Source organism: Miscanthus floridulus, chromosome 11 (assembly GCF_019320115.1).
Source record: "Miscanthus floridulus cultivar M001 chromosome 11, ASM1932011v1, whole genome shotgun sequence".
NCBI classification, from domain to species: domain Eukaryota; kingdom Viridiplantae; phylum Streptophyta; class Magnoliopsida; order Poales; family Poaceae; genus Miscanthus; species Miscanthus floridulus.
The window spans coordinates 5,708,914-5,781,002 of NC_089590.1; the positions used below are offsets into that span (position 1 = coordinate 5,708,914).

At 46.7% G+C, this 72,089-nt stretch overlaps 1 protein-coding gene across 2 annotated transcripts; it reads right to left on the bottom strand.

The window, feature by feature from the left end:
• Positions 1-27,676: 27,676 nt before the first annotated feature.
• On the bottom strand, positions 27,677-54,127 carry LOC136494328 (sterol 3-beta-glucosyltransferase UGT80A2-like). Of its 2 annotated transcripts, none has more exons than XM_066490492.1 (14): positions 53,797-54,125; positions 51,997-52,178; positions 51,393-51,632; positions 51,167-51,278; positions 50,915-51,085; positions 49,932-49,995; positions 49,781-49,838; positions 35,754-35,931; positions 30,862-30,992; positions 29,747-29,849; positions 29,582-29,658; positions 29,356-29,403; positions 28,706-28,855; positions 27,677-28,287 (listed from the first exon to the last, which is right to left on the bottom strand). In XM_066490492.1, the coding sequence occupies exons 1-14, from the start codon at positions 53,933-53,935 to the stop codon at positions 28,111-28,113; spliced, it is 1,830 nt and encodes a 609-aa protein (XP_066346589.1). In that variant the 5' UTR covers positions 53,936-54,125; the 3' UTR covers positions 27,677-28,110. The 2 variants fall into 2 exon arrangements, 1 of the variants encoding a protein (XP_066346589.1); XR_010768559.1 differs by having other exon boundaries at positions 28,150-28,287; positions 28,706-28,869; positions 53,797-54,127.
• Positions 54,128-72,089: the final 17,962 nt, after the last annotated feature.

The window sequence follows — 72,089 nt, forward strand, 5'->3', positions numbered from 1 at the left end:
AGGGCCAGCCAACGCTAGGCCATAGACATTATGCAGTGCCACTAGGCATGTGAACTGGCCAGCGGTAGCAGCCTAGGCATGGTCTAAGCCCGACGCCAACAGCGCCCATGCATGCGGTCATCGCAAACCCGAACCAAGGGGTGACAACAGGTGACATGCATGCATTTTAAAGCTTGGAAACCCACTTATTAGAGCTCGGTTGAGATTAAGGAAAGAGTTTGAGACTCTTGTAGCCCCTAAGGACTATGTAACCAGGCAACTAGCACTGGCCGAAGGGTGACCCATGAGGAAGATATAGAGATGCCAATGTGAGGTCATCACGCTTGGCTGCTGGTTCAGGAGCGGAGTGCCAACAGCCAACCTCAACACGTTCTAGTGAAGTTAGAGCAATTTCTACTGAGAGTATTGTGACACCCAGCACCACTATCACCTAAGCCATGCTCAAGTACTCGCCTAGAGGCAACCAACAGTACAAGAACATGAAGTTGGTGCCTAACAATTTTTGTTAGAATTTGATTATCAAAACAGCATTGTCTTCTATCATCGTTTCTGACTTAGAGAGAATAAGAACTTAGCTAGAACTAACAACCTTTAGCGCTTTTGCCATAATTTTTAATATTCCTAAACCTAATTAATTCCAACCACTACACATTTCACACACTAGTTCATACGTCATACTAACTCAGTAGAAACAAAACATCTAGGAACTACTTAACTAGTTGTTCAATATAATTCGCCAAAAATGATACTTTTAACACCACTTCAAATTTTTGCTGATTCAACGAAAAGGGCTAATTTTAATTTCCAATTTGATTTTTGAGCTTCCAAGAACACTAATTAACAACCATTGTTTCCCAAAAGTTAATGTTGTATTTCCATCTACAAAACTTGTACTTCAATTTTTATTTAAGTACTAAATAGAAGTTATGTTTTATTCTTGTTTATAGAAATTGCTTTTCGTACCAAACAATTAAAACTACTTTTCTAATTTTCTTGTTAGAATTTTCATTATCGCATTTGATTAATCTAACTCACTATAATTATAGATCTATTTCTCAGGCCATAATCTCAGTGTTTAGCGAGCTCGTAACACTAGAGGTGTTACAACCAACCCCCTTAAAAAGAATATTGTCCTGAGATTCAGGAGCAAGAACCAAAAAGGAGACAACGCGATTACACTTCGTAGATCAAAATTTACATGAAAGATTACATGACTTTGAACGCTGAACCACATGAGGATTTAGGGATACATGGTTAAGAGCAACCTAGTACAACCAAAGCATAATCCAGAAGTTGAGATAGACGAGGACAATGGAGAAACAGCAAGAAAATGATTATCCAAAACATGGCCTATATCCAACAGATCCAGAAATAGGAGACTGAGAAGTCAAACATCATGAACCCTAAGACCAACTAACCATCAGTAGACTTGAACTTCTTTGATGAAACTAGATCCCTTCTTCTTCTCAGAATACACAATCACCTCTGACTGATGAACCTAGTTCCACAATGACGACTGGATCTCGTAGCTCTGCTTTGGATTCGAGGGGATGGGAATGAAGAAGAAGAGCAAGGACCAAGGGTATCTTATAGTGGTGAACATGGATGGGGCACAGCGCACCGGAAGTGGAGACAGTGTGGATGGGAATACACTGATGGTTCATGTTGTGGGGATAAAGATGGCCATGGTGCACTCCCTACGTGAGTGGGCAGAGGGAGGACAAGGAAGAGGGGAGGGGATTCACTTAGCAGGGAAGGCGTGCCGGCGACCGTGTCCCCAAAAGAGGAAAAGAATGGAGGGGAAGGGGGGTCTGGTATGGGGACGAGGGCGTGGGGTCAAGAGCCGATCGGATGCCAAGAAAAGAAGAAACACATAGTGCACAAGGACGGCGAGCGTGGCACGACATCGCGTCCACGTGAGAATAGGCTGCTAATGGGCCTGACATAGACGGCGTCTATAGGACACGCGGAGATGGTGACCCGGTGTGCATAGCATGGGTGAGCTATGCATAGTGCTTGGGACTTGACATCCACTCAGGCTTTTCTACCACTCCCTACTATCCGAGGCTAACTTTTTCCTTGTTGCTCTTCTTTTTCCTTCCCTCCTTATTCACAATATGCGCCAACCTTTGTATGAACTGAGATCATAACATACATGCTTCCTCCAAAACCACATCCTCTTGTTTACCTTGAGCGAACACTATTTCATCAACCCGTTGTGGATTTCCCATTTGGAACACCCGAATATTTCCAAGAAGAATATTTGTATCAAAAGCGGTATGGCAGTGTAACTTGGTAAAGGTACTTGGTCAACAACCTCGATACCAGCATGTGCTGAGCAGCGTCACCATGTGGTAGTTGTTCCACAGGGGCCCTCGGTTTCATTGCGGCACCATAAGTTATTAACTAGGCAACTTTACCAACATACATGCAATGAAGGCAAGTGGGGTCACAGACCATAGAATAAGAGGAGTATTACAAGGGAAGATTCAGGCAACAAGGGTTCCTTTCACAACAAGGGACAAGGAATTCAAATCCAATGAGGGATTTGACTTAAAGAGATTCAAGTGTTCTGCTGGGACATTCATAATTAGTCGATATAGTGTCCTATGTTATCCAATCATGGCTGGTCTACTAGCATCTGAATGGTAACTTCTCTTGTAACCCACTTAACATCGTCCTTGAAAACCCTAAGCATGTCTAACAAGACTTAAGGGTATATGGACGCAATAAACATAGCGAAATAAACAAGATGTGCATTCCACAGTCCTTATACTAGTGCAATAGATAGGCACTTACTCTCCCATTCTCGATACATCATTCACCTTCCCTACTGATTGGACAATCTGATAACTACGGACAAAATACAATGAAAGATTACAATACTGTAGGACAGCGATGAAAGACACTACTAACTACGGGTACACCATACCAAGACAACTAATCTACTTTGGACCATGCATCTTCATTCCTGGGCTCAGCTGGATTCTTCTACTACCCTGGCTATGGATCTGCCTCCTCTCTTGGCAATGGCTGAGTGAGAGGAATCAAGGGTTCTACTTCTGACACTTTCGAGGGTGGAGGTGCTGGTGGTACTGCAACACCGGTTCTCCTTCTTTCTGGCAGGTGGACTAGGGATCCCCTCCATGATCAAGGGATCCTACCATTCAGCAACCAGCGTCCTCTGCTTGGCCCTAGTGACAAGGTAGGCCTCTCCCAACTGATGGGCATGTTGATCTTCAGCCTCCTTCAGAGCTTCCGAACATGGCAGTCTCATGACTCTCTGTGGCTGCCGCACTAGCATGCGCTTTGGTAAGCTACACCTAGAGCATCCTAGAGAACATCTTGGCTTCCTTAGCTCGCCGAAGGCACTTCCTCAGCTCCAAGGCTTGCCGGTCATGTTGCTCATCCAAAGCAAGCAGGTACGTGGTCAAGTGCACCACGGTTGGACTGTCTTCTTATGTGTCCTGCCCTTGCAATGCCTCCATGTGAGCCCTCCATTCTCGTCGATTCTTTTCCAAAGGTGGAAAGAACCTCATGGGGGTACGGGCAATGGGCTCTTCATAGATCTGGCAAAGGTATCCACAAAGCTTTGTGGGCCACAACCTGGTAGGTGTCAACGAAGCGAAACCTAGTTGCGGTCACATTCTAGGCTTTAGAGATGTCGTGGAACTCTTCACTCTTCCCAATGTAGATGGTAACTTCACACCGCTCAGGGCCATGCTTTTCATACTCACGACCCTCATACTCGGGACGATCTTTGACTCTGAGCTTTTGCAAGGTGGCATACAGGATTTTGGGAAAACCCTCAGTGCTTAGGTAGTAACTACTAACCTAGGCTCCTGCCACCTCTAGTGGGTGGTTGCAAGGAAGGATTGAGCAAAAAGTTTGCTCAAAAGAAAAAAAACTAGGTGAGCTAAAGTGCACCGAGTGGTGGTACCAATGGCTAAGCTAGGCCCTGCTTATAATGGCAGAGTGGTCAATGGTCCTGGCGTGGTCCACCAAGCTTCCTGCATGGGATTACTATGAATGAATTGACCAAATTTTTTACGCGTTCGAGGCGAGCGATGTCCGAGGCCATTACTGACTAGTAAGACTGCAGGGCAAGGGTCCGACAAGAGCGCAGACAAGAGTACAGGGAGACATGGGTCACGACAGGTGTGAACCATAGGCGAACATGGAGCATGAAGCCACAGTGTAGAAATAACTCCAAAACAAGGATGGGTCAGTCGTGCACAATACGACACGCATGACACCTATGGATGGCGTATCTATAAGCAATACAGGCACTACAATGCACAAACAGGATAAGCATGAATGCATGTCCTGTACGTCCTTCTACTATTGCCAACATATAGGGCAACCATTCTTAGATTTTTGGCACATCGTTCTCTCCCTATAGCTAGTCGATACTATCAGACTATGCCCGAGGTCAGTGTACTTGCAGAAACTTGATTAAACCTACCTAAGTCAACAGAGTGTCATCTATCCTAGATACATAACCATAGTAATAGGGATACTTATATAACTTCATAGTTAAATGCCCTAACTTTTTGGAAAAATAGGGTGTCAAATTTTAGTTTAGAAAAGGATTTTGAAGCTTTATTTCCTCATTTATGCTCTAATACCACCTGTGGCAGAACTGCCTAATCTAATGCCTTCTAGGAGTACTTGTCTTCTATTAGACACTAAGTACTCAAGGGAGGACACAAAATTATGTAGTTTCATCGAGCACACCCCAAGGGAGAACACGAAAATCCACATTTTTCCATCAGGATCACAAATGAGAGAATAAAGCTTACAACATTTTAGCTATTTCATACATCACTTTCCATGCAACATCAGAGTATAATATTTATTGTTTATAATAGTGGAATATGATCATGTTATCAGAGGTTCAGCAGAAATAAAATCATTTAATGACAAGTTAAACGTTAACATGATGATCCGTTATATACATCATGATAGGTTATAAGTTTTTTTCCATGGTAAAACATTTTGGGTGGAAGTTTCAAATAAACTCTATGTCCGCAATGTAAAGGAAATCCTTGCTGAGCCCACCAAGAGGCTTCCACACACCAGTGTCAGCTCCACATAGTTCCTGTCACCTGCAATAGGGTAGAACAAACCCTGAGTACTCAATTGTACTCCTCAAGACTTACCCGTCAGGAGGAAAGAAAAGACTCCAAGGGTATGCAAGGCTATCTGACTTGTGGGTTTATTGCATCTATAGGAGCATTACTAAACATGCGTCCTTATATTCAATTTTATTAACAGTCAGCATTAGTTCATTAACTAACCATTCTATGTAAGCACATGTGCTACTTTCAAGCAGGTGATAAGCAATCGGAATCATTCTACCATCTTTCATCTTCTAGTTCTTACTACGGTGCTAGACTATAGACAAGTCGTATTGGATTACCCGGTGATTCGCGAATCAATGTGCCTAGTTGGGTACCCCAAAACACATACTCTGCTTGTACCCTAGGCATAAGTAGGACCAACCCACCACTCTCCTATCAAGGGGTCTAGGTCCCCGTCCAAATCTAGACTTCAAGCCACCACACTTGAGTCCTAGATTCAGTGTGGTGATTAGACCTCCACCATCCCTGCCTCCAATCAGTCAGTCCAGGAAAGAGCCAGAACCCACTGACAAGAGAGCAGCGAGCCTTCCCTGTTCCCTTAAACAAGTATGTGCTCAGGATAATAAGTCTATGACCTTCCTAGAACCCAATGCAATGGCCGGTCCTTAATCGACACAAGTGGAACAAGTGCAATCCGAGCCTCGCTCGAATGCCAAACCAAGTCTAGATCCAAAGTACCATTCCGCCCTGATCTCCAATTATCATTCATATATATTTTCAAGGTGATAATAATATAATAGCAATAATAATATCTTTCCTATCTCTCAGCGAGTGATAGGCAATCACTCGACTTCTACTAGACTCCTGTAGCATAGCAATCTACACGATCCTATTATACTAGTAAGACTCATAGGATAAGGATATATATATGCATGTGGTTTTCATTCAACTCCTTAAAACTTAATGCACAAGCATAAAATAAAGTGCAGAATAATAGGGGTTATGCACCGGGGCTTGCCTAGGAAAATATAACCAAGTTAGCTTTCCATCATGGCGACATGATCATCAAGGCCCAATCTTTTCTGCTACTTCGGTCATCTCCATGATCCATCGTTGTTCCTATTATGATATACATGGATGCAACGCATAGATGTAAATAATCAACGACAACCTAAAACTCTTAGAAATTCAATTACGCCTCACAAGCTAATGAGATAACTCTAACGTGCTAGTCTACGTATCCACATCATCAAGTAAGACTTGTTCCCAGGAAAATGTTTTCGTTCTATAAACCTCTGATTATTTTTGACATTTGATTGATTAAATATATATTTTCATACTAGGGCTCATTTAGTTACCTTAACAAACTTATTCCTATGGATGCTACAAAAATTATAGTGAGCACCTAATATTATTAGGAATCTACTATAAAAATTTCAGAGCCAACACTATCACCAATTTACCACAACAATTCCTACAAGTTTATATTTTGACAATATTAAGTATCTCAAATTAATTATATAGCTTCTAAGAATATTATAAAACTATGTGAACAAAATGTACTAGCAGATAGATCATTATTTTAGGAGTCCAACAAAATTAGTTTCACCATTTTTGGACATCTACACAAATTTATCTTGAATTTACAAATTTACCTTAGAAACTAATTTGGAAAATGCTTTAGAAAAAGAAAAGGACCGGTGGCAACCTTTCTAGCCCGGTGGCCCAGCGTGGCGATGCGAGTGCGCATAGTAGCCGGCCCAGCAATGGCCCAAGGCAGGGGAACCCACGTGCGCGCAGCTCTTTTGCAAAAGATGGCTCAGGCTTTTGGTTAATCAAACGGAGCAATGGAGCACTATTACTATAGACTCAAGCTTTGCATTAAAGACCCTGGAATGTGCTGCCTTTGCATCAGGGCAGTCCTCGGCGTACCCATGCGTGGCAGGCGTGGCACACCGGCGGCAACGGCAACAACACGGGGCAAGCTAGACCCACTGCGATAGGAATAACGGGCCAACCACCATTTACGGCCAAATCCATAAGCATGAGTGGCGGTTAGGGACTTAGCTACGTACTGCCGGGAGCGGCAGCGGTGAGCAGCTAACCATGGCGGCGGCATGCCTAGTTCCAATGAACCTACACGCTCTCGGAAGGGTAGAGGTGGCGGTGGAGCATCAGTAGTTCACCTAGGTGCATGCTCCAACAATGGTTGAAGCAGGGGAGCGCTAGGGCAGGCTGGCCACGTGCGCCCACACCATGCGACAGCGCCCCGAGCGCGGCACCGATGTGTCACCTCGCCAATGACAGGGAAACCAAACCAACCTATCATGAGCACTAGCTAGAGGGGATCAACACGAGTCTAGAAACTGCCACCAAATGGGCTCTTTCCCCATGGATTAGAACTTACCCTCGATCCATGGGCTACGACGGTGCCCATGGCCGGTGGCGGGCAAAACACTAAATTAGCGGTCAGGTAATGCTTGGCCAGGCATGGGAAAGATGGGGCACCTAGTTGACCTCCTATGCCTCTTACTGGTACAAGGGATCAGACTGTAGGGACCTAGGCTAGGTGAACCACTGGGCGGCGACACGGTGCTCTGGCCAAGGTCGTGTCATGGAGAGGTACGTGAGTGAGCTCAAGTGGATTAAGACGGTGGCTCTGAGCGCTAGTTGTGGCCCAAGCATGTGCACACTAGCAATGAAATAGGGGAGAGCTTGGCGCGATGCGCTTGAATTGGAGCGGCCAAACCTGAGCAGATCGTGCCGGTGTCAGCTAGCAGGGGCAGGGCAGGGAGACGTCTCATCACCACGGCTACCGGGGTCGGCGACCTAGACGCGGCAAGCCATGGATCATGCTCGGTATGATGCAGTAGGTGGATCGAACGGGTGAGGTGGGTGCCACGTTGGCCGAGCCATGGCTTGCTCTACGCGCAGCACTGTGGCCAGTCACCCAAGCGCGATGTGCGCGTGGCAATGGAAGCCCATCCTTGACTAGCCAGGGTCGGCCAACGCTAGGCCGTAGATGCTACGTGGCGTCGCCAGGCACATGAATTGGCTAGCGACAACAGACCGGGCATGGTCTAAGCCCAGTGCCCATGCACGCGGTGACCACGAACCCATACTGAGGGCTGACAACAGGTGACGTGCATGCATTTTAAAGAATGGAAACCCACCTGTTAGAGCTCGGTTGAGATTAAGGCAAGAGTTTGAGACTCTTGTAGCCCCTAAGGACTACATAACCAGGCAACCAGCACGGCTGAAGGGTGACCCACTGAGGAAGATATAGAGATGCCAACGTGAATTCATCACGCTTGGCGCTGGCTCTAGAGCAGAGCGCCAATAGCCTACCTCAATGTGTTCTAGCAAAGTTAGGGCAATTTCTACGAGAGTATCGTTACACCCAACACCACTATCACCTAAGCCATGCTCAAGTACTCACCTAGAGGCAACCAATAGTACAAGAACATGAAGTTGGTGCCTAACAATTTTTGTTAGAATTTGATTGTCAAAACGGCATTGTCTTCTATCATCATTTCTTACTTAGAGAGAATAAGAACTTAGCTAGAACTAACAACCTTTAGCGCTTTTGCCATAATTTTTAATACGCCTAAACCTAATTAATTCCAACCACTACACATTTCACACACAAGTCCATATGTCATACTAACTTGTAGAAACAAAACATCTAGGAACTACTTAACTAGTTGTTCAATATAATTCGCCAAAAATGATACTTTTAACACCACTTCAATTTTTTGCCGATTCAACGAAAAGGGCTAATTTTAATTTCCAATTTGATTTTTGAGCTTCCAAGAACACTAATTAACAACCTTTGTTTCCCAAAGTTAATGTTGCATTTCCATCTACAAAACTTGTACTTCAATTTTTATTTAAGTACTAAATACAAGTTATATTTTATTCTTGTTTATAGAAATTGCTTTTCGTGCTAAACAATTAAAACTAATTTTCTTATTTTCTTGTTAGAATTTTCATTATCGCATTTGATTAAACTAACTCACTATACATATAGATCTATTTCTCATGCCATAATCTCAGTGCTTAGCGAGCTCGTAACACCAGAGGTGTTACAACGCGGCTCGGCGACGGCAGCAAAGAAGAGGACAGGGGAGGGGCAGGAGACGGTGGGGACGTAGTCAAGGCTTGGCCTATGCTTGCCTAGTGGGACACGGTTGACACGACCGAAGTGACCACGTCCGGCACTAGCCGATGACATGCACTCGAGGTCGGTGTAGCCCGCGCGCCGCTAGTGCCATAAATGGCATGGCGATGGCGGTTTGGCCTCGTGCGTGCAGCAGTCCAGGTAGACCAGTGGCACTAGCGCAGCACAGCGATGCGATGGCAGCGGCAATGGCATTGTCAGTGGTGTGGCACGAAGGGCAGCAGCAACGCGCGGTAATGGCAGCAGGCGGGGGCAGCGCTGACGTGATGAGTTGGGCAGCCATGGCTCCGCGCGACGGCAAGCTCGAGGTGGCCAGTGATGTGGCCAGAGCGTGGGCAGCTCTGGCCGGCCAACAGCGTGGCCACACGCATGCTTGTGTGCACCTGAGCGCCACGATGTCGAGGCCGCTCGGTATGGTGATCGCATCCAGCCGGGAAAAATAGCCCGAGAACACGCTAGTGCACAGATTTTAAAGCGTTCGAAACAACTACACAGTTGATCCAATCCCCAAACCACCTTCACTACTCTAAAGAGGGCACCTTAGGCTATCAAGAAGAGCTAAAGAATGACACCACTCCTAAACTCAATTTTTATAGAATAAATTACCAAACATAGATTTGTCAATCTATTTTTAGACTTAACAAATTGACTGTCTTGAGTTGAATTTGCTTCAAATTCGATTTCCATGATATTAGAAATGTTAGCTAGCGTTATTATCTTGTGAAAACAAAAGTTGCACTATCTTCTACAAAATGTGTACTTCAAAATTTATTAAGGTGTCACATATATGTTTTATAGCGTTTTTGTTCAATAAAAATTAGTTAACATCTCTACTTGCTAACTTCATAAATCGTGAATTAACTTTTTGTTTTACGTTTTTACGACTCGTTTAAGTTATAATGCTTTACCTATCCATCACACCACATGCAATATCACTTAAGTATGATGCTCATGACATGTTTTAGCAAGTGATTCACTGTGTAACACCGATGGTGTTACAAGCCCCATGTTGCCTTGCCTTCACTGAGGCGACCGAACGTGCGATGCCCAGCGTCTGATCCCTTGATTCTTCGCCACATGTCCCTCGGTTTAACCGGTGTCCGTTCATCCCCAACGGCTAGTTAGCCATGCAGCGCATCACTTAAGTGATGATCGGACGCACAGTCGAGATGACCAGACTGCGCTGATGCTGCGTCAGACCAGGCACGCGCCCACGCCAACACCCAACGACCGGACACGCTGCTCCTCGTGATAACCCTAGCGTCAGATCATTTCCAGAAAGCAGCCAGAGAGGGAAATTGACAATTGGACATGTCTGAATGTCCCTGAACGGACACACCCCGGCGTCCGAACCTCTCTAGCTCAACTCTAGCGTGCCAAGCTCGCTTGCATCAACGTACGTCAGCGTTGACCTGGATGTAGGACCTGCGCATCCGGTCCACTTCTCCTTCAGCATCCGATCTCACACCGAGACTGAGCCCTTCACTGCTATAAATGACCAGACGCACCCCTCCAAGTCCAGTCACTCCAGAACCAGAGTCAGGTCAATGAAAATAGCGCCTCCTCTTCTCTAACTTCGCCACCCTTGATCAAATGTGTTAACCACCAAGTGTTTCACCTTGTGCACGTGTGTTAGCATACTTTCACAAACATTTTCAAGGGTGTTAGCACTCACTAGAATCTAAATGCATATACAATGAGTTAGAGCATCTTATGGCCATTTAATAATCGCATTTCGTTATGAGTTTCACCCCTCTTAATAGTATGGCTATCTATTCTAAATGTGACCACACCCACTAGGTGTCTTGATCACCAAAACTAAATGGCCCTATCAAAATCACCTTTGCCTTGAGCCCATTTTATTTTTCCCTTTCTCCTTTTCCAAGCCTAAGCACTTGATGACTATGGCCATCACCACCATCATGATCTTCTCCATTTGCTCCTGAAAGCATCTAGGCCCCTAGTTGGGTTTCGGTGATTAATCACAATATGAGATTACTGTGACTAATGTGTGTTTTGAAGATGCAATTAAGTTAGGTCATGGTAATGATAATTGATTGGGCAATCATGGTTGTCATGCCCCTATGATGTAAATCATTTCAGGTTTTCAAAGGATGGACGACAAGGTTAAGGATGGACTAGTTCTAAGTGTCAGTTTGGTGTTGAAGAGACACTTAGAGTAGTTTAGGACTTTGTTTTTCCTTTGGCCATACTATTAAGGGGGGTATGGACAGGGTAGCTTAACCTAGGTGAGTCTAGTGGGTTAGGTGTGGTGCACACTTGTCAAATCTAGCACTAGGTAGCTCCTAAATAGCCCTAAGATCAATTGGAGCAAGCTTCATTCACATATGATTGCGAGTTGGAAGTGAATGGAGGGTCAAATGTTGACCGGACACTGGTTCCAGTGTGATCGGACGCTAGCATAGAGTCCAGTCAGTTCATTTGATCAAGGTGAAGTCATCTAGTTACGACCAGATGCTGAGTGAAATGTGACCAAACGCTAGGTGCCAGAGTTTGGTCAACTCTAGTAAGGTCCCAGAGAGGGAGAATCCTGATCGGACGCGTCCGATCAGTGATGACCAGACGCTGGTCAGGTTCAGGCTACTGATCGGACACTGAGCAGCAAAGTGACCAGACGCTGGGTGCTAGAGTCAATATTAGTAAGGTTCTAGAGGGCAGTTTTCATGACCAGACGCGTCCGGTCAATGCTGATCAGACGCTGGTCTATGTCCAATCACAACTTAACTGCTCGGTGGTGGGAAGAACTGACTGGAGCGTCTGGTCACCTTGACCGGAGCATCCGGTCACCCCGTAGAGGCACATAACAGTTTGTTTTGAATGAGGGTTATAAATACTTCCTCTATTCACTCAAGGGATCACTTTTGCTCATTTCAATAGCTGAGAAACACCCTTGAGAGTGCCAAGGAGAGCAAGGTCCTACTTAGGTGATTGAGATTTGAGAATCCAAGAAAGAGGCCTCATTAGTGAAAGCAAGAGTAACAAAGTGTGCATCCACCCTTCTCATTAGGCTTGTCGTGGTCAAGTGAGAGTTCATGCTTGTTACTCTTGGTGATCACCATCACCTAGACGGCTTGGTGGTGATTGGGAGTTTGGTGATCATCCGATGGAGCTTGTGGATGACCCAACTCAAGTTGTGATCGGTTGTGGGTGATTCACCACGATGGAGTGTCGAAGAATCAACCTATAGAGAGCACTTGATCCTTGCGCGGATCAATGGGGAGCTACACCCTTGCATGGGTGCTCCAACGAGGACTAGTGGAGAGTGGCGACTCTCCGATACCTCGACAAAACATCACTGCATTCCTCCTTCTCTCTTTACTTTAAGCATTTACTTTGAGCAATTCAATTCTTGTCTATACATTCATAGAATTGCCATGCTAGAGTAGGATTGTGTTTACACCAAAATTTGGAAGGAGAGTTGCAAGGGCTCGAAAGACTCTAGAATCATTCGTCAAGGAATCAATTACGTGCGGATCAGAACCAGCTGATTCAGATGCCAAAACTAGAATCGACTTTCTCTGGATATAGCCAGAGGATAGCGATGAAAGACTACGATTCGGCGTAAGGACGGAAAAACATGTGGGACTTTGCAAAAAAGGGAAAGATTAGAGTCCAAGTTATCTTAAATTAGGAATGTTTTCTTTTATATAAGTTTGTAATGAGTCGTGATCAAGTAGGATCCATGTTTAGGCTCTGGGTATAAAAACCAAACCCCAGCTATTGTAAAAACAACCAATCAATCAAATACAAGTCAATTATTTTTTTGGCTCTGGCCACCCCTTAGGAGTAGGAGTAGAGTAGATCTCGGCGAGTTCTTCGGCAAGTACGGCTACATCAATCCAGTCGACCTCCACTGCTTGTTGTAAGTACCGTCATGGTTTATACCTCTGTTCGTATGGCTGCATCGATCCAGTCGACCCCCACTGCGGCTTTGGTATAAGCTAGTTATCGACTCTTATCTAATTCAAGTATGGCCTGTGTGATTCTACCTAACACCGCACTGCTTGAATTGGATCAAGGTCAAGTTATCGGCTCTATCTTAGAATGACAGTCTTTGGTAGATTCATTAAGTTACCGATATTGCTTATTGCTTTCATTGCTTATCTAATTACAATAATATTACTCTGCCCAATTGAGATTGATTTAGATCAGCCTTATATCTTATTTAACTCATCGTTTGCTAATCTAAAACTGATCTAATCTACACCTTAAATGATGAGCTATGTTTTTTATCAGCTGTTTTACATCGATCTTAATCGTGCATAGCGTGCGGTTAAGGCATGTTCGATCCTGAGTAGATCTATTGGTTAGCGAGAACTATTTCATGGCCCGTTATCATGGCCTATGGGATTCTGCCTCTCACCCCACTGTTAGCACCATGGAGTGGGGATCGTTAGTTGGTAGATCCGTTCTTGAGAAAGCATGACCTTAACTATGCGCTATACCTGAATCGACTGTTTAGCCGATATCGAGCGCTTTCATGAATAGTTCACATCACGAGACCATTGAAGTAGAGGTAAGTTGAAAGATATGTTAGCCCCATGATCTTATTATTGTATTATGGCCTGCAAGATTCTGCCTCATGCCCCACTGATATTAGTAATAAGTTAGGGTCATTGAGTCTATTATTGTTTCTACGGCCTGCATGATTCTGCCTCATGCCCCACTGGTCATGGTGATAGATGAGATCTAACATGTTCATTAGATTTATCTTTATTAAATGGTTAAGTGGTGTTGAATCGTTTCTTTATATAAAAGGAGTTCGGTTACTCGTAATCATTGGCTTAGTATGAACCGATCATCATTGATATCTTATTGACATTGATTAATATTTGTTTAAATGATATTTATCCTGAATGATAACCGATTCTTCTTATACACCCCCATGAGCTCTAACTGACTCATTCTCATGAATATACTGGAATCGGCTATTTAGCCAATTTCCTTTCATATCGGCTCTCATAGCTGTACATTTGGGACTGTCTGGCAACACCAGCAAGTTCTGCCCTTAATTACTGATGAACTTTCTCTCCTTGTCAATTATAGGGTCAAATTGATTGGCATGCCTCGGGAGGATTGCGCAGGATCGACCACCCCTGCGCTAAAGCTAGGCAGATCTGCTCCATCGAGTGGACCCTTCTGGCTTGCTGCGTGTGTCCTCGGCACGGGACGAAATTCTGTGTCGATAGATTGGAACTTAGGTTGCAAAACTTTTGTGCTATAGAACATTAGAAACACATTCTAGGCACAAGGGGTGAAGTGGGCTAAGTGTAGACTTTAATTATTGCTAAGAATTTTAGAATTAGCCCAATTCACCTCCCCTCTCTTGGGCATCTTGATCCTTTCAATTGGTATCAGAGCCTCGTGCTCACGTATTTAGGCTTAACCGCCTAGAGAAAGATGTCTCACGGAGATGGTCCTCCTGCTATCTTTGAGGAAGATGATTTTCCTTTTTGGAAAATCCACATGGAGGCATATTTAGAAGCTCTAGATGTTGGAATACTTAGAGCTGCCTCACAAGGATTCCCAAAACCTCGGGATCCCACGCACCTTCAAGGCGATGAAGTGAACTATGAAAAATAGAATGCAAAGGCCAGAAACACTATCTTTAGAGGCCTTTGCAAAGATGTGTTTAACCAAGTGAGGAACCACAAGGATGCCCATGCACTATGGTGGGACATTTGTGCGCTCCATGAGGGAACTAAGAGTGAGCATGAGGAACGCTATCACCTCATAATGAAAAAGCTTAATTCTTTTGAGATGCTTCCTAAAGAGAGTGCTAATGAAATGTACTCACGCTTGAATGTTCTTGTAGAGGAAGTCAATAGGCTTGGACTCACTCAAATGCAACCATCCGATGTTGTAAGAAAAATCTTGAGTGTCATCTCCATTGATAAATATGGCCATATTGTGACTGTGCTTCATCAAGGTGATCTTTCCACTGCTACACCAACTCAAATCTTGGGAAAGATCAATGCTCATGAGATGTACATGCACATCACACCACAAGATGGCTCATCCTCTACCAAGAAGAAAGACAAAGACTTGGCATTCAAGGCTAGCCAAGAGAAGGGCAAAGCAAGAATTGAGTATGAGAGCTCAAGTGATGATGAAATTGATGATGCAAGTCTTGCTCTCATGGTGAGAAGAACCACCAAGATGCTAAAGAAGCTCAACAAGAATGGCATCAAGTTTGATGGCAAGAAAAAGAAGTTCTTCACTAGCACTAGAAGGAAGCCAATCTCCGAGATGGATTGCTACAATTGTGGAGAACTTGGTCATCCAGCTCATCAATGCACCAAGCCCAAGAAAGACAAGTACAAGAAGTACAAGGGCAAGAAAGATGACTCAAGTGATGAAGATAATGATGAGAAGAATAAAAACAAGCCATACAAGAAGAAGGATGGCAAGAAGAAGGACGTCCATAAGAAGAAAAATGGGAAGGCATACATCATCGGTGATTGGCTCATGGACATCAATTCATCAAGTTGCTCATCTGATGATGATAGTGAGAACGAGAAGGTGGCTGCTATTGTGATTGACGCTTCATCATCTTCACTAACACCACCGCCATCATCCTCTACACACCTATGCCTTATGGCCAAAGGTGAACAAAAGGTATCAAATGATGATGATAGTAGTGGTGATGATCATGCTAACAATGATGATAGTGATAGTGATTGTGATGATGATGAATTTGAATCACCTTCATATGATGATCTTGTTAAATTGCTCAATCAATACACTAAGATCATTAGAAAGACTAGACCTAAGAATGAAAAGCTAGAAATTAAGAATGACTCTCTTTTAGCTAAATGTGACATAGCGGAAAAGGCTAGTGTTGAGCTTAGAGAAGCAAATGATGCTATGTCATCCAAACTCAAGGAGCTCAAATCTTCTAAGAAAGAGCTCAAAGAAAAACATGATAAACTTGAAGGGATGCATAAAGAGCTCATCGCTAGCTACAAAATGCTAAAAGAAGAATATACAACTCTCAAGATCAATCATGATAATCTTGTTATCACTCAAGAATTTTTATCTAATGAGCCACATGATGCTACTAACGATGTTGTTAAGATTGATATAGCTACATCATGTGATGATTTAATTGTTGAGAGCATTGAGCAAGGATCTAGTGGCAAAGGCAAGCAAGTGGTTGAAACTGGCAACTATGATGAGTATGTCAAGCCCAAGCATGACAATGAAAAGCTCAAGAAAGATCTTAAAGAGCTCAAAACCACCAACACTATAGTGTTAGAAACTCTTGATCATGATGGTGATTTGATTCTTGAGAATGAGAAGCTCAAAGAAGAGAACAAGAGACTCAAGGAAGAGAAAAATGAGGATGCACTCAAAGAAGATAACAAGAAGCTCAAGTTGAAAAAAGAACATCTCAAGATTGGATTGAGCAAGTTCACAAGAGGCAAGCATCTTCAAAGTGAGTTACTCATGAACACCGTCATGAAGATGGATAGAAGTGGAATTGGATATTTGGCAAATCAAGAGAAGAAGGCTCAAGCTCAACACCAACAACAACAAAAGTCAAAGCCAAAGCCAAAGAGGCGTTTTGAGTGTGGACAAGAAGGCCACTTTGCCCATGAGTGTCAAACTCCACCACCACAACCCTTGCCCAAGCATGCTAGACCCTTTGCTTTTAATGCTCATTACATGCTTAGAAAGGACTATAGTGGAAAGATAAAAGTTATGTTCTTAGGACCTCCCAACAAGAATAGGCCTAAGAAAATTTAGGTAGAAAAGTCACTTGTTGAGAAAGTGAAGGGCCCTCAACAAGTTTGGGTTCCTAAACAAGCTTGATCTCTTGTGTGTAGGTGAACTACAAGACCGGTGGAAGTCATTGGGTAATTGATAGTGGTTGCACACAACATATGACCGGTGATCCTCGTATGTTCACCTCACTAGATGAAGAAGTAGATGGACAAGAAAGAATTACATTTGGTGACAACTCAAAGGGCAAAGTCAAAGGATTGGGCAAAGTGGCAATATCAAATAATCATTCAATCTCAAATGTGCTATATGTTGCTTCATTTAGTTTCAACTTGCTATCCGTTGGACAATTGTGTGATCTTGGCTTTCAATGCCTATTTATCGAGAAGGAAGTGGTTGTATCCAAGAAAGATGATGATCAAGTGATATTCAAGGGATTTAGATACAACAACCTATATCTAGTAGACTTCACCTCCGAAGATGCTAACTTGAAGACATGCATATTCACCAAAACAACACTTGGGTGGCTATGGCATAGAAGACTTGCTCATGTTGGGATGAGCTCACTCAAGAAGCTAATGAAGAATGAATTAGTGAGAGGGTTAAAGGATGTGAAGTTTGAGAAGGACAAGCTTTGTAGTGCATGTCAAGCTAGCAAACAAGTTGCAAATACTCATCCTACAAAAGCTTTTATGTCAATAACAAGAGTGCCAGAGCTCCTTCACATGGACTTATTTGGACCAACAACATACAAGAGTTTGGGAGGAAATCTTTATTGTCTTGTGATTGTTGATGACTACTCTAGATACACATGGGTATTCTTCCTTCATGACAAATCCGAAGTGGCATCATGTTTCAAGAAGTTTATCAAGAGAGCACAAAATGAGTTTAAAGTGAAGCTCAAGATGATTAGAAGTGACAATGGTAAAGAGTTCGACAACACAAACATTGAAGCCTATTGTGATGAAGTTGGAATCAAGCATGAAGTCTCCACAACCTACACTCCTCAACAAAATGGTGTAGTTGAGAGAAAGAACCGGACACTAATCACACTTGCAAGAACTATGCTTGATGAGTACAACACATCCGAAGCTCTATGGGTGGAAGCTATCAACACCACATGCTATGCATCCAACCACATATTCCTTCAAAAGTTTCTTGGCAAGACACCTTATGAGTTGCTCAATGAAAGAAGACGGACGTCTCCTTCTTTAGGGGGTTTGGTTGCAAATGCTACATCTATAAGAAGCGGCAACACCTAGGGAAGTTTCAAAGATGTTGTGATATTGGTTTTCTTGTTAGTTACTCATCAAAGTCCAAAGCATATAGAGTATTTAATCATGCCACCGGCTTGGTTGAAAGAAACATATGATGTGGAATTTGATGAATCTAACGGCTCCCAAGGAGCGCATGAGAATCTTGATGATGTAGGTGATGAACCATTGAGGGAGGCTATGAAGAACATTCTGGTTGGAGACATCAAGCCTAATGATGATGAAGATGATGTACAAGTGATCAATCCACCTTCTTCATCAAATGTGCCATAAGATGGTGATAAAGATGAGAGAGTAGAAAATAAAGATACTCATGTCTCCTATGATCAAATGGTGGCACAAGCACAAGATGTTGATGCTCCACAACCTCCCCCTCAAGTGGTTGATAGAAGAAACTCACCTCTACTACAAGCTCATCCACAAGATCTCATCATAGGGAGTCAATCAAAGGGTGTAATGACTTGATCTCAAAAACTTGCTTCATTTATTGAACATCACTATTTTGTCTCTTGCTTTGAGCCTACCAAGGTAGAAGAAGCTCTTCAAGATCCGGATTGGATAAATGTCATACATGAAGAGTTGAACAACTTCACCCATAATGAAGTTTGGACTCTTAAAGAGCGACCACAAGGTGCAAGAGTCATTGAAACAAAGTGAGTGTTCCACAACAAGCAAGATAATCAAGGCGTTGTTGTGAGGAACAAGGCAAGACTAGTTGCAAAGGGGTTCTCTCAAGTTGAAGGGTTGGATTTTCGAGAGACCTTTGCACCAGTTCCAAGACTAGAAGCCATTCGTATCCTCCTTGCATATGCATCACATCATGAAATGAAACTATATCAAATGGATGTGAAAAGTGCATTTTTAAATGGCTTTATAAATGAACTAGTCTATGTTGATCAACCTCCCGGGTTTGAAGACCCTAGATATCCTAATCATGTTTATATGTTATCCAAGGTGCTATATGGGCTTAAGCAAGCCCCAAGAGCTTGGTATGAGCGTCTTCGGGATTTCCTCATTGAGAAGGGCTTCACCATTGGGAAGGTCGACACCACACTATTCACCAAGAAGCTTGGTGGATATATCTTCATTTGTCAAGTGTATGTTGATGATATCATAATTGGATCACCAAATGAAGATTCTTGCAAAGAATTTTGTGAATTGATGTCGAAGGAGTTCGAGGTGTCAATGATTGGAGAGCTTACATTCTTTCTTGGTTTTCAAGTCTAGCAAATGAGAGAAGGGATTTTCATCTCTCAAGAAAAGTATACCAAGGATCTTCTTAAAAGGTTCAATATGGATGAATGTAAGCCAATCAAGACACCAATGCCATCTAATGGACATCTCGATCTAGATGAGGGAGGTAAAATGGTTGATCAAACTCTCTACCGCTCTATGATTGGTAGCTTGTTATATTTAACCGTATCTAGGCCCAACATCATATTTAGTGTGTGTATGTGTGCTAGATTTCAAACTAATCCTAAGGAAGCTCATTTGATTGCTGTTAAAAGAATCCTTAGGTATCTTAAGCACACACCAAGCATTGGCCTTTGGTATCCCAAAGGAGCTAGATTTGAATTAGTTGGCTATTCTGATTCGGATTATGCCGGTTGTAAAGTTGATAGAAAAAGCATATCCGGAGGGTGTCATTTGCTTGGTAGATCACTTGTGTCTTGGTCCTCCAAGAAGCAAAATAGTGTGGCTTTATCCACCGCCAAAGCGGAATACATTGCCGCAGATGCTTGTTGTGCACAAATACTTTACATGAAGCAAACTTTGCTAGACTATGGTGTACTTCTAGAAAAAATACCTCTTTTGTGTGACAATGAGAGTGCGGTAAAACTTGCTAATAATCTAGTTCAACACTCTCACACCAAGCACATAGATATCCACCATCACTTTCTTAGAGATCATGTTGCTAAGAATGATATTTCACTAGAAGGTGTAAGGACAGAGGATCAATTCGCAGATATCTTCACTAAACCGCTAGATGAGGCGACATTTTGTCGGTTGAGGAATGAGCACAATGTGCTTGATTTTAGTAATTTCACTAGAAAATGAGCTTGTGTTATCCCTTGCATTGCATTGTAATATACAACATGTTTAAACTTTGATAATGCATTTAGGGCTTGTCTAACATGGTTAAGATAACCGCCTAAAAGCATGTGAAGAAGCTTAACTTTGGATCAAACTTGACAAGCAACTAGAATTACTTTCAAGTATTGCATTGCATATGCATGAATGTTGTTTTGTCGTTTCTCTTCAATCACCCTTTTATTGCCTATTTTCTTAAAAAGAATTATAGCCTAAGGCAAAATACTTTGAAAAATTTGAGGGTTTGAGAGAGGTCACTCACATCAGTCTCAATTGGTGTTTATTTGGGTCTTATTGAAGTTGGGAACTTGATTAGGAATAGGCAGCGCGAAGGAACTTTGAAGATCTGCTAAAAAAATGTGACTGGACGCTGCACCGGACTCTGATGTCTAGCATCCGGTCAGTTCATAGGAGGTGAACCAGTTGCTATGAAGGAGTGACCGAACACTGGAACAGTATTCTCCCTACGTCCTGGTCATAAGGTGATCCTACATTCGATCAAGCGAAGAAGACGAAGACAGGATCGACCGAACTCTGGCTACATCTGGTCAGTTGTGATCGGACAGCATCTGGTCATGACTCTAGGGGATTTGGACTTCTCTAGAGTCGACCGAACTCTGGGTGGCAGCGTTTGGTCAGTTGCCACCGGAGCGTCCGGTCAGTTGAAGTCGTGCGGTTTCTAGGTCTCTGTTCCGTTTCCTTTTCTCATCCAGTTGGGGGATCACCATATAACCATAGCGTCCGCGTCGTGTTTGACCTAACCTATACCACCACGCTGACTTTGCCATTCTCGAGCCACCGTCGCCGCAGTGCCCTAGCTGTGCTCGACCGCTCGTCGCGCTGCCCTGCTCCCACTGGCACACCGCTGACCTCATCCCACACCACCCCTGCACAGCCATGCCCACACTGCCACCTCTAGTCCCGTGCACTGCCTGTGCCTTCTCCACGTCGTCCAGTCGCCTGCGCCACCTGCCCGTGCCCTAGCACCGCCATGCCCCAACTCAGTGACGTCCTGCGCTGCATCCTCGCCGAAGACCCTAACTACCATCCATCACCTCTCCATGGCCGATCCAGCGCTACATTGCCTCATCAAACCCTAACCTTAGGTGATTCCCGGTGGTTCCCCGTGATTCGTTCCTCTGCTCTTCGATTCAATGGTTCGTCAGGTAGCAAGCCATTGTCTCTAATTTTGCATCTATTGCTTGCTTCTTAGGGTTTTGTATCTCTAGATATATATTAAAATTATTCATATATCTGATCTATTCTAACGTGCAGTGAGTCGATATTTCTGAGGTTACTTTGGCAGTTGATAGTAAACTTTGGGCCAAGCTTGTGAGTATGGATCGAGGCCAAGCCTTGGAAGTGTCAGTGACAGTTGGTTCTTGTTCGTGATTGCAATTTGTTTCAGCTTTAGCAATGGCTCAGTGTCAAGAACACCGGAGGTGGTCCAGGTGATGAGGATCTGAGGCCTCCACCTCGCTTGCCTTGCTAATGTGAAAGGCAAGGAGACAAAGAAGATCATGTCAAAGAAGCAGAAGTATGCAGATGCTGATATAGCGAGAGCAGCAGCAGTGGCAGCCGCCGTAGAGTAGTGCAGAGAGAGGAGGTGCTAGGAGTGGAGTCTAGATTGTAGATCAGCTTTCACCAGCATAGAGGGCAGCTATTGAATAGGTTGAGCATCAGTCATGGTAGTCTAGCTAGGACTATCATGCTTGAGGGACGCTAGGGTTGCTTTGGAGGAGACTAAGCCTTAGGGGGAGTCACAGTAGTAGACAGAGGAGACTGAGCAGGCAGAGCAGATAGAGGAGACAGAGTAGGCACCATAGTTTCGCCACTCTAGTCGTACCCATACTCAAGTGACACTAAGGCCTGAGACACAGTGAAGGGGTTCTCGTCCGCCTCCTAGACCACAGGGTCCACCTCTAGTGACTCATCTAGACTTGAGGGCTGCCATGGCCAAGTAGGTGCAGCAGCTCAGGTCCGTGCAGTTTGAGGATTGGTTCCTGTCGAGGAGGGATGAGCGTGCTTCAAAGGGGTTCTATACACCACTGCAGGAGGATTTTTATAATGTATATCTTAATAGTGGGGTTGCATTTAGGTCTCAGCGAGTTTGTTCTATTGAGACCATTGTAGCAGCAGCTGGAGAGCAGATCCACCCTCATCTTTCTTACTTGCTAGGGCTAACAAATCTACTTGGATGGATAGGCAGATATGTTCCATCATGGGTCCGTGAGTTCTATGCTACACTTTGGATTGACCCAGGCCACAGATTTATTCACTTTGCATTCAGAGGCCCCGACTACAGGCTAATGAGCTTCAGGGTCAGAGAGATCCTCATATTACTAGGAGTCACCCATCCACATTCACTGAGGATTGCTATGGACACATAGAGCCTCCTAGATGCCCTCATGGTGGTCTTGTGCCTCCCACTGATCTCATCTGACCTTGCTTCACAGAGCCATTCGGCGAGGGGTCGAGCATGACACCCAAGGATCTTACTCCTATAGCCAGACCGCTAGATGCTATCATGAGGAGGACCCTTGCTACCGAGGATGGGATATCGCGAGGGATTGACTCACATTCAGTTGTGGCTACTGAATGTCCTGATGCAACATATAGTCTTTGATGTATGGGATGTCATTCTTTCTGAGATGGAGGATACTCTTGTAGAGGGATTTAGAGGACATAGACAACTATCGTATGCTCACTGGATTACTTTTCTGATTCATAGGGTAGTCATAGTGAGGCCTCTAGAGATGCTGGTAGAGTATAGTGATGCTACTACTGAGTTCCCTGCATATAACTTGACTCAAATGCTCCGCCACAGTGCAGTGAGGACACCTAGCCAACCGAGCCATCACCCAGAGGTGCCAGAGTCTGTAGCCTAGCAGGATGAGACTATCAGAGGGCATGCAGCAACAGAGGAGGAGCAGCTAGATGCTCAGTAGGAGGGTATGGTCGAGAGCGACCCCATCAATAGTACAGATGATGATTATTAGGATATCCCTAGGATGCCTCCTCGATGACATGATGGTGAGGCCAGTGGCTCCAGCTTAGCTCCACCTGCACCTGCAGACAGACCCCGCTCTTCTTGCTATACTTGAGCGGATGAGGCAGGATCAGGCTCGCTAGGCCCAGGAGATAGCAGCTGCTCTAGCACAGGTTCAGGCTAGACAGGACTGAGTTCCAGCGATAGCAGCAGGCTATCCAGCAGCTAGCAGTTACTTGGATTCATGCAGCATGTTGTCTCTTCTATTGGGGCTCCACCACCACAGTTTACACCTCAGCTCGGCTAGCCTACCACCACTTCATAGACTCCTAGTTCTATAGCCCAGTGGGCTTTAGAGTCAGGGATAGACTGCTACACAGTTTGCTTCACCTATAGAGCAAGTGTCCCAGTGGTTTGCTTCGCCAGTGATAGCCCAGGGTCCGTAGTTCACACCGCTTCATACAGGCTTCACATCGGCTCAGAGTTCATCGCTACTTGTAACAGACACCCCAGTTTCCAGGAGCCTTGGTTCTACCTTCAGTGAGTTGACAGGGCAGCCTACACCGCCAGATCTACATGTCCCTGGTCCTTCCATAGTTGCTCCTATTACTAGGACTACAGGGACGCTCCCATCATCGGTTGCCTCATCAGAGCCGCCTGCTTCAGTGATACCTGCGAATCTCAGGCCGCACCAGTACCAGATCTGACCCGGACCACTTCAGCATCACTTCTAGTGATAGAGGGTCATATAGCTCAAAGCTAAGGATTAGATGATGATGCTACCTAGTTCTAGATCGCTCATCGCACCTCAGCGCCCGACTCGTCCACTGCAGACCCGCTAATCGACCCTTAGGTTTTGGTGTTTGACGCCAAAGGGGGAGAGGGATCGAGTATGATAGACTTAGGGGGAGCGATGTATCTAGGGGGAGCTTATCTATTATATTTGGCTTTTTATGTGTGATACACTATTCATGTTTACTTTCATGCATCGAACTATATTTATGTGACAGTGATATCTACGTGATGTGATATTTATGTGATATGTGACATGTGTGCTCTCTACTTTGAATTATTTATATGTCATATCACTTGGTTATGCTCATTTGTTTTGCTTCCACGTTTTACTCCGATGCAAATGAGCTTTATTTCTTGTACTCAGTGCTTATTTCATATCTATTGAGTACATCATGTTGGCTTGGGTCATATAAGCTTGCCTAACTCTTTTTGTTCTTATTGTCAAAAGCTTATATGAACCAAGCATGCTGAAAGCCTCATCTTTTTTACATACTCGAGGTTGTATTGTTATCAATCACCAAAAAGGGAGAGATTGAAAAGTATCTAGGCCCCTAGTTGGGTTTTGGAGATTAATGACAATACAAGATTACTGTGACTAACGTGTGTTTTGCAGATACAATTAAGTTAGGTCATGGTAATGACAATTGATTGGGCAATCATGGTTGTCATGCCCCTACGATGTAAATCATTTCGGTTTTCAAAGGATGGACGACAAGGTTAAGGATGGACTAGTTCTAAGTGTCGTTTGGTGTTGAAGAGACACTTAGAGTAGTTTAGGACTTTGTTTTTCCTTTGGTCGTACTATTAAGGGGGGTATAGATGGGTACCTTGACCTAAGTGAGTCTAGTGGGTTAGGTGTGGTGCACACTTGTCAAATCTAGCACTAGGTAGCTCCTAAATAGCCCTAAGATCAATTGGAGCAAACTTCATTCACATATGATTACCAGTTGGAAGTGAATGGAGGGTCAAATATTGACCGGATGCTGGTTCTGGTGTGACCGGACGCTGGCATAGAGTTCGGTCAATTCATTTGATCGAGGTGAAGTCATCTAGTTGCGACCAGACGCTGAGTGAAATGTGACCGGACGCTGGGTGCCAGAGTCTGGTCAACTCCAGTAAGGTCCTAGAGAGGGAGAATCCTAATCGGACGCATCCGGTCAATGATGACTGGACGCTGGTCAGGTTTCGGCTACTGACCGAACGATGAGCAGTAAAGTGACCGGATGCTGGGTGCCAGAGTCAACATCAGTAAGGTTCCAGAGGGCAGTTTTCATGACCAGACGCGTCCGATCAGTGCTGACCGGACGCTGGTCTGTGTCCGGTCACAACTTAACTGCTCGGTGGCAGGAAGAACTGACCGGAGCGTCCGGTCACCCGTAGAGGCACATAACGGTTCGTTTTGAATGAGGGGTTATAAACACTTCCTCTATCCACTCAAGGGATCACTTTTGCTCATTTCAACAGCTGAGAAACACCCTTGAGAGTGCCAAGGAGAGCAAGGTCCCAGTGAGGTGATTGAGATTTGAGAATCCAAGAGAGAGGCCTCATTAGTGAAAGCAAGAGTAGCAAAGTGTGCATCCACCCTTCTTATTAGGCTTTTTGTGGTCAAGTGAGAGTTTATGCTTGTTACTCTTGGTGATCGCCATCACCTCGATGGCTTGGTGGTGATTGAGAGTTTGGTGATCATCCGGCGGAGCTTGTGGATGACCCAACTCAAGTTGTGAGCGGTTGTGGGTGATTCACCACGATAGAGTGTCGAAGAATCAACCTGTAGAGAGCACTTGATCCTTGAGCGGATCAAGGGAGAGCTACACCCTTGCGCGGGTGCTCCAACGAGAACTAGTGGAGAGTGGCGACTCTCCTGATACCTCGACAAAACATCGTCGCATTCCTCCTTCTCTCTTTACTTTAAGCATTTACTTTGAGCAATTCAATTCTTGTCTTTACATTCATAGAATTGCCATGCTAGAGTAGGATTGAAACTTAGGTTGCAAAACTTGTGTGCGGTAGAACATTAGAAACACATTCTAGGCACAAGGGGTGAAGTGGGCTAAGTGTAGGCTTTAATTATTGCTAAGAATTTTAGAATTAGCCCAATTCACCCCCCCTCCTCTTAGGCATATTAATCCTTTCAGCTCCAGCACTTGGAATGTGCTACCCTATCTCATGACCACTTAGAGTAAAGGATTAGCACTTAGGGTTTCATTAATTTACCAAAATCAAACTAGAGCTTTCAACGGTGATGTTTGCCTCGACACAAGGCGGGTCACACTCCAATGCGACGGAATAAGGATCTGATCATGGACGAATCATAAGTCATGCGGCGGTGTTAGTGCATACCCACATGCGCGGGTCATGTTCCAATGCAACGGAAGTAAGGACCTTATCACAGACGGATAAGCCAATACGGCGGTGTAGTGTACACCCCAGTCGGTTTAAGATACCGATGGTGATGGCTATAAGTATCACTACCAACAGCTTACTGTCGAGGCCGAAATTGGACTACGATATGGGTTACAACGCGGTTGTGAAAGGTGCGAGTGTAGTAGTGAAATTGCTCTAGTGATCTTGTATAGTTTTTAATAGGTTATTCACCCCCCTCTAGCCATATTAGGACATTTCTGACATGCAGCCACTACCGCCGGGACGCTGCCTCCGGTGAACACCACACAACGATGAGCCTCCATTCTGCCCAGCAGCAAGGATGTTGCGTTAAAAGCGCATGTTGCAAAAGTATGTTTTAATTGTTTCAGATATTTCAGATATTGCAAGCCCCTGTTCTAAATGTTTCATTTGCTTTTTTAACGTATATTGCAAGTGTGCTTATTTGGATGTTGCATATGTTTCACGCATATATTGCAAGAGTATGTTTAAAATGTTTCAGCTGTTTCAGTCTTATATTGCAATAAGTATTTTCATGTTGCAAGTGTTTTATCTAGATGTTGCATATGTTTCATACACATGTTGCAAGTGTATGTTCTAAATGTTTCATCTGCTTTAAACGTATGTTGCATTCAAGTGTTTCATGTTGCAAGTATTTTGTGTTTCAGATGTATGTTCAGAGAGTCACAGGGAGCACGGCCCGAACACCGACGAATGGGGCAACGGCTTGCCTGGTCCTACGGACAGGGTGTGTTCATCCTCATCCCGGCTCCTAATAGGTCCTACCGCGGGAAGAGAACGGAGGGGTCAGGGAAAGGAGCAACAGACACGGGGCGAGGCAAGGTAGACAAGGACAGGGTACACATGCGTGGTGGGACGAGGCAAACATGGAAGCACTACAGCAATACGGTGGGAATGCAATACGTTTCTACGTCTGGGCGCCAGCCATTCGCTTGAATTAATCCTTCTTATTCTTAGCATGCATTGATGCACTACAAGAATTGAATTAATTCTTCTTATTCTTTATATAGCATTTATTTATATATGCTCCTCTGCGATGTTATGTCAATTATAATGTAATAATTACCTTAAACTTTTAGTTATTTCAATGAAACATGATATTAGTATGGGACAATTGCTCGAAATTTTAACTATTTATATTAATGCTATTAGAACTTAGCATCCGCATCCATAATCCACTACGAAGCCACTATCCTGCTACTTATTGGGAACCATATTGCAATATAGAAAATGAAGAAAGCCTATCCTCCTCAGCTTTCTTTCATATACACAAACGGGTTGGCCATGCAGACGTGAAATCGTCGTCTCTGCTGCACGGCAAACATGCACATCAAAATTACACGCACGGCAGGGCGCAGGCCATCCGCTGTAGACCATCCACACCAGACAAGCACTCTTTACACATCATAAATACCCGCAGGAAAGAAAAAGGAAACAAAGAAAAGAAGAGAGACACACTCATGGCCCGGAGCTACTTTCCATGGGTTGATAACTCTTGGCTGCTTCTAGGGATGGTATACTGTCAATCCGTGATCGATGCATTGCGCACTAAGAGCATCCCAAACATTTACTTAGTGGACCTAAGAATTCCAGGAAGCCCGATGACTGCGGCAGACTCTGTTCCTCAGTTTTTGAAGGCAGGTGTCTAAGGAATGCCCTAACAGCACCTGTCACCCCGTCTTCAGATTCCATGGCTTTCGCCAGCTCTACAGCCTTGTCTTTCACCTGAAATTACATGGGGGATTACTTAAGCACTTATTTGTAGTGACATAAGAATACAGTAACCTGGCCCCATGCGAATAGATACAGATTTTTAGCGTATAAAAAATACAAAATTTTGCCATACATTCTTCAATTGAAGAAATTATTTTCTGTCCTGAAATTGAATAGAAACTAAGCTATGCAAAACGAATGTCACTACTAGTTTTGTGGGCAGTATGAGTCCAGTTGTCAGCATGAAAACTATGCTACCTGTGCAAACTGACGACAAGACTTATATACTACACATTATTCATAATATCTGATTGCATCGGACATCTATTTCTGCATGTGTGTTATCTATCTCCTCAGTATTATGGAAGGGAAAACACAGTAACATCAAGAAAATAATTTATGCTCTCTGGCCACAAATTGCTTAACTTACCTCTGGTTTCATCATGAACTTTATAGCATCGACCAACTTCTGCAAACCAAACTGGTCAACTGGAATAGGCGGAGGCCCTAGCCCTCTTGCATGCACCCGGTCGCCCCAGAAAGGTTGGTCACCAAAGAAAGGTACAATAGTCGTAGGACACTGCAAATCATAGACTAACGTGAACAACTAAATTAAGTACAACTGTACAAGAAACATCTGAGAATACTAGTGTGCAGCAACAGCAAGAAAGGTATTTTAGACATGTTTGATTCCATCAAAATGCAAATGTGTCAAAGTGTCACATATAGGCTGAAAAGCAAGTAAGCAAATCGTGGTTTAATTCTTTGGTTGCAATGGTGGGCATTGGATGGTAGAAGCATAGGAACCGCTGTATATATGAGGGTGCTTCACCTAATTTCAGCAACAACATGCAGTACATTGGAGATGAGCCACGTAGTTACGGCCATGATTCTTGTTTTCGTTGCTGGTCATAGCCTAGCTGTTTTTTGAAAGGTTCAACATCACTCTATTGGGCTTGTGGTTTGTATGAGTTAGACTCCTTTTCTTCTTCTTAATATAATGATCGGCAACTCTCTAGCGTCTTCGGAAAAAAAAAAACCTATTTTACATTGAAATAAGGCATGAAGAGAGCACTTTACCGCTGCTTTAAGACCTGCGGCTGTCGTTCCAGCACCACCATGATGCACCTATGGAAGCAGGAGATGAAAGAATAAAGCATAAAACCTTAACTCCAGTCTTAAGTAGCATAAATTCACCCACAAAGTATTTAATGTAAACTTGTAGTCACTATAATTAGTTTTTTTTGTAAAGAACAGATACCATGCTAAAAGAGAGATCTTCCAAAAGTTTAAAGCAGTGACTTACCACTGCTTTGCATTGCAGAAAAAGCCAGTCATGAGGGCAGTTGTCTAGTAGATATACAAAATCTTTTGGTTCTTCCACTGCCAAAAAATTCTGGAGTCGTCAGAACAGAATCAGAACATATGCCCAGGAAACAAAAAACAGAACAAACTAAGGAGACGAACTTACAGGTTCCAAGGCCACCCCAGCCTTTGTTAATGATACCTCTCTGTCCAGTAATTTCCAGTGCTTTGACAATGATTTCAGTCATCTTTTGTGGGTCTTGAACTGGCTAGTAGATCAGAAGAAAAAACAAGTCAGAATCCCAAAAAAGTTGTTGAGGGGAAAGCTGTGATGGCTTCGCCTTCATAGCACTCTACAATCTCAGAAGATATTGACAGAGGGCACATAACCCTATCACTATTTTCAATCATCAAAGTTTGTAGCATACACCATATGCACTGCTTATAGAAGACATAATCAGGCGACACATAATTATACATAAAAACATTCATATGCAGTGGCAGTTAATATGCAATCAAATTTTCCATAGTGATAGGATCAGAACACAGTTTGGAAAGAACAAAGTACTACAATCTGAAGGTTTCATGCAACTTTAAGTATTTGATGAGGAACGAATTACAGAATCATGGCATGCTAGCTGGTGAAGGCCGTTGATGGGTGGCAGCAAGGCAAACTAAAGCATTTGCAAAAATTGAAAACTGCCTCAGGCTGCATACTAGTGACTAGTCTAGTAGCTATCAAAATTGGCTGTGTTTGAACTCAGCAATTTTGGGACAATTCTTCTAGATAAATTGAGCTTGATTTTTTTCCTCGAATACGCAGGAGAATTGAGATTAAAATTTGAAGTGAATACTTCTGTTGCAAAAGGATTCAATGATCTTTGTAAAAAAATCATACTAGTGACATTCACATACGAATATGGCACACAAATTCTACAAGATTACAACACTGTAAATGACAAACTATACTGTTTTCGCTTATCATAACTAGTGAACATAGCATTTAAGAAGCTGATTTATATGCAGTAAAACAGCTAAGAGTACTTATGGGGTACAATGACTGTAAGTGGCATTAGGATAATTTATACAAGATCTCATATGCATGTAAAGCCTATTTAGTCACAAAGTTTGAAGTACAAACTACATACACAAGTGAAAGTCAACAAAAAATGCAAGCACACCTAGAATACTTTAATACAACATATTAAACTATACAGTCGATTTGATCAAATGACAAAAAAGCTTATATGAAAACATAAAGCAAGGTCAAACTGATCTTACAAGGCTTCCAAAACCAACATATATGGGCTTGTCACCAGCTTCAAGCCATTTCACAAGTGGTTCAGGAGGTACGTAATTGGAAGCAAGATCAAGGAAGCAAAATCCAACAACATCGATCTTTGGGCCCCAATCTGCACTCCAATACATGAACATTATAATGAATCACTGGCCCATTGAAGACTAAAATAAACAATACTTAAGTTGAGAGAGGGGGGGGGGGGGGGGGGGGGGGGGGCTTTGGCAGTCTCAGGGTGCTTTGGCAGTAAGCTACTATTAGTCTATTACACTAGTGCATCATTTCTCCATCAAATTTAACTACGTACGAAAGGTCCTCACAAATACAAATAAACAAGCAGTTTCCATGTTATACTTCAAATGATAATTCCAAGAAATTTTAGACTCCTGCAAACTACAGGCAATTATGATGTTACTAACCTACTAGTTAGGCAGTCATAACTGATGCCGACTTTCGTATAATAAGTCAGAATGCTCTAATAGCTAAGTTACTCAAAAGCTCAGATACATTTCCTCTCTAGTAATATATACAGTATACAGTTAACTTTTTCACCTATATGCACAATTTGTCAATGCAAGTTCCTTTTCCTTTCAACCCACTAGCGCATGTTCTTACTTTCCAGAAACCCTGACTCTCCTGTTACAATGTTCTTGATTCATTGCTGCTATGGTCTTTCAGGAGGGAACATAGGCCTAAAGAGTGGCAGAAAGATGAACAATTCTCACAAGCACCAGCATTAGGAAGATGCCAGCCTAAGCCAAGGAGGTGGGCATGTAACATGGAGGTGGGGAAGAAGGGACTTCTAATTTCTTTCTTAAACAGCGTTGACATGTCTCTTATAGTCTTATTAAATGAGCCAACAGCCAAGCCTAATATGCAAGCCTAACAAGAGAAGTTTGGAACCAGCAAAAGATATCCTAATACAGAAACATACTTCCTGACTCATTTAGGCTAAACCAAGATGGAAGTCCCTTAACTCCGCCTATGTTGTCTCAACATAGCAGGTCCCAAGCCCTGGTAAAGGAGGAGGGTTGTGATAGGCGTGGCGAGCCAACGTTAAATCTAGCCATTCTAATGGAGATGAAACCCGAAAGAAAACCGTTGGGGCGTAACCCTCTTAGCGACGCGCCATATCGGAACCCGGGTATGGTGTTAAATGAGCAAGGGCCGGGTCGTCACCCCCGTGACGCGCCGTGTCGCGATCTGGGCACGGTGTCAAGTGAGCAAGGATCGGGTCGTCGCATCCTTAGTGGCGCGCTACATCGGCGCTCGGGTATAGTGAAAAATGAGCAAGGGTCTTCACATCTGAGTCGACGGGTGTGAAGGATAAGGAAGTTAGTCGAACCAACTAGGATCCGTTTAGGTAGTTGGAATGTAGGGTCGCTTACAGGTAAGTTAAGAGAATTAGTTGATACCGCGATTAGGAGGCGTGTAAATATATTATGCGTTCAAGAGACTAAATGAAAGGGTCAGAAGGCGAAGGAGGTGGACAATACAGGTTTTCAGCTTTGGTATACAGGGATAGTCGCGAATAGAAATGGAGTAGGAGTTTTGATTGATAAGAGCCTCAAGAAGTGTGGTGGGAGTGAGAAGGCAAGGAGATAGGATTATCTTAGTCAAGCTTGTCATTGGTGTTATGGTCTTGAACGTAATTAGTGCGTATGCCTTCCAAGTAGGCCTCGACGAGAGTGCTAAGAGACAGTTCTGAGAAGACTTAGATGGCCTAATTAGAGCTGTACCTAGTAGTGAGAAGCTTTTTATAGGAGGAGATCTTAATAGACATGTAGGTACTACAAGCGCAGGTTTCGAGGCAGTTCATGGAGGTTTTGGGTATGGTAGTAGGAATCAGGAGGGGGAAGAAGTTCTGGACTTCGCGGTAGCTTTTGACCTGATGATAGCCAACACTTTCTTTAGAAAGAGAGAATCTCATCTAGTGACCTTCAGTAGCGAACAACACTCTAGTTAGATTGACTTTGTCCTCGCAAGAAGAAAGGACAAACGAGCATGCTTGGGTTGCAAGGTGATACCAGGGGAGTGTGTTGTTTCTCAACATAAGCTTTTGGTGGCAGACTTTCGTTTTCAGATGCGTGCCCGTAGGGACAAACAAGCTAAGATTGAAAGAACAAAGTGGTGGAAACTGAAAGGGGAGACGTCAAAGGTATTCAGGGAAAGGGTTATCAAAGAGGGCTCTTGGAAGGAAGAAGAGAACATAAACAACATGTAGGAGAAGATGGCAACCAACATTCGAAAGGTGGCCTCAAAGGTGTGTGGAGTAACCAAAGGAAGTGGAGGCGAGGCTAAAGATACTAGGTGGTGGAACGAGAAAGTTCAAAGGGCTATTAAGGAGAAGAAAGAATGCTATAGACGCTTGTACCATGACAGGAGTGTGGACAACATAGAGAAGTATAAGGTGGCAAAAAAGACTGCAAAGCGAGCTGTAAGTGTGGCAAAGGGTAGAGCGTATGAGGATCTTTACCAACATTTGAGTACGAAGGAAGAAGAGAAGGACATTTATAGGATGGCTAGGGTTCGTGAGAGAAAGACAAGGGTCTTCAACCAAGTTAAGTGCATTAAGGATGAAAGGGAGCATCTCTTGGTGAAGGAGGATGAGATCTGACATCGATGGCAAGAGTATTTTGACAAATTGTTCAATGGTGAGAATACAGACACAACCTTTCAGTTGGATGACTCTTTTGATGACATCAATAAGTACTTTGTGCGGAGAATCCAAGAATCTGAGGTTAGAGAGGCGTTGAAAAGGATAAAAGGAGGTAAGGCGATGGGACCAGATGGTATCCCAATCGAGGTGTGGAGATGCCTTGGGGACATAGCTATAGTATAGCTAACCAAGCTGTTTAACCATATTTTTCGATCGAACAAGATGCCTGACGAGTAGAGAAGTATATTGGTACCAATCTACAAGAATAAAAGGGATATTCAAAGTTGTACTAATTACCGGAGAATTAAGTTGATGAGCCATACTATGAAGCTATGAGAGAGAGTTATAGAGCATCGCTTGAGAGCAATAACGTGGGTCTCTATGAACCAATTTGGTTTCATGCCCGGAAGGTCAACCATGGAAGCCATTTTCTTAATAAGACAAGTTATAGAGCGGTATAGGGAGAAGAAAAAGGACCTACACATGGTTTTTATTAACTTGGAGAAGGCTTATGATAAAATACCAAGAAATATTATGTGGTGGGCTTTGGACAAACATAAAGTCCCAACGAAGTACGTCGGGCTCATTAAGGACATGTACAACAATGTTGTGACTAGTGTTCGGACAAGTGATGGAGACACGGATGACTTCCCAATTAGGATAGGACTACATCAAGGGTCAGCTTTGAACCTTTATCTGTTTGCCTTAGTGATGGATGAGGTCATAAGGGATATACAAGGGGACATCCCTTAGTGTATGCTTTTCGCGGACGATGTAGTGCTAGTTGATGAAAGTCGGACAGGAGTGAATAAAAAATTGGAGTTATGGCGGGAGACTATGGAGTCCAAAGGTTTTAGACTCAGTAGAACTAAAACTGAGTATATGAGATGTGACTTCGGCACTACTACTCGGGAGGAGAAAGATATTAGTTTGGAAGGTCAAGTAGTACCTAGGAAGGATACCTTTCGATATTTAGTATCAATGCTACAGAGAGACGGGGATATTGATGAAGATGTTAGCCATAGAATCAAAGCAGGGTGGATGAAGTGGCGCCAAGCATCTGGTGTCTTATATGACAAAAGGGTATCACAGAAGCTAAAAGGCAAGTTTTATAGGACGACGATTAGACCTGCTATGTTGTATGGTGCAAAATGTTAGCCTACGAAAAGACGACATGTTCAATAGATAAGTGTCGCGGAAATGCGTATGTTGCGTTGGATTTACGGTCATACAAGAAGGGATCGAGTTCGGAACGATGATGTACGTGATAGATTAGAGGTAGCACCAATTGAAGAAAAGCTTGTCCAACACCGGTTGAGATGGTTTGGACATGTCCAACGGAGACCTCCAGAGGCACCGGTGCGTAATGGAATCCTAAGCCAGGGTAGTAACGTGAAGAGAGGCAGAGAAAGACCGAAGTTGACTTGGGTAGAGACAATAAAAGGAGACTTGAAAGGGTGGAATATACCCAAAGACTTAGCCTTAGATAGGAGTACTTGGAAAACAGCTATTTACGTGCCTGAACCTTGATTGCTTCTGCTGAGTTTCAACTCTAGCCTACCCCAACTTATTTGGGACTTAAAGGCTTTGTTGTTGTTGTTGTTGCTGCTGCTGCTGCAAGATGGAAGTCCCTTGGTGATAAAATTACTATCAATTTGAGCCACTGCTTGACATAAAGATGGAGTCCCTTGGCTGACATCTGGCTGCGCACCACTTTATGGTGCTGTGGGGTCCTGCCATTGAGCTTGGCACCAACTATAACATCTCCATGACACGAAATCTATCCTATCTACAAACAGTGCTGCTGATAGTTCAATCTAAAGAAAAATGCATTTGTAACAGTGGCTGACCTACGTCACTGTGCATACATGGATAACTTAACGATTTGGACAAATGACAAATGGATCCTTGCAGGATATTCAAGATGATCCCAAACCTATGGTGTATGCAGTACCAAAGGCCTTAGCGACATGTGATCCAAATAATCTTGTTGCTTGTGTTCATTGGTCGTTGTCTTTTTAGTTCCTAGTGTGCTTTATGTAAATAGAGCAGCCAAGGTGGGTGCTGATCTAATAGATTAATAACTTCCACCAGAAAAAATGAACGAAAAGAAATCAAAGGTCGAGATTCAGACCCACATGCTTTGGAATTAATATGGGAAAAGAATGACAAGGTAAATTGCATCACTTTCAGCTCTAGCCAATAGATATGTCAAACCTTTTGGTTTTGGGACTAGATGAGGACTCCAAATGTATCCATGAGGAATGTCATTGCCAGAACCCTGAGAACCACTTAGATATGTTACTGGACGCAGCTTCAGCTTTTTCTTTCTGAACTCATTTATCATATCCCTTATTCCAAGCCAAATCATCGAGTCCACAATTTGATATGAAAGCTGCAAAAGGACAAATAATTATACAGGCAATCAGATACTGTCATCAAGAACATCCAATCAAGTATTCACACCAACTGATAAAAGCTGACGTTCCGACAGCCCAACATGACTTGCCGGTAGTGCAAACCGTCAAAAACGCCAACTATTTTCGACCTGAGGTAGTATATATGTTCAAGAAAATGCCTTTGCCTAGTGAGGTTGGGATTGCTTCTGGTTGCAGAGGCTGAAGAGCAAAGCTAATAACTTCATGCACTTCAGCAACTCACGTGATGCACAAAGCATCTTGACATGACAACATGAAATTCAGGAAGTTGGTCCTGGCAGTCTCCAAACATCCACAATAATTCAAATAAACAAGTTCTGCATAATGTACAATGTACTTGTTGTGGACTCGTTCATTGGGCAGCAGTATAATAGGATGAAGAACGATGTGGCTGCCTCTAGTGGCTAGAGCCTGGTCAATTGGATCAGCTAGCTGTGTCCTCAGCCGCTCATGTGGGTGTGCGGCTGCCTCTAGTGCTAGTGCATGGTCTATTAGCTAATAACTGTAGGAAGTGTCCTCAGCCACGCATGTGGGTAATATAATCACTAGTGTGGCCGGGATTAGAGGTAGGCAGAAGTAGAGTTAGCAGATCCGAGCCTCCCAGGGAGGGCAATCCTCTCTACTACCGCTGTTCTAGTAATTCAGCCATTGTAATCACCTTCCAGCCATCAATAGAGTTCCCAGATTCCTAGTCATATCATCTGGTATCAGAGACCTCTCGATCCTCTCGCCTGCCATGGGTGACGATCTCAAGTCCACTCTGGACGCCATCCTCACCAAACTCTCCTCCGTCGAGAATGAGATGACGACGATCAAGGGCGACCAGAGCCGCCTCAACATGGCCGTTAACCGGCTGCTGTCAGACCACCTCTCCTCCGGCGGCTCCCATAGCGGCAAGGACACTGGCCACGGCTCCCCTCCACCTCCGCCTCCACGCGAGCACGGCAAGCACAAACTCTGGTTTCCGCGCTACGACAGCAGCGCTGATCCGGTGACCTGGCTACACAAGGCGGAGCACTTCTTCCATGCCGATCGAACGGCGGACGACGAGCGGGTGTGACTCGCCTCCTTCTACATGGAAGGCGCTGCCCAGGACTGGTACTATCGCCTGGAGCAGAACCACGGCGCTCCCGCGTGGCCGGACTTCGTCGACAAAGTGCAGCGAGCGTTCGGGACACCGGCATCATTGCCTTCTTCCCCACCAGCGATGGCTCAGTCTGCTATGCCAGCAGCCGCCACATCTTCCATGCCGGCAGCATCGCCAACAGCTTCACCAACCACTTCCCCGCCACCTCCACCAATGGCTGTAGCCGCACTGACAACGTCGCCACCGCCTCCACCATCAGCGCCATCCCCACCTGTGATTACTCCTCCGGTCACCTTTGTGCCAGCCATGGTGAAGGAGAAGCACCAGGCAATTGCATGTCCAGCGTTGATGTCCGCTCAACTGATGTAGATGCAGGTATCCTGCTTGATCCTGGCCACCTCTCTCCATCGGCAGCCCTCTTCTCTTCCCTGTGTGGCGTGTACCTGCAGCCATCCGGCGGGGAGAAGGCATGGGCTCACTGGCAGGCTGCTGAGGTGTTGTCTCTTCGTATTGTCATCCCATTTGCAGCATGCTCCATGGGATTCAGGTGGTTGTCCACGTGCAACTTATGCGTCTGGCTGGTGTCCACCGCCAATTGAAGAGGCAACAACAAATAAACCAAGACACGTTGCTCGGGCTCATCTCAACCATGGTGTGTGGGAAATCCTGGTGCAGTGGCTTGACCAGAGCCCTGCTGATTCCACCTGGGAGCTGCTGGAAGAATTCAAGACCACCTATCCCAAATTCCAACTCGAGGACGAGCTGTTTCGAAAGGAGGGTGGAAGTGTTGTGGACTCGTTCATTGGGCAGCAGTATAATAGGATGAAGAAGGATGTGGCTGCCTCTAGTGGCTAGAGCCTGGTCAATTGGATCAGCTAGCTGTGTCCTCAGCCGCTCATGTGGGTGTGCGGCTGCCTCTAGTGCTAGTGCATGGTCTATTAGCTAATAATAATAGTAGGAAGTGTCCTCAGCCACGCATGTGGGTAATATAACCACTAGTGTGGCCGGGATTAGAGGCAGGCAGAAGTAGAGTTAGCAGATCAGAGCCTCCCAGGGAGGGCGATCCTCTCTACTACCGCTGTTCTAGTAATTCAGCCATTGTAATCACCTTCCAATCATCAATAGAGTTCCCAGATTCCTAGTCATCGCTCGGCGCCCTCATGAAGCTCCGCCGCACCGGAACGGTCGAGGAGTACAAGGCACAGTGTTCCTTCCCATGCTCGCACGTTGCAAGCCACTCCAGGAGCTTGTCCAAATCGACATCTTCACCGCCGGTCTCCGCAACCCGCTGCAGACAGATGTCGAGCTCCAACACCCTGCTACCCTCGACGACGCCACGGGCCTTGCGCAGGCCTTCGAGCGCCGCTTGGATCTGGATGACGACGTGGACCTTTCCGTGTCCCCCATGTAAGGAAAATGGACCCTAGGCCCATTTACTTTGGATTTTGGTGTTTGATGACCAACACAACCAAATTGGACTAATGAATTTGCAAGTGATTGTTTTGTAGTTCAATAGGGTGCAAGATGTGACTTGGACAAAGGCAACGTGATGATCCGATGATCAACACCATAAGCAAGACCTTAGAAGCACAAGAGAAGACCCAATATAGCAAGCAAAGTCCAAGCATGAAGATAGGAACCAAGCCGTGCGCAAGATCGCGAATAAACGAGCTCACAGAAGTGACCGGACGCTGGTAGCACAGTGATCGGACGCCCGATCAAGAGGCTCGGCAGCAGCAGTGACCGGACGTTGTACCGGACGTTGGCGGCAGATCGACCGAACGAAGGACAGCAGAGTCCGGTCCAGAGCAGCGAAAATACGACCGGATGCGTCCGGTGGCATGTGACCGGACGCTGGCAGCGTCCGATCAGTTGATCGCGGCTCCAACGGTCGAGACAACCGGACACGTCCGGTCAGGACGTGATCAGCGTCCGGTCAGTAGCAGAAAAGCGGGATTTCATCCCCAACGGCTACTTTCTCAGTGAGGCTTATAAATACAACCCCCAACCAGCTAAATGAGGTGTGTGGAGCTAAGGAAACATATCAAGGGTGTTGATACACTATTTTAGTGATCTCCACTTGCATAGTGCTTAGTGATTCATTAGATGATTAGCGTAGGTGCTTTGTGAAGTGCTTAGGTTGATTAGACCACCGCTTATGCGCTTGCTCTAGGTTTAGGCCTAGTGTTTAGTGAGGTTTGCATACCTCTTACCACTCGGTGCTTGCGCGCACCATTGTTGTACATCGGAGGGGCTTGTAGTCTTGCGAGATCACACCAACCGCGGTTGTGGTGTGGCCGCCACCGTGTAACGGAGGAAACAAGGCCCGCGACGTTTCGGCCGAAAGCATGATAGTGAAGACGGCAGGAAGCATCCGGGAGAGGCTTGCCGGAAGACATGTCGGAGACCCACTTGCGCGTGGGGAAGGCCTGAGGCTATCCACGGAGTTACCCGACCGGAAGCTTGGCCCTTGCGAGGGATTCCTTGCGAGGGGCTCCAACGAGGACTAGGGGAAAGCTTGCGCGCTTCTCGATACCTCGGTAAAAATACCGGAGTCGTTGACGGAAGTTTGCATATCTCTACATTGTTCTTTAGCTTTCGCATTTACATTGATTGTATTACTCCTTTTGCGGTAGAGATTGCAACACACTAGCAAAACCGTAGTTGCACATTTAGATAGTTTATCTATTGCATAGGTTTTGCTAGGGTTAGAAAAAAAGGCCATAGTTTAGAGTTAGAATTTTAAGTTGCCGAATTCAAACCCCCCCCCCCCCCCAATCTTAGGCATCACGGTTTCCACATGTGGTATTTCTAAACCAATATCATCATGTTGATTTTATTTTGATATATATATGCTTTCTCCATGCATTATATAGATTAAATTCCCTTAAGCAATAATTTATCAACTATGCATATGATTTGCCTTCTACCATATGTATGCATATATTTAGGGAGAGCTTAGTCTATATAATATGAGAGTCAAATTTTGTGACCTATCCCACTCTACACGCAAAGGATCACAAAGTTTGGCCCTCACCTATGCTACTAATGTCTTCCTTTTCGGTGTTTGATTCCAAAGGAGGAGAATTTAGAGGACCAAAAGCAAGTATTATCTTGTAGAACCAAAAGCTAATAATTTACAAGTGGTAATGGTCCAAGAAAGGGAGAATAGTGGATTATGGATTAGCCTATGTAATAGAGAGAATTTGTAGGAAGCAAGACTTATATCCATAATGCCACAAGGGGACATTTGCAAGGGCAAGATAAGTTGTTATGTAGCATCTTTTAGTCTTACGAGGAGTATCTTTTAGCATCATATAACCTTGCCCCTTGCATTGCATCCTAGCAAGTAGATAATTTTTAAATTCCAAATTTTTATTATTTGCTTGTTTTGGTCGTGTTGTCATCAATCACCAAAAATGGAAAGATTGTAAGGAAAATGGACCCTAGGCTCATTTACTTTGGATTTTGGTGTTTGATGACAACACAACCAAATTAGACTAATGAATTTGCAAGTGATTGTTTTGTAGTTAAATAGCGTGCAAGATGTGACTTGGACAAAAGCAACGTGATGATCCGATGATCAACACCATAAGCAAGACCTTAGAAGCACAAGAGAAGACCCAAAATAGCAAGCAAAGTCCAAGCATGAAGATAGAAACCAAGCCGTGCACAAGATCGCGAAGAAACGAGCTCACAGAAGTGACCGAACGCTGGACCGAACGTTGTTAGCACAGTGATCGCACGCCCGATCAAGAGGCTCGGCAGCAGCAGTGACCGGACGCTGGACCGGACACTGGCGGCAGATCGACCGGACGAAGGACAGCAGAGTCCGGTCGAGTACAAAGAGGTTCCAGAGCGGCGAAAATGCAACCGGACGTGTCCGGTGGCATGTGACCGGACGCTGGCAGCGTCCGATCAGTTGATCGTGGCTCCAACGGTCGGAACGACCGGACGCATCCGGTCAGGACGTGATCAGCGTCCGGTCAGTAGCAGAAAAGCGGGATTTCATCTCCAACGGCTACTTTCTCAGTGGGGCTTATAAATACAACCCCAACCGGCCAAATGAGGTGTGTAGAGCTGAGGAAACATATCAAGGGTGTTGATACACCATTTTAGTGATCTCCACTTGCATATTGCTTAGTGATTCATTAGGTGATTAACGTAGGTGCTTTGCGAAGTACTTAGGTTGATTAGACCACCGCTTATGCACTTGCTCTAGGTTTAGGCCTACTATTTAGTGAGCTTTGCATACATCTTACCACTCGGTGCTTGCGCGCACCATTGTTGTACATCGGAGGAGCTTGTAGTCTTGCGAGATCACACCAACTGCGGTTGTGGTGTGGCCGCCACCGTGTACCGGAGGAAACAAGGCCCGCGGCGTTTCGGCCAGAAGCTTGATAATGAAGACGACGGGGAGCATCCTGTTAGTCGCTGAATTCTTACTCTTGGTAGTAGCAGAATTATTACTCTCATCGAGAGAGGATGACACTAGGAGTTGGGGCAATTTTCTGGTTTATTTCTCACACAAATACCATGCCAACCTGAGGAGTTGGGGATACATATTTATAGGCTGCTAGCCAGCCAAGCATATGCCAAGATGCTTGTCTAATATGCTGTCCTAGATGCTAGTCCTAGATGCTGTCCTAAATACTAGTCGTAGATGCTAAGATGTTGTCCTAGCAAGTCAAGGAGTTGTCCTTGATGGGCAGCAAGACCACCATGCTGCTGCAACCCCACAAAGACCTACACAGAGACTTATCCATCATTCTCCCCATAAGTCTTGTGTGTCGTGTTGTGGGAAAGTTGAACCATCCCGATCCTGGAGCAAAGCTCAAGGAACTTGATCCTCCCAAGAGGCTTGATAAGCAGGTCCGCAAGCTGGTCCTTGGTGTTGATGTAGCTCGCCTTAATGCTCCCTTCCTCCAAACAACCTCGGATGAAGTGGTACCTCATCCGGATGTGCTTACTCCATTCATGAAAAACAGGGTTCTTTGCCAGGGCCAGAGCGGACTTGCTGTCCATCCTGAGCTCCATCGCTCTAGTGTCTCTGCCGAGGAGATCACCAAGCAGTCGAGCGAGCCAGAGCGCCTGAGTCGAAGCAATGGAGGCCGCTATGTACTCGGCCTCGCAGCTGGACAGGGCCACCACCTTTGCTTGACCGACTGCCAGCTAACGAGGCACTTGCCGAGGAGGAAGAGGATCCCGCTCGTGCTCTTGCAGGTGTCGATGTCGCCGGCGTGGTCTCTGTCGCTGTACCCGACGAAGTGTGTCGCCCCAGGGCACCTAGGGTAGTAGAGGCCGTGGTCGAGAGTCCCCGCAACGTAGCGGATGATCCTTTTCACAGCCTGCTGGTGCTCCGTCGTCGGTCGCTGCATGAACCGACTAACGTAGCCGACGGAGAATGCCAAGTCCGACCGTATGTGGGCGAGGTAGCGAAGGCTCCCCACAAGACGTCGGTACTGCGTAGCGTCCACCTCCTCCGTCGTGCTGTCACGGCTCAGCTTCAGCATCTCCTCCATCGGAGTGAGAGCTGGGTTGCAGTCGGTGAGCCCAGCTAGCTCAACGACGCGCTTGACGTAGGCGGTCTGTCGAAGCGTGATCCCGGAGTCATCCTGGTGCACCTCGATTCCCAGATAGAAGGAGAGAGGCCCCAGGTCACTCATCTGGAAGGTGGCCTTCATCTCTTCCTTGAATGTCGCCACCTCCGCATCCTTGGTGCCGGTGATCACCAAGTCGTCGACGTAGACACCCACCAGCAGAGCATTTCCTCCACTGCCCCGTCGGTAGATGGCCGCCTCGTGCGGGCTTTGCTCGAAGCCCATCCCCTTTAGTGTGGAATCCAACTTGGCATTCCACGCTCTCGGTGCCTGCCGCAAGCCATAGAGGGCCTTGCGCAGGCGGAGCACCTTGCCCTCCTTGCCGGGGATCGCAAATCCCGGCGGCTGGTGCACGTAGACCTCCTTCAAGTCGCCGTTAAGGAACGCCGACTTGACGTCCATGTGATGAACACGCCAGCCCTCCTGGGCAGCTAGCGCAAGGAGTCGCACGGACTCCATCCATGCCACGGGAGCAAAGGCGTCGTCGAAGTCGACCCCATCCTGCTGCACGAAACCTCGTGCCACCAAGCGAGCATTGTGCTTAACGATGGCGCCGGCTTAATCCCTCTTCAGCTTGTACACCCACTTAAGGGTGATCGCGCGGTGACCACGAGGAAGGTCAGCAAGCTCCCAGGTGCGGTTCTTCTCAACCGCATCCATATCCAACTGCATCGCGGCGCGCCATGCCGCGTGTCTCTCGGCCTCAGCAAACGACCGAGGCTCGCCGTCGTCACACGCAAGGTGCAACTGCGCCTCCAGGTCATGAGGCACTAGTCCCGGCACCGGCTGGTCGCCGAGAAGGTTCTCTATCGTACGGTACCGCAACGGCTCGCCGTCGTGGTACGCGTCGATGCGCTCCTCGTCGTGAGAGAGCGGAGTAGCGAGCTCAACCGGGCTGTGCTCAACACGTGCTGGTGTTGGAGTAGATGTGCCTGGAGAGGTGCCTGTCGGTGCTGGTGCCGGCTGTGGAGCCGGCGAAGAACTCATCGCAGCCGAGGTCCTGACTGGAGAGTGTTGTGCTGTCGGAGTAGCAGGCGCCGGGGTCGGTGGAGGCTCGGGGACTGGGCTAGACGCGCTCGTCGAAGAAGAGTTGCCTACTCCTCCAGCTCCCTCGAAGTGGACGTACTCGACAGTGAAGTCGTCGTACGTCGGAGCCAAGCCGTCGTCCACCGCCTTGTCCCACGCCCATCCTCGCCCTTCGTTGAATACAACGTCGCGCGCCGTGCGCACACGCTGTGTCTTCGGGTCGAGGATGCGATAGGCCTTCGAACGCTCCGCGTAGCCGATGAACACTCCCGAAGTGCTCCTGTCGTCAAGCTTGCTGATGTGACCAAGCTCCTTGGCGAACGCGAGGCAGCCGAAGACCCGCAAGTGGGAGACCGCCAGCTTGCACCCATGCCAAGCCTCGTACAGCGTCCTACCGTCGAGCGCCTTGGTAGGCGAGCGGTTGAGGATGTAGACGACCGACACCACCGCCTCTCCCAAGAAGACAGCTGGCATCCCCCTCTGCTTGAGAAGGGCCCGAACCATCTCCACAACCGTCTGGTTGCGGCGCTCGACGATGCCGTTCTGCTGCGGGCTGTACGACGCGGAATAGTGGCGCTGAATACCCTTATCAGCACAGTACGACGCGAATTCAGCCGCCGTGAATTCCCCGCCGTTGTCGGTGCGCAGCACGCGCAGCTTGCGGCCGCACTCCGCCTCCGCAGCAGCCTGCGCGCGCCTGATGGCGTCCACAGCCTCCCTTGCTGCCGAGGACCCTCACCCACATGTAGCGGGAGAAGTCGTCGACGAGCAGCAGGAAGTAGCGTCGTCCTCCCGATGTGGCCAGTGTCACCGGGCCACACAAGTCCCCATGTACAAGCTCGAGCCTCTCCTTGGCTCGAAAGCTCGCCCGCTGGGGAAAGGGGAGTCGCCTCTGCTTCGCATGGTCAAGGCACGACAGGCCTCGCACCATCTCCGTGGCACTGAGCCGCTTCAGGGCCTCGAAGTGAAGGTGCCCGAAACGCTCGTGCCACTACCACGCCTCGTCGTCCCAACGAGCAGCGAGACAGAGGGGTTGTGCCACCTGCACGTTAAGGACGTAGAGTCGATTTGCGCTTCTGGATACCTTGGCAAGAAGGTGACGACGGCGATCCCAAATCCTCATGACTCCATCCTCAACCACCACGCGCGAACCGTTATCATCCAGCTGTCCCAAGCTGATGATGGAGTTCCTCAACGCGGGGATGTAGTAGACTCCGGTGAGCAGCCTGTGCTCACCAAACACGGCAGTGAAGATGACGGAGCCGACGCCCTTGATCTCCACGCCGGAGGCATCCCCAAACTTGACGGAGCCTCGGACGCTAGAGTCAAGCTCGGTGAAGAACTCCCGTCGACTGGTCATGTGATGGGTGGCGCCGGTGTCGAGGCACCACCCGTCAGTCTTGTCATTGCTGGAGCCGTCGCCGAGGAGGGCGTGTGCTTTTGGCTCGTCAAGGTGGAGGAGAGCCGCCGCGGCCGGTGCCGCTGGAGGTAGCTCGATGCTTGCATGTGCCATGAACAGAGCCGGCTCCTCCTCCGCCTGTGCGACATGGGCCTGGCCGCGTCGTGGCTGTCGACAGTCCTTGGCCCAATGGCCAAGCTGGCCGCAGTTGCAGCAGGTGTTGTCTCGTGCCGGCTTGTGCTTGCCGGCGATGCCGCCCTAGGCGCCTCCGCGAGCATCACCCTCGGCACGTCCTCGCGCCCCGGCCTGGGCGTCTCTGCGCGGCTTGCCACGCTTGCGGCCGCCTAATCGCGGAAGAAGGCTCCCCCTTCTTCCGGTCACCTTGGCAGGCAGCCCACTGCTCCCGAGTGAGAAGAAGCTTCCCACCAGTGGTGATGGGCCCCGAGAGAGACTGTGGCTCATCGTTGTCGACGACCTTGAGGCGACCTATCGCCTCCTCGATTGGGGCATCGTGGAGAGATCCAACAAGGACTCGATCGAGCGAGCCATCTGCTTGTACTTCTCAGTGACGCAGCGGAAGAGCTTTTCGATAGCTCTCTCCTCGCCGTAGGTGTCATCGCCGAACTGCACCATCTTCTGCAATAGAGTGTTGAGACGGAGAGCAAAGTCATCAACGTCCTCACCTGGCTTGAAGGTCAGGTTCTCCCACTCCTTGCGAAGTGCCTGCAGTGTGGACTTGCGGGCGCGGGCGCTGCCGATGCGTGCCGCAGCGATGGCGTCCCAAGCCTCCTTGGCAGTCCGCTTGTTGGTAAGCGAGAACTGCATCTCGGACGGAACTGCAGCGATGAGGGCATCCAGCGCCCGTCGATCCTAGTCGTAGTCGACGTCGCCGTACCGGACTGCCTCCCACATGTGCCGCACCTGGAGCTTTACCCTCATCACCGCAGCCCACTCAACGTAGTTGGTCTTAGTGAGGGTAGGCCACCCACCGCCGGGGCCGACATCCCTAACAACAGCCTGAATCCCGTGATAACCACGGTACCGATCCGGGGAGAGAGAGCCACGCTGCCTGTGAAGGCCGCGCTCTCCATCGACCCAGTCCGCCACCGTTGCCAGTGCGCACCTCCTCCAAGAGCGCCACCGCTGTGCGAGCCTCCTCCAGGAGCGCCACCGCCGTGCGCGCCTCCTCCAGAAGCACCACCGCCGTGCTCGCCGCCTCCAGGAGCGCCGCCGGCGCGTCCGCGCCTGTCCGGGCTGCTACCGCGCTCGTGGGCGTGCGCGACTGCCCACTGCGCCGCCAGCGCTCGCGCTGCCTCCCTCCCCAGCAGCTCGAGGTCCGCGTCGGCGCTGTCGTCAGCAGAAACGGAGCTGCTGATGCTGCCGCGCAGAGCCTCGACCTCTGCTGCTGCCGCACGTGCTGCATCCGCCGCCGCCGCTGCTTCCACCTCCGCTCTGGCTGCTGCCAGCCTCGACGCCCTTGCCGCCGCTCGCTCGCATTCCTCTGCTGCGGCAAGTTCGGCCTCCTGCCGACGCCGCGTGCTCGAGGCGACCGAGCGCTGAGACTGCCCTGCGGACATGACGCGCTACCGGGGGGCTGCTGCGTGGGGAGAGGGCTGCTTCAGACGAGCTGCGCAGAGGGAGAGGAGTGAGCAGGAGCGGTCAGAGCTGCTGCTGCTCCCAGCTGGGGCTGTTGCACGGCTGGGAAAGAAGATGAGCAGAAGATGCTCAGGCTACAGGATATTACGGCTCTGATACCACTTGTTAGTCGCTGAATTCTTACTCTTGGTAGTAGCAGAATTCTTACTCTCATCGAGAGAGGATGACACTAGAAGTTGGGGCAATTTTATGGTTTATTTCTCACACAAATGCCATGCCAACCTGAGGGGTTGGGGATACATATTTATAGGCTGCTAGCCAGCCAAGCATATGCCAAGATGCTAGTCTAAGATGATGTCCTAGATGCTAGTCCTATATATTAAGATGCTGTCCTAGCAAGTCAAGGAGCTGTCCTTGATGGGCAGCAAGACCACCATGCTGCTGCTGCTGCCCCACAAAGACCTACACAGAGACTTATCCATCACATCTGGGAGAGGCTTGCCGGAAGGCACGTCGGAGACCCACTTGCGCGTGGGGAAGGCCCGAGGCTATCCACGGAGTTACCCGACCGGGAGCTTGGCCCTTGCGAGGGGCTCCAACGAGGACTAGGGGAAAGCTTGCGCGCTTCTCGATACCTCAGATAAAAATACCAGAGTCGTCGACGGGAGTTTGCATATCTCTACCTTGTTCTTTAGCTTCCGCATTTACATTGATTATATTACTTCTTTTGCGGTAGAGATAGCAACACACAAGCAAAACCGTAGTTGCACATTTAGATAGTTTATCTATTGCATAGGTTTTGCAAGGGTTAAAAAAGAGGTCATAGTTTAGAGTTAGAATTTTAAGTTGCCTAATTCACCCCCCCCCTCTTAGGCGTCACGGTCCCCTACACCCCACCAGCCCCACCCAAGGCCGTTCCCCCTGCGGGCGCGCGCTTCAAGCGGCTGACAGCACAGATGGCACAATGTCGTGCGGACGGCCTCTGCTTCAACTGCCCCGAGAAGTTCACGCAGGACCACGACTGCACGAAGAACGGCCTCTACCTGATGGAGCTCGACAACGCCGTGGCAGACGAGCCCAGCCTCCGACGCCAACGTCGTGATCTCCCTCCATGCCCTCACAGGCATCAAGATGGCCGACACCATGCACCTGGCCGCCTCCATCGCAGGCGCGTCCGTCCGGGCTCTTGTGGACTCTAGGTCCACCCACTCCTTCATCGCCGCGGAAACCACACGCCGCCTCGGCCTCCAGCCCGTGCCATGTCCCAGCCTCACCGTGGGCGTCGCCAACGGGGAGCACGTCCCGTCCGCCGGGGTCTGCGTCCGGCGTCCCCGTCACCATCGGCACCGAGGAGTCCCTCATCGACCTCTTCGTCCTGCCCCTCCCCGACTACGAGCTCGTGCTGGGCTGCCACTGGCTCCAGTCCCTGGGCCCCATCCTCTGGGACCTCGACCGCCAGACCATGGCGTTCTGGCGCAAGGATCACCGCGTTCGCTGGACCGGCGTCACGACCACCAGGGCCCCTGTTCTCCACGCCATCAAACGCCTGGACCTCTTTCAACTGCTCCTGGCTGAGTTTAGCGATATCTTCGACACGCCGTCATCGCTGCCTCTGGTTCGTGCCTGCGAGCCGTTTGAGGTGGTTTATGGCCGACCTCCGACCTGGGCTTCATACCAGCCCGACCTCTCCAGGGTGGCTGCCTTGGACAAGCAGCTGACAAACAAGGATGAGTTCCTGGCTGCTGTCCAGGAACGGCTCCTTCAAGCTCAAAGCATCATGACGCAAAGCCATGACGCCGCTCGCCGAGATGTCTCCTTCAGTGTGGATGACTCTAGGTGTGGCTCCGTCTACACCAGCGCGCTGCGGCGGCCATCAAGAGCAGCCAGGATGCCAAGCTTGCACTCTGCTACTACGGCCCCTTCAAGGTGATCGAGCGCATTGGCTCAGTTGCTTATCACCTCCAACTTCCAAACAAGGCGCGCATCCACAATGTTTTCCATGTGGTGTTCCTGAAGTACCACGGCACTGCACCGACGGACATTGTTCCACTGCCCACGGTCGCCCACGGCCACGCTGTCCTGGAGCCCGAACACATTGTCCGCGCACGCCTGAACCATGGTGTGTGGGAGGTTCCGGTGCACTGGCTCGGCTAGAGTTCCTCTGATTCCACCAGGGAGCTGCTCAATGACTTCAAGGCCACCTACCCCAAGTTCCAGCTCGAGGACGAGCTGTTTCGAAAGGAGGGTGGAAGTGTTGTGGACGCTTTTATTGGAAAGCACTATACTAAGAAGAAGAAGAAGGCGTCAGCTGCCTCTAGTGGCTAGAATTAGTCCAAGCTAGCTAATAATAGAACATGCAGGAATAATAGGAATACCACAGCCGCTCATGTGGGTGTTATAACCACAGGTGCGGCTGGGGATTAGGATCAAGCAGAAGTAGAGTATTGATGATCATAGCCTCCCAGGGAGGGCGATCAGGCTCTGCTGCTGCCATTGTTCTAGGACTAGCCATTGTGATCTTCCCAGTTCATCAATAAGAACTCCCCAGATTACTAGCCATAACAGTACTTATGCATGAGAATCAAAACAGCACATGGAGAGAACTGCAATGTTACTGTAACAAGATCATGGATATATAGAAACTAACTCATTCTGGATATCACTGTTAGACGGATACTTTGTCTGGACCCTTTTAGGCTCACAGGATTTGTATTGTGCCCAGCCTTGAGCCCGTGCACTCTTTATAGCTTGGTTGTCTTTCTTGTTAGGCAAGGATATCTGACAGTGATGGTACTTCTATAAACCTCCCAAGGTCATCCTTGCCCATATGTGTCTGTAATCTACAGCCCATAATCAATCTACTAATCTCAGATATTGCATGCCAAGATATTTCAGTTATCCATTCATTCCTCACCATTTCCTAAAGTGATCAATTTTAATGGAATTTGCATGATGATAAACCATTGAAGTGATTGTTATGTTTATTCTCCCCATAAATTCTCCAATATAGGAAGGGCCAGATCTTGGGAACTGAGAGAACGTCAAGTAATAATTCACTCTTTTTCATAAACCATACAAGTAAAACAATGTAGACTTACTCGATATCCAGCAGGCTGCTTCACACGAGAAAGAGGATGAGGAAATTCACTAGTTGGCCTGAATAAATAGTACAAAGTTAGATCCCCAGATGATAGTATTCCATAGCTAACTTGTGATCTTTAAAGAAATAGCAGGATGATAGAGACTCACGTCCATGGCATGGTAAAGAATATATGAATTGGTACTTTTAGCGCTTCTGCCACATGTGTATGTCCTGAAGAACATTTGAGGTCAGAAAGATAATGTAATATAGGTCTTCATCACAAGAAAAAATATGCAGGAAGGCTTGTGGCGAAAAATGCAACATTGATTATATTGGAATCTGTTTGGACTATACAGATATACTTCAAGTTCAAAAGATTTTGCTTGAAGTACTTTGGAGCAACTTATTGCCTCGAAGACACTCAGGCTTGGACTGAACAGTTACAACAACAACAACAACAAAGCCTTTAAGTCCCAAACAAGTTAGGGGGAGGCTAGAGTTGAAACCCAACAGAAGCAATCCTGGACTGAACAGTTAAGCAAGTAAAAAAAACTAGACAAAGAAGGCCTGCTCATAAAAAGGTACCATGGCCTGGGGTAAATAGTGGAGGCTATTAAATTTAATGGTTTTTAAAGAAAACATGAAAAATTCCTAAGTAATTATGCATGGAAACATTAAACTAAGGAAGATTTCGTGAACACAAATACTCGAATACATGTAAAAGCTCTAGGAAAACATATCTTCATGTAAATTACTTAACATTCATTAAATCAGTCAGCATACTCACAGCTAAGGTCAACATTTATATTCATTCAACACTAAATATTCAATGGTTTATTAAGCAAAGCATGATGAATATGCATAAATTATACTCCTCTAGAGTAAGGAGTGAATATTTGCGTTGATCACAATTAGCGGTACTAACATATTTCGTGGCTAAGCCAAATAGGCGGTGCTTAGCGGAGCTAAAGCATCATTAATGGCAATTGTGAAACAACTGACAATATTGTAGTGATAAAACCTTGGAAAAACTACAGTGGGCTATTTACAACAATGTTGGGGATTGTCTCTAGAGATACAATTACAATGGGAAAAAAACTAAGCAAGTTGCAAAGAACCTTTTTTCTCAAAATGAACAAGATATACTGACCATACGCAGGTGGGTTCGCAATAATTGCATCAACTTTAAAAGGAATGCCAGTGTCAGGATCAGGTTCCTTGCATGCAGGCAGCAAAGAAAAAATAATTTCTTTCATCTGTTTTCTTTGAATAGGAATTTCTGATGGTCCCGATGGTAGGAATCCTTTATTCTTCACCATGTCTGCTCAAATTATGAACATATCAAACACATTTATCTTCAAATAACGTAAACAACTTGAAAAATACTTTTAAAAAAACATACATTCAGCAAGAATTTTGGGATCTCCACCAAGCGGGAAAAACTCCAGGCCAGCCGTTAGTACAAACTCCTTAAAGTTGGCATGAGTAGCCAATCTCACACGGTGCCCGTAGTCCTGCAACAAGGATCAGAAACAACAAATATGCTGGCATCTCAGCTACAAGAAGCACAAACCTAACCTGAATTTACGAGAGAGCTCGATTGATAATACACTTAGGCTAGGACTAACCTGTAAGCGTTTCCCTATAGCAACAAATGGCTGCACATCTCCTCGTGTACCCACAATAAGTATAACTATTTGCATAGGAGGCCTGTATAGTATCTCTGTTCCATCTGATGCTTCTTCAACAGCAGCTTCAGTATAAATATCCTCAGTTCCACCAACTATAGTTGGTTCCAGACCACTTGGCACATCAACAACCACGGTTCCATCATCTTTTACTGTAGCAATCCGATTTAGCATTTTGAGCTGCAATAAAGTGGAACAAAGGTAAAGTAGCAAAAAGATCAAGAACAAATATGCAAGCTATCATACTGGTCCTTATCAGTCATCTTTCCAACTAGGAAACCTTGTAACTTTTTTCAGAGTATATTGCAATATATTATAACGTTTCCTCATCAGTTCCAAATCGGCAATGCATGAATTTTAAAATATACTGGTAATTCAGAGAAAGTCGGACTTTGGACACTATTATACATTAGTTAGTGCAACTATCAATGATTCAATTCCCAGTCCACAAACAGATATGTATTTCAGATGCCTGCATGGCAAAACAAAAGGAACTAAGCTTTTGAAAATAAATAGATAGATACAGAGTGTAAGATATATGCACCTTCTTTTTTATTGGAATCCTTTCATCAAGTAACTGTTTAGCAGGATCATCAGCTGGATTATTTTGCCGACGACGCTCAGTTCTGGACCTTTCCAAATTTGATGGTCCAGCAGTTTCATTGGTAATTTCATCATTCTTAATCACCCCCGGCATGGTGCTTGATCTATGGAAGCCTCTGTCATCTACTTAGAAAAGAAAAGATGGAGTCATGTCAAAAAACTGCAGCCAGAAACTATGTAGACCTAATACTTCAGTCCCATCTCAAAAGGAAATGTAGAGAAGGAAATGTGGGTTGTGTTTGCACAGCATATGATTGTGCAGAATCTGCCTACTGGAGCAGCTAGTGAAAAAGTACACTCCGATTATTTTCGAGGAAAACTGCAGCCAAAAACTATGTAAACCTAACCGTTACCACTTCAGTCCTAACTCAAAAGGAAATATGGAGAAGGAAATGTAGGCTGTGTTTGCACAGCATATGATTGTGCAGAATCAGCCTACGGGAGAAGCTGGTGAAAAGGCACACTCCAATTATTCTGCTTAGTTAGTTCACCCTAAGATTTTGCTTACCAATAAGCAGCTGGAGGATGCTGTTGTTTAGCACAGTTCTACCTAATCTGTGGAGAAGCTAAGAAATAAGTTGTGCCAAACCGAGCCATTGTATTCTATTTCGAGTGAGCAATTAGGTTAATAATAGCCCTCAGAAACATATGTATTTAATAGAAATGGCCAGAGAACAGAGACAATGAAAAATCAAAACTAGTCAAATACAGAAAATACTAAAAATTAAACTATTGCGTGTCTAACAACATGGCACTCATAAACATAATGTCCAGGCAACCGATTTCATTTCGACAAGCTATGAGCTTATCCAACAACCTTAAAAGACTAGCACGGTAAATGGCTCATTTATGTGTCGGGCATGTTTCAGCAAGCAATTGAACTGCAAACAAGTGCAAGCAAAACAATATGATCCTAGATCGTGTGACTAACAGAGACACAATCACAGATGCTAGTAGAATGAAGTGCAAACCTGTCTGCCAATGTATATCATATTTGAATAGTATAAAGTCCAGTTCAGCCAACAGATTACCTTATGTCCTAGAAATAGGAGTTCGAGCACAGTCTAAACAGCCGAGGAGTTTGGTTCCTAAGTAGGTCCATGAAACCACGGTCCCAAAACGAAGAAACTTCAGCAGCACAAACACACACAGGAAACTATTGACTGCCAAACCAGAACCATTCAGTGAGATCAATACAGATGTGCCATGTGCCAACACCTAAAATTAGCATCCAATAAAAAGACTGGAGACACAATTGACACCCCTTCGAAATAGGAATGCCTGCCTAGCACACAACTTCATCGAATCAGTGACACGGCTAGCACCAAAACTAGGCAAACCTCAGCTCCTGAGCACCGAGTTCACTCCATCCTGAAACACGCGCACAACAAAACCTCTCCCCACGCCATAGGGCATAGCTGTCGATTCCTGGCTCGCCTTCTCCTATCCTACCAATCCACGATTCACGGCCAGACGACGTGCTGTGTTGTGCTCGAAAAACACCCCCTGGACGACGAGGACCAACCGTTACACCAGAAACCCCGATCAGATCATCAGATTGAAGATGAGCTGCCCAAAAACGAGCACGGATTTAAACAGGCGGTTGCCAATCCGAGGAGACGGAGACACGCTGGGGCGGCGGGAACCAAACCCCCGACCCCAGCCGACACAAGTAGGCAGCAGCAGCGAAACCCAAACCCCACCCCCACGAGGCAGGACAGCGGAGGATGCGGAAGATCACCTGCGGAGGACGACGACGGCACGGCGAGGGGGCTATCCCCCGAGCGGTCCCCGTTGGGAGCAGAGGCCGCCGGCGCTTCTTCTTCTCCTCCTCCTCTCCCTCCCGCGACGCCGCTGCCGCTCTCCTCGCCCGCCGCCATTTATACACCGACCGGCCCGCGGACGGACGCCGCGTCGGCTGCTTCTGGAGAACCGCTGCGATGCCTCCGGATCCACGCCTCCGCCTCCTCCGTGAATATGCTTGGTTGGCTTTGCTTGCTCGTTCCGGCGGCGGGGCCGGGCCTCTCGCTTTTGGTGGGGGATAGACGGGGAAGGAATTGGAATTCGCTAGGAGATTTAACTTTTTTTCCGTTATAAAGATCGCCCCTCCTAAGACAGCATCTCAACAGCGGAAAATAGATTAAAAAAATACTATTTTTTTTCTCACGTGGCACGTTAGATCTCACGTCAGCAGGATCTAAGTCAGCATACGGAACATCAAATATCTCTCATGCCCCTACTCTCTCCTTCTCGTCACATGGCGTGGCTCCCTCTCTCCCTCGTCACACGACGCGCCTCTCTCCTTCCACTCTCCCTCTCTCTCGCGGCTCGACGGTGCTACCCTCCTTGCGGTGCGCCCTCTCCCCTCCCTCCACTCTCTCTCTCCCTCCCTCCCTCCCTTGTCAACATTCGCGCTTGAGCAGCAGGCAGCTCCGCGGTCCTCCCTCCCTGCGGCGCGCTACACTTCCCCTCTCGGCGGCGATCCTTCCTCCCTCTCCCTCAAGCGCACCTCCGACGACGTGGTGAGCAGCTCCTCCGTCTCCTCCTCTGGCGGCACGGATCTAGGCAAGGAGCTCCTCCCTCTCCTCCTTCCGGCGGCTGCGTGGTTGCCGTCGACGACCTCGGACAGCAGCTGCCGCGACAAGGCCGTCGAGGTCTACAGTGAGCTGGACGTTAACGATGAAGTCGTGGACGACCAAGCCGATGAACGACGAGGAGCTCCCGCGCCGCGCACACGCATACGCCGGTTGCTGGATTCCGTAACGGAGGCGACCGGCGCGCCGATGCTGGAGCAGCTGCATGCGTGCCCGCTGGGCCGGAACCGCGTGTTGGTCGGGGAAGCCGACGCCACGCACGAGGCCATCGAGCTAGAGCTCGACGCGCCACCATCCTCGCCCTCGCCCGTGGTCGGCATCAGGAGGGTGACAGAGCTGGCCATGGAGCTATGCGCGGATGGGCGTCGCCGTGGTGGCACGGCAACTGCTACGCGTGTCCGCGGCAGCCGACGCGTGCGCCGTGCGTGGGCTGGCGGGCGTGGACGGCCGAGCTACGTCCGCCGACAGCAGGTTGATTTACGGCGCCGTCAGGACCTCCGACGTCCCCGTAGTGTGCGCGCTCATGTGCTGCATGGCCATGCACCCTGGGCCCGTTCGCGGTGTGCGCGTCACTCGCGGCTCCTACGCGCACGAGTACGCGCTCTGGCACTTGGTCGCAGTCTCGCAGACCTCCGAAGGCTAGCGTTGCCGGCGAAGGAGGCAAGGCCGAACGTGGCGCGCATGGCGTCGGCCACCTGCCTGAAGAGCTGGTTGTTGTCGGCGTCGTGTCAGGTGCGGGCGTCGTCGTCGTCGTCGGGCCAGGGCGCGGGCACCGCCGCCTGGCCGGAGCGCCGCCGCCGCCGCCGCGCACGAGCTGTCGCGTTCTGGGCTGCAAGCGCGGGCACCGCCAGGGCGCGAGCTGCCGAGGCACGGTGCGAGCGCGCGCATCGTCGTCGGGCCAGGGCGCGGGCAACAGCGCGCCACCGCCTAGCCGGAGCACCGCCGCCGCCGGGCATGAGGTGTCGCGTGGCTAGTGCCTAGGGCTACCAGCGTGGCCAACGCTGGGCGCGCGAGTTGCCGCGGCCGCCAGGAGCACGGGGTGAAAATGCCAGCTGCGTGGGTGGAGAGGAAAAGGGCAGGAGGGACATTTCACACGTCCTACTGACTCAAATCCACGCTGGCATGAGGAGCTAGTGTGCCACGCAAGTAAAAGTGGTAAATTTGTAGCTATTTTCTCTCTGTGCTGACGAAAATGTATTAGCATCCGTTAAAGTGCTATTTGAGGAGGTGCCATTTGTTATAATGGTAAAAAGTTAAATCTCCCGAATTCGCTGGCCATGCACCGGGGAGCGGTGGAAAGCGGAGCGAAGAGAGGAGCGAGCAAAGCAAAGCGGCCGATGCGATGCCTTAACTTTTTACCATTATATCTTGAGATGGCGATACAGTTTTATCGATAGAGAGAAAATCAATACATATTCATCACTTTTGCTCACGTGGCAGACCATGCCCGCACACTAGGGTGATGTTGAGTCATCAGCAACATGCGAAAAGACCATCATGCCCTTCTCCTCTTGCAACATATTAAAGGATGGACGGCTCATGATAGCTGTTGTCTCATATACGTATACTTGTATTTTCAAAACATTTATTCTTTAATTTTTCAAAGGAAAAAAGAGCGTATAGGACATCATCACGATGTCATGACTCAAGAGCAAAGCACGGCGCGTGGCTCAGGGCCGGTGTTCGGCATGTTGCACACCTTCCCAGCATCTGCTCCCTAATCGCCGCCCGCTCGTACGAGTCCCGCACGAGCCTGGTGCGCTGCGTGGCCGCGGCGACGTGGGCGGGGCTGGCGGCTCCCGGTCGGACGACTCCTCGGATGCCGTCTCCGAGCTTGCCTTCTACTCTTCGGGCGCCCGTGCCGCTGAACGTGAACCTCCTGGCCGCATCCGACGCCGCCGCGCTCCACCTCCACCTCGCTCTGCTCGCCAAGCTTCACGCTTTCCCACGCCACGAGGCCGACAAGGGGCTGGCCGTGCACCCATCGACTCGGGTCGCTCTCGCCGTCAGTCACGCAGGGTCACTCGCCATGCTGAACCTCGTCCGCGGTCACTGCTGCTTTGCATGGCACCTCGAGGCCCAGTGTCTGTTGTCGCCGCCCTCGCCGCTGAACGCGATGCCAAGTCGTCCGCTTGTGTCGAGTGCTAGCGTGGCCGCCTCCAGGGCCACGAGCGCCAGCGCCGGGGCGCGGCTTGCATCGCGCCATGACAGACGCCCCGCAAGAACGGGCGTGCGCTCGCCATCCTAGGCCTAGACGACATGGAGTCAGCCGCGGCGCTCCGCGCCCTCCGTTGTGTCGCGTGCCGTGAGCGAGACCGCGTGCGCCATGGCTGGGACGCGGCATGCATCGTGCCATGACGCACGCCTCCTACTCCCGAACAGTCACGTGCTTGCCTCTGCAGGCACTCCATGCTCTCGCTGCCCGCCGCGAGCGGGTGCTTGCTGCCGGTACGTCGGCACTCGGCGGCAGCCCCGCAACGACCGCGACGGCGCGACATGCCAGGAGACAGGCGGTAGCGAACAGGGCCAGCCACGGGCAAGCGCGCGCCAGTCGGTGCTCTGGGTGGGGGCGGGCCAAGACGATGAGGGAGAGGCGCGGCCATTGGCAAGCCTCCTGACCATGCGCCGCACGCTGCAGACCACCCTGAGCCATGGCCCAAGCACGAGCACGACGAGCAGAGAAAGAATGTGGTGGGTGAAACAAGTGGGCCGCACGGGGGAGTACTGGAGTAGAAAGACACCAGGGGCAGAGGTGGTCATTTCACATGGCGCTGCTGACTTGGATCCGCGCCGGTATGAGGCGCTGGCGTGCCACGTGAGCAAAAATGACAAATATGTATTGATTTTCTTTGTCCGCTGCTAAAATCATATTGTCGATCATAAGGCTGTTGTCTTAGGAGTTGTCATCCGCTATAATGGTAAAAATTAAATATCCCACTCTGCGGCTCTGCCTCGCTGGCGCTCGGTGTCGCGCTGGGCGCTAGCTGTGCCTGTCTGCCGCTTCACTGTGATTTTCTTTTTCCGTTTTTTAATTTATTATATTAACAGAATAAAAAAGTTTTCTGTTTTTTTATAAAAACATAAAAAGTATAATCCGTAACGGCCGTATCCTTTTCGGCGTCCCTGGCGGCGATTCATTGCGCTTGTTTGGCAGAGCAGGAAGCCGAAGCGGAAGCGGTGGCAGCGGCGGCGCGTTCTCGCCTTGCCCGGATTCTGCGTGGGCACTCGCAGTCGCAGGTGGTTGCGATGGATGAAAAGCATTTTTTCAGCTTTTAAAAAAAATCTATTTAAAGAGGGTCAACAAGAAAAGTTACATTTTTTAAAACAAAAAAATATTACACGCTCATGTGAATAGAGACGTGTGCCTTTTATGCCTCCAGTGAGCTTCTAGTGTGCATAGGAACAACATGTGTGCCTGCGTGCTTGTGGATTTGGTTGGATCAAATACTCTTTCTATCTCAAGGCCGCATTAGGATTTGCAAAGTCAAACTCTTATTGATCTTTTGCAAACAATTATTTAAATTATATATATTTACAAGTGATGAATATCGCAACCACAAATTCACATTCCACACTTTATTTTTGGTATAAATTGATTTTTTACTAATTGATTGATGTTCAAAATTTTCTTCTAAAGTCTTAGAATGCATCATGTAAGGGAACACAAGAAAGGAACATGTACGTAGAGGCAAAACAGACGAATGAAAAAAAAATACAAGAACAGGATAGAAACATATGTTTGGAATGCAGGAATCAATATCCCAGGAATAAAAAAACATTACAGAAATGATGAAACATCCTTAGTATTGAGTGATGCATTAATTCAAGACATTTATAGTTACTGGATAGCGTGTCCGTGCATTACTATTGAAGGGACTGTAACGCCTAAGAGGAGGTGAATTAGGCAACTTAAAAATTCTAACTCCAAACTATGACCTCTTTTTTTAACTCTAACAAAACATATGCAATAAATGAACTATCTAAATGTGCAACTACGGTTTTGCTAGTGAGTTACCATCTCTACCGCAAAACAAGTAATGTAAACAATGTAAATGCGGAAGCTAAAGAGCAAGGTAGAGATATACAAACTCCCGTCGACGACTCCGGTATTTTTACCGAGTTATCGAGAAGCGCACAAGCTTCTCCCTAATCCCCGTTGGAGCCCCTCGCAAGGAACCCCTTGCAAGGACAAGCTCCCGGTCGGGTAACTCCGTGGATAGCCTCAGGCCTTCTCCACGCGCAAGTGGGTCTCCGACGTGCCTTCCGGCAAGCCTCTCCCGGATGCTCCCCGCCGTCTTCACTATTAAGCTTCCGGCCGAAACGCCGCGGGCCTTGTTCCCTCCAGTACATGGTGGCGGCCACACCATAAACGCGGTTGGTGTGATCTCGCAAGACTTCAAGCCCCTCCGATGTACAACAATGGTGCTCGCAAGCACCGAGTGGTAAGAGGTATGCAAACCTCACTAAACACTAGGCCTAAACCTAGAGCAAGCGTATGCGGTGGTCTAATCAACCTAAGCACTTTGCAAAGCACCTACGCTAATCACCTAATGAATCACTAACATCTATGCAAGTGGAGATCACTAAAATGGTGTATCAACACCCTTAGTATGTTTCCTCAGCTCCACCCTACATAAATAGCCGGTTGGGGGTTGTATTTATAAGCTCCACTGAGAAAGTAGCCGTTGGGGTCGAACTCCCGCAATTCTGCTACTGACCGGACGCTGAATCGTCCTGACCGGACGCGTCCGGTCGTCCCGGCTGTTGAGCCTGTAATGTGCTGATCGGACGTTGGCTAGCGTCCGGTCGCCTACCACCGGACGCGTCCGGTCGTAGATTTGTCGCTCTGGAACCTCTCTGTACTCGATCGGACGCTGCTTCCCTGCGTCCGGTCGGTTTCGCCGCCCGCGTCCGGTTGTCCCGACTATAGAGTCGGTCCAGCGTCCGGTTGTCCCGACTGCAGAGCCACCGGTCCTGTGTCCGGTTGTCCCGACTACCGAGCCACCGGTCCAGCGTCCGGTCGTCCCGACTGCCGAGCCACCAGCATCCGGTCCAGCGTCCAGTCGCCTCTATGAGCTCGTTTCTTCGCGATCTTGCGACTGGCTTGGTTCTAATCTTCATGCTTGGACTTTGCTTGATCTCTTGGATCTTCTCTTGTGCTCTCAAGGTCTTGCTTGAGGTGTTGATCATCGGATCATCACGTCGCCTTCGTCTAAGTTACGTCTTGCACCCTATTGAACTACAAGACAAACACTTACAAATTTATTAGTCCAATTTGGTTGTGTTAGTCATTAAACACCAAAATCCAAAGTAAATGGGCCAAGGGTCCATTTTTCTTACAATCTCCCTCTTTTTGGTGATTGATGCCAACACGACCAAAGCAAGCAAATAATAAGAATTTAGAAGTTAAAAACTACCTACTTGCTAAGATGCAATGCAAAGGGCAAGTTTATTTGATACTTAAAGATACCAATTGAAATCATATATGATATTAAGGGATATCAATTGAAATCAATTAGTAAGATACCAATTAAAACTAAATGAAAGGTTATCTTGCCCTTGCAAAAATCCCCATGTGGCATTATGGATTCCTTACAAATTTTACCATTACTTAGACTAATCCATAATCCACTTTTCCTCCCTTTCTCGGACCATTTTCACTTGTAGACATCAACTTGATGCTTGCCTTTGGTCCTTCAAATTCTCCCCCTTTGGCATCAAACATCCGAAAATGAAGATATTAGTAGCACAAGGGAGGGTCAAATTTCGTGATCCTTTGTATATCGAGTGAAATGGGTCACACAATTTGACTCTCATATTATATAGACTAAGCTCCCCCTAAATGTATGCATACATATGGTAGGAAGCAAAGCATATGCATAATTAGCAATTTATTGCATAAGAGAGTTTAATCTATATAATGCATGGAGAAAGCATATAAATATGAAATGAAATCAACATGATGATGCCAATTGAAGAATTATGCTTAACTCCGGGGGCTCCAATTTTCTTATAATGAGACTACTACACATGTGATAGGTTTGAAAAATTGATACCATTTGAAAAAGTGTTAGTCTCAAAGCATCCAAGTTGTAGAATTACTCCCTCTAAATATGTGTACACAAATGTAGAATACTTTGTAGAAATCATGCACATTGATTTTAGAATCAAAAATACCACTTGAAAGATGACATCTCATGAATGTGAGAATCATTTTCAAAATAGATATTCGGGAGAGATTATCTACAATTTGGACTTTGGCACATATTAGATAAACAATAGTAAGACAAGCTATGTGCCGTGCTCCTAAACAATTTTGAACCATGTAGGTTTGCTCCAAGGGTTAAAAAAGAGACCGAGCAAGTCCTACCATAAGATATACCTAGTGTATGCATGACAAAAGATATAAGCATGCAAATGCAAACCTAGGCATGAAGAGTAACTAGATGCTTAAGATACAAATTGTAAGAAATACCAATTGAAAGATGTACTAATTAAAAAGTAATAACATCTAGTTACCTAGCATGGGAAGGGGAATTTGGGTCCATAGTATTCAGTAACCCACTTGGCAATGATTTTATCCATCATGATGCACCCCATGAAATGCACCCACACTTTGCCAAGTCTCCAAATTCCCCGATGTCCGACGGACTTCTCACTTCCCTTTTGGGATCCAAACCTTCTTGGTGCTCTTCATGTTTGAAATGATTTCCTTTGGCACCCAAAAGCGTTTGACCCCATTGTTGGCTTGCTTGTTCACCTTGATGGCCACCACCTTGTCATTTTTCTTCTTCTTCAAGAGATAAGGTGTGGAGGCCTTCTTGTCCACCTTGTTGGTATAGGTGTTGGAGATCTTGCTTGTTTGCTTTTTCTCCTTCTTTGCTCCTCCCCCATTCTTCACCTTGCACTTATAGGACTTGTGACCTTCCTTGTGGCACACGTAACAAACCACAGTTTGTCCTTCATCAAGCTTCTTCACTCCCTTGACGGTGTTATCTTGATGAAGTTGGGTTTGCTTCGCCTTGCCTTTTACTTGAGTCAAGTCCTTAGTGAGGCGAGCTACTTCTTGCTTGAGTTGCTCATTCTCCTTTGCAACCTCTTGTGTGCATGTATCTATAACAACTTTCTCAACATAAACTTGGTTGCATAAAGGTGAGTCCAAACATAAATCATTACAAGAAGTAGAGGCATCCTTTTTAGACATGTTAAAGATAGAACTTTTCTTTTTAGATGCCTTGGTGGGGGTTATGCTAACGGCTTCAAGATTAGCAACTTTATTAGTTAGCTCATCACAATATTTGCATATAGTTTCCATTTTAGCAAGCAAACTATTATATGCTTCTTGTGAGCTAGCTAACTTTTCTTTTAATTTTTAATTTTTCTTTAAGAGTTGCTCATCATTGATTGTGCATGCATTTGTTGTTGCATTAGTCTCAAGTTTCTCAATTTTAGTAGATAGTTCAATATTGAGATTAGCAAAGTTCTCATATTGTTCAAGCAAGGTTTTGTATGCTTTTTGTGAACTATCTAGCTTTTTTTTAAACTTTTGAGCTTCTTTTGTTGACTAGTGCAAGCTTTAGCATAATTAAGATTTTCTTGCACAAGTTCATGATAAGAAGGCATATCATCATCACTATCACTCTCACTAGAGGAAGAGCTTTCGTTACCTCGTGCCATAAGGCACACACGAGAAGAGCTTGATGATGAGTGCTTGCGGCCTCGCCTCTTGTGATGGGGTTCTTCTTCACTTGAAGAATCATCCCATGATCTTATTGATGTGAGGGCTTGGTTCTTGCATGCCTTCTTCTTTGTCTTGGGTGTGGGCTTGTTTGAACAAACTTCCATAAAGTGCCCCAACTCGCCGCATCCATAGAATCCTCTCTTTCTTTGCTCATTTCTTTGATTTGTGAAAATGAAATCTTGAATTTGGATGGGCACACCCTTGACATTGAGCCTTTGGATCATCTTCTCTGCCTTGTTGATCACTTTGATTGATTCTTCATCAAGATCGGAGGTGGAGGAGGAAGATTGATCATCACTTGAATCTTCTTCTTCATCATCATCATTGTCCTCATCTTCTTCTTCTTCTTCACTTGAGGAACTTGAGCTTGAGCTTGTCTCAACTTGCTTGCCCTTCATCTTCTTTTTCTCGCTACAAGCGAGAGCTTTGCCTTTGCTTGATGAATAAGCTTCTTCTTGACCCATCTTACATGACATTTCAAATGCCACTAACTTGCCAATGGCTATGCCCAGGGTCATGTTGCTCAAGTCCTCTATGTTGTGAAGGATGGTGATGATGCTTGCATATTTCATTTGTGGTAGCACGGAGATGATCTTCCTCACGATGTCTGCATCATCTAGCTTTAATAATCCTATAGAATGGAGCTCATTGATAATTAGATTTAAACGAGAATACATATCACGAACAAGCTCATCATCATTCATAGTAAAGGAATCATAGTTTTGCTTTGCCTAGACAATGTTTTTGCTCACTGGACATTGCTTGTGCCGTCATAGAGCTCTTGGAGTTTTAACCAAATTTCATATGCCATATTTAAAGTGAATACTTGATTAAAAACATCCATACTAAGTGATTCAAACAAGCAATTTTTAGCTCTAGCATTGAAGTGCATTTCTTTTTCATCACTCTTTGTGGGTTTTTCAGGATTTTTGATGGGTTTTATCCCATCACGAGTGACTCTCCATACACCCAAATCAACCGCCTCAAGGTGGCAAGCCATTCTAGCTTTATAGTATGGAAAGTTAGTGCCGTCAAAGTGCGGAGGCCTAGCGGTATCCATCCCAACCACTCTAAATAGCGTCGGCTCAACGGCGGTTAAGCCAAAGGTCCAAAATGAGCCAACTGGCTCTGATACCAATTGAAGGGACCATGACGCCTAAAGGGGGGGTGAATTAGGCAACTTAAAAATTCTAACTCCAAACTATGACCTCTTTTTCTAACTCTAGCAAAACCTATGCAATAGATGAACTATCTAAATGTGCAACTACGGTTTTGCTAGTGAGTTACCATCTCTACCGCAAAACAAGTAATGTAAACAATGTAAATGCGGAAGCTAAAGAGCAAGGTAGAGATATGCAAACTTCTGTTGACGACTCTGGTATTTTTATCGAGGTATCGAGAAGCGCGCAAGCTTCCCCCTAGTCCTCGTTGGAGCCCCTCGCAAGGAATCCCTCGCAAGGGCTAAGCTCCTAGTTGGGTAACTCCATGGATAGCCTCAGGCCTTCCCCACGCGCAAGTGGGTCTCCTACGTGCCTTCTGGCAAGCCTCTCCCGGATGCTCCCCGCCGTCTTCACTATCAAGCTTCTGGCCGAAAACGCCGCGGGCCTTGTTCCCTCCGGTACACGGTGGCGGCCACACCACAAACGCGGTTGGTATGATCTCGCAAGACTTCAAGCCCCTCCAACATACAACAATGGTGCTCGCAAGCACTGAGTGGTAAGAGGTATGCAAACCTCACTAAACACTAGGCCTAAACCTAGAGCAAGCACATGAGCGGTGGTCTAATCAACCTAAGCACTTCGCAAAGCACCTACGCTAATCACCTAATGAATCACTAAGCTCTATGTAAGTGAAGATCACTAAAATGGTGTATCAACACCCTTGGTATGTTTCCTCAGCTCCACCCTACACAAATGGCCGGTTGGTGGTTGTATTTATAAGCCCCACTAAGAAAGTAGCCGTTGGAGTCGAACTCCCGCAATTCTGCTACTGACCGGACGCTGAATCGTCCTAACTGGACGCGTCCGGTCGTCCCGACCAGTTGAGTCGGCAATGTGCTGATCGGACGCTGGCTAGCGTCTGGTCGCCTACCATCAGACATGTCCTGGTCGTAGATTTGCCGCTCTAGAACCTCTCTATACTCGATTGGACGCTGCTTCCCTGCGTCCGATCAGTTTCGCCACCCGCGTCCGGTTGTCCCGACTGCAAAGTCGGTCCAGCGTCCGGTCGCCCCGACTACAGAGCCACCAGTCCTGCGTCCAGGTTGTCCCGACTGCCGAGCCACCGGTCCAGCGTTTGGTCGTCCCGACTGCCGAGCCACCAGCGTCTTGTCCAGCGTCCGGTCGCCTCTACGAGCTCGTTTCTTCGCTGATCTTGCATACGGCTTGGTTCCAATCTTCATGCTTGGACTTTGCTTGATCTCTTGCGTCTTCTCTTGTGCTCTTAAGGTCTTGCTTGAGGTGTTGATCATCGGATCATCACATCGCCTTCGTCCAAGTTACGTCTTGCACCCTATTGAACTACAAGACAAACACTTGCAAATTCATTAGTCCAATTTAGTTGTGTTAGTCATTAAACACCAAAATCCAAAGTAAATAGGCCAAGGGTCCATTTTCCTTACAACTATGGGACAGTAAAACTTTTGTACTAAAAACATAAGGATCGCACTGATAAAATAACCATACTGTGAAAATGTTAAAGTGACATTGAATCCAAAAAGCAAAATTCAGTGAAATTAACAACGTCACGGAGTGTGCGGTGTCGTAGGCTCACCGACTCGGTAAGGGCCGAGCGACAACCTTGCTCATACCTATAACAATCCAAAACTTAATGCATTAACCATGAATTTATGAGTAATCAAGTATGTTTTAGAGAAACAAGAATTGATGTGGTAAAATAGAAAGGATAAATAGATCAATAGAACTATCAGAATTGTCATGAACTCTTTAAGGTTTTTCCTAAGCAGCTAGTTCTCAGTTTACTATACAATGTCAAATGATTTGTGCATCCACTAGATAGCAATCTAGACACTAATAGACTTCGATCACATTAGAGAAGTTGTCGATGCTAGACCTTAATCTTTGTCCAAGAAAATACAAAGGATATGCCCTATAGCAATCGTCACATATGTGGCTGGTGTAATGTAGTCACTGATGGTACTTCTCCTTATCCTTGGTCGCTTTTGGAGGCTGCAACTTCATGTCACCATTGAAATTGTAAACATTCAACATTCAAGAAGAGAAGCACTACTACAACATTCAAGCGGGGTATTAGCATGCTGCAAAAAAATTATTGAATCACAAGGAATCTGATAGAGTAGGGGAAGCTTGCATGGGTCAGACGAGAAGAGAAGCATTGGGCGTGATGAGTTGTTATGTGGGCTGAGCATGCTAGAGCTGTAGTTGCTACTTGCCCGACTGGAGCCATAAAAGGGGGAGCCACCCCTGTGATGCCGATGGAGAGGGAAAGGTTGAAGTAGCTAGATCAGGGGTCGCACTACCGCCAGGTGCTGCCGAGCACGCGGGTTTGGCCAGGCTGTCGCCGGGGGCCGCAGAGCTCGATGGCCAAGCCGCACTTTGTTGAGCTAGGGAGGAGGAAAGGGCGTACCTTGTTGATCTGCTCGCTCCTCATCCCGCTCGATCTGCTCGCCCCTCATCTCGCTTGAGGCTCCTCCTCCCTGCCGACCGGATCTGAGGGGGCACCGCCGCTGCTGGTGCCACTATGGGGTGACCACGCCATCGCCCCTACACCTTGCTACGCCTATCCTAGGAGTCGTCGCAGGTGTCGGTGGCACGGTGGGATAGGCCTAGACCTAATGGCAGAACATAGAACCCCGACGTCTGATGCTGAACCTTCCTAGCTAGTGGAAACATAAACGAAGTTCAGGTCAAAGTCACATGCAAGCATCACATTTTGAGAAAGAGTTCCTTTTTTATTCCGATACGGTGCTGCTTTACTTGCACTGATTGTGATTGGAACATGAATCCCATCTATCGCTCCTAAGCAGTTCTACAAGGGAGAGAAGAGGTGCTATTTATAATTAGTATATATGTAAGAAAAAGGTAAGAATTTTGAAACAGTACATATATTTGTTATATGTACCTAAAAGTAAGGTGCAAAATGTGGATTGGTCAATATTTTCCAATGGGTCTCAGATGATGGGGGCTTCACAAAATCAAAAGCCAATGAAGAGATTGCATCAAAGGCTACTACGATATGTCTATGTATTGTCTCTCCACTATGCTGAAACCTATCACACAATGTAGTAAAACTTGCATTTCGCGCAAGCATGTACATGAACATTGCTAGTTGTTCTTCTATAGTAACCCCTCTTGTACTCTTTAAAAGCCCTCTTGAACTAAGGTAATCTACAAGTGCTTTGAAAATCCTATGGCTTCATACGCAAATTATGATAAGAACGATGTGGATGGCCCTCAAGAAGTTCACATGTATATTCTGAACCACTAAGCTTTGAAGTGTAACATGGAGTTCTTGTTCTAGTTCTGATAGAAGCTAAATATATCACCGAAAAAACAAGCATCATCATTTCATCTTCTTCTTCTTCTTCCTCAGATACAGTTTCAGCCATTTTATTATAATCCATATCCAATGACTGGACATATCTATCTGAATTACCTAACGAGCTAGGCCATGGGAATTGAGAAAGGGGAACATTGCAAAGCAAAGCATGACCAAACAACCTATATGTAGCACACTGCACACTTCCTCTAAAGTTATACACGTGAATGCAAAAACAATAAGAATGTAGGCTGCAGTGTTATCCTAGGCTAGTGCGGCTCTACACAAAATGCACAAGTACTCTCTCCATTTCTGTTTTCAAATATATGACGTTTATAACAAGCTAATTACTTCATAATATATATCTGAAAAATGAAAATGGAGGGCAGGAGGGGACAGTGAGCAATTTCATAATATATGTATCTTAGATATGTTGTGTGCACTTGCACTCTAGATCAGTTTCTTTTCCTTCCACCTCTTCTAATCGCATATACGTATATGCAGTCATGCACGCACATTGCAGATGGCTTGCACACATGTTGCTTCAAATTGTTCTTCTCATGAGAAGCTGCATGCTTCTGTTAGGACCAAAATACTCGGCGTCCATGTGGATACTTGCCAAAATCGATAATGTTTGATCGGAGTTCACATGTTCTTAATGCAGCAACTACAAATCTAACGTATGGCAGCAATGCCATGGGAGCAGCTTTAGCATACATATCATCTACCAAACATATCTAAGATACATGTCTAATGCATAATCAGCAAAATTGATTGGTCCCAATTATTCAACCGTGCATTGGGGAAACATACAGAGCTGCCATGGAAACATATAGAGCTGAATTATTCAACTTCAATTTGGTTTCAATTTCAACCATGCCATTTCACTCCTCATTCAGATAGGTTTCACACATAATCAGCAAGTGCAGGCAAAGAAGCATGTGCAACACATCCTAGATTAGCTCCTTATTCAGATAGGTTTCACACATCCTGCATCCAACACAAGAAGAAGAGATGGGGATTAGGAGACGAAGGTACCTGCCGCACGGCCATGCTAGCCCCCACGCGATGCAGCCAGGGCCCACCGTGCCCACGCATCTGGCCTGTGCCGAGGCCGAGCTCGCAAAGCTTCACTGGAGATGGGTGGCTGCCGTGAGAGGGAGCGCCACCGGTGAGGGAGGAGTGCCGCCGTCGTCGGTGAGGAAGGAGTGCCACTGCCAGCCGGCGAGGGAGGAGCGTCGCCATGGCCAGGAGGGACGAGCGCCATCCGGCCATCGGGGGGGGGGGGGGGGGGGGAGCGCCGTCGGGCGTCGGGTCATGAGAGAGATGAGGGGGGATTTTTCTTTTTTTATTAGCCATGGTATCGCAAGGGTTAGGGTGGGCAGACGGATGAACCAAAACAAATATCACAAGGGTCGATGCATGATTATTGTTTCCTTCCATGTATGTGGCATCAGGTGATCGATTTGTTTCCTTCAAAGCAGGCGAGGATCCTTTGAAGAACATTAGCGTACCTCCCTTCTAGAGCAGCATAATTTTGATGCATGATTATTGTTTCCTTCCATGCATGTGGCCTCAGGTGATCGATTTGTTTCCTTCAAAGCAGGCGGGGATCCTTTGAAGAACATCAGCGTACCTCCCTTCCAGAGCAGCATGATTTCAATGCATGATTATTGTTTCCTTCCATGCATGTGGCCTCAGGTGATCGATTTGTTTCCTTCAAAGCAGGCGGGTATCGTAGGCGTGGGCAGATGGACAAACCAAAACAAATGTTGCACCAAAAAATGTCCATGTTTTGTTCTTTTTAGTTATAGGAGATAGAAGCATTTTATCACAAGTAACATATTCCGCGTGGGATGCTCATGGCCATAGGCCTACAAGGTCAAGGCCTCAAGCCTCAACTTGCAAAGTTCGACAAAGCAGTCTTGCTCACCTTTACCTGCTGCTTATACACTAACGACAAAATTAAGGGTTGTTTGGGAGAGCTCTACCACTAAAAACTAGAATCTAGATATGCAAATCCACCATGGTGTGGCTCCATCGTGGTTCTATACCCCTACTCTTGAGCTGGACAAACTGTTTGGCTCGTAGAGTAGCTCTAGATCCGTGTAATTGAGGTTTTGATGGGTTTAACCATAGGTCCTGGGGTTGCATGATAAGTTTTTTAAGTATAACATACAGTTAGACTCTCATAGTGATTTCGAAGTAATGATGTAGGTCCAAGCTATTGAAAGGTCCTAATGACTAGAGGGGGTGAATAGCCTATAAAATTTCTACAACAACACTTAAGCCAAGACAATTATGAAGTGAAGCGAGTGTTGCGCTAGGCTACTCAAAATGCAAGCCTCATATCCACAATTCTAGTTATCTATGATCTCTATGTCACACAAGAGGCTAAGACATTACCACTAAGTTAGTGAGCTATCAAAGACTAACTAAAGATCCTCACTAACCAATAGACAAGACACAAGCTAGCTCTCAAAACTAATTACACTAAAGAGCTTAGCTACACTAGAAAAGTAATGCAAGATAGGTAGAGGTGATATACCAGTCATGGCAAGTTATCAATCACAATGAATACCAATAAGAATACCAAGGTGACAATGATGACACAATCAATTCTTCCTCCGAGGTTCACTTGCTTGCCGACAAGCTAGTCCCCGTTGTGGCGATTCACTCACTTGGAGGTTCACGCGCTAATAGGCATCACATGCCTAACCCATAACCGGGCGCCGCTCAACCAACACAAGATGAGGATCCACAAGCCATGCGCAATCCACTAGAGTTTCCTTTGGCGCTCCGCTGAGGAAGGCACAAGAATCCCTCACAATCACAATGATCGGAGCCAGCAGACAATCATCTTCCTCTGCTCGACTATCCACCAATCATCGGACCGTCTAGGTGTTAGCAAACACCAAAAGTAACAAGATCTCCACCAGCCCAAATCGCCCAACTAGTGCCATAGGATGCTAGACCACTAAGCAATACACTAGAGGCTCTCCAATCTCACTCAAGATGATGAAATCAAGTGTGCAAGTGAGTGGAGTGGTGTGCTTAGCTCCCAAAGGGTGCATACAGGTGTGGGAAGTGCCAAGAGAGTGGCCAAGGCCATCCACCACCTCTATTTATAAGTCCATAAGTAAATAGAGCCGTTACCCCTTGGAGCCAGCCTCTATGAGGTCACCAGACATGGCAGGTACAGTCATCCGGACAGGGGTGGCGGTGCCCCTCCAATGGTCATCCAATGGCTAGTTTCAATAGCCATTGGGTCACCGAACAAGATGGCGGTGGCACCACCCTAGTGGTGGCGATGACCACCTAGCCACCCCCCCCAAAAAACACTAGCCTCTGGAAAAAAGTGGAGGTGCATCGACCTCGGGGCGGCGGTGCCCACGGCGATGACCAGGCTAGTTTCCCCCGCTCTCTAGATAAATATGGTAGTGGCACCATCCCACCAGTGGTGGTGACCAGGCGGTGCACTGCCCTCATGGCGGCAGTGTACACTAGATGCACCAGTGCCCGTGCTCACTCTGCTGCTACTCGACCGAGTCTAGGTGGGCACCGCCCTAGGGGTGACGGTGCCACCGGACAGGGTGGTGTTGCCCTACCAGGACACCTCCCTCTCGGCCTCCTCAACCTGTCACCACCACAAGGGTGGCGGTGCATCGGACAGGGCATGGCGGTGCCCTTAGGGCAGCACCCTAAGCCTAGCTACGCCTCCTTTTCTTCACCATTTTCACCACCTTTGCAAAAATGTGCTAACACTCCAAGTGTTTCACCATCATGTGCAAGTGTGTTAGCATTTTCACAATCATTTCTTAAAGGTTAATCACTTTCTCACTGATTATGCACTAGGCTTAAAATGCATATGCAAGTTTTTCAACACCTAGTGGCACTAGATGATCGAGTTATTCGATAAGAGCTCCCCTCTTAATAGTACGACCATCTATCCTAAATGTGATCACACTCTCTATAGTGTCTCGATCACCGAAAACAAAATGGCCCTATGGATATCACCTTTGCCTTGATCCCATTTTGTTTTTCTCTTTCTCCTTTCCAAAGTCCGGAGCTTGATCATCACATGTGTTCACACCACCACCATGGACTACATTTCATGTGGCCATCTCCATCCATGAGTGCCACCTAGCTCCTTCACTTGGGCTGGACTAACCTATCTCAAATCCACACTTAGAGCATAGGGTTAGTCCAAATAGGTTTCATCAATTAGCCAAAACTAAACTAGGGCTTTTAATTTCCCATTTTTGGTAATTGATGACAACCTCTACGAAGATATGAAATAAATTCAAATTTGAATCCATGTTGCTTGCCCAAGCATTTTTACCATTTGTTAAGGATTTGTACAAGTTTCATAAACCCCCATTGGTAGCATTTGCTCCCCCTACATATGTGCTAAGAGTTTGGATTGAAAGCTTGCACATATGCATAGAATTGAGTTGTGGGAGAATAATGTCTACCAAATGATGTTAAGGTATAAGAGATGGGCCTTTGAAGCGTGATACCAATCAGAGTGCACCAAATATACCATCCTTAGCACCATTGTTAGTTAGATACCACTTGCAAAGATAAGAACTAGATACCTCGTGAGATCAACATTATAAGCAAGGTTCTAGTACCACTTGTGAAAATAAAAGCAATGCATATCTAACTATTACCTATGCATGCTAGTTTTTCATTTCATCATTCAACCCTACAACTAGCATACCCCACACAAGCATGTATATTTAATTTAAACTTTGCAAATGCAAGCAAGCATATGTGAATGCACATTCAAATGCATCATACAAGTTCATGAGCATGCTCCCCCTACTTATGTGCTTAAATTTTAATTGATCCCCTTACTTTCATATTTCTCCCCCTTTGTCATCTTTTCACTATCTTTGTGCATTACTTCTCCCCCTTTGCCATCAATGCCACAAAGGTTCAATTTTAGATAGGTTAAGATTATCAATGTCAATCAATGGGGTGAGGATTATTTTCCCAAATTTTGTTCAATCTAGAACACTTGCCAAAGATATTTAACTCGGTTTGATCCAAGGACAAGCTTCTTCACACCTTATTTCAAGGGTTATCTTGACCATGTTGAGTTAAACACTTATAGTTTGTTTTCTAGATCAAACACTAGGTTTACAAGCCTAGAAACATGTCACATGCTACCACTTA

Coding starts and splice junctions, on each gene's coding strand:
- LOC136494328 (XM_066490492.1), bottom strand. CDS start 53,935: ATGGCGGCGGGCGAGGAGAGCGGCAGCGGCGTCGCGGGAGGGAGAGGA. Junction 29,404..29,581: donor TTCTGCAATGCAAAGCAGTG/GTAAGTCACTGC, acceptor CTGCTTCCATAG/GTGCATCATGGTGGTGCTGG. Junction 28,288..28,705: donor AGTTCATGATGAAACCAGAG/GTAAGTTAAGCA, acceptor ATGTAATTTCAG/GTGAAAGACAAGGCTGTAGA.